The sequence below is a fragment of the Carya illinoinensis genome, chromosome 12 (genome assembly GCF_018687715.1).
Source record: "Carya illinoinensis cultivar Pawnee chromosome 12, C.illinoinensisPawnee_v1, whole genome shotgun sequence".
In the NCBI taxonomy this organism is placed as follows: domain Eukaryota; kingdom Viridiplantae; phylum Streptophyta; class Magnoliopsida; order Fagales; family Juglandaceae; genus Carya; species Carya illinoinensis.
The window spans coordinates 3,753,253-3,825,341 of record NC_056763.1 but is presented as its reverse complement, the minus strand read 5'-3'; the positions used below and the strand labels follow the sequence as shown (position 1 = coordinate 3,825,341).

General features: G+C 37.7%; 1 protein-coding gene and 1 pseudogene across 7 annotated transcripts; one reads left to right on the top strand and one right to left on the bottom strand.

Annotated features, from left to right (window-relative positions):
• Positions 1-18,407: 18,407 nt before the first annotated feature.
• LOC122290529 lies at positions 18,408-20,962 on the bottom strand (annotated as a pseudogene).
• A 26,965-nt stretch (positions 20,963-47,927) lies between these two features.
• On the top strand, positions 47,928-68,976 carry LOC122289199 (pentatricopeptide repeat-containing protein At1g76280). 7 transcript variants are annotated; one of them, XM_043096172.1, is made up of 14 exons: positions 47,929-48,201; positions 48,289-48,340; positions 48,715-48,772; positions 49,519-49,712; positions 50,141-50,248; positions 51,982-52,164; positions 54,413-54,931; positions 55,264-55,359; positions 55,509-55,682; positions 56,179-56,406; positions 56,871-57,014; positions 57,127-57,315; positions 67,312-67,431; positions 68,132-68,976. In XM_043096172.1, exons 1-14 carry the CDS (start codon positions 48,188-48,190, stop codon positions 68,531-68,533), a joined length of 2,481 nt encoding a protein of 826 aa, XP_042952106.1. In that variant the 5' UTR covers positions 47,929-48,187; the 3' UTR covers positions 68,534-68,976. The 7 variants fall into 7 exon arrangements, with proteins under 7 accessions (XP_042952108.1, XP_042952106.1, XP_042952105.1 ...); XM_043096171.1 differs by having other exon boundaries at positions 48,700-48,772; XM_043096174.1 differs by lacking the exon at positions 51,982-52,164 and having other exon boundaries at positions 47,928-48,201; positions 48,700-48,772.
• Positions 68,977-72,089: the final 3,113 nt, after the last annotated feature.

Here is a 72,089-nt window from a genome sequence, read left to right as displayed (position 1 = left end):
CTAGGTGCCACTTCCCCATGTACTCATCATTCCCTTTTTCTAGAAGCCTTCTTTAACTAATGACATGTGTCAAAAAGCACTTTCCTATAAACAATGCTCTCTTCAAGCGTGACAAGTGGTAAAAGTAGGTGAAAAGCTCTTGGGTAGGCTTGTGGGGTTTCTTAGGTCACCAAACCCTAAATTCTCTCACCTTCCTTTCCTCACATCGTGTCCAGGTTCATTGCTCCTAGTATAGATCTTAAGTGAATGAAAAATGGCACTAAGGGATAGGTTAGGCGTTTGCCCTAAGTCTTCTAGGGTTTCTAAACCCTAAATCCCTATTGAGGCCAAATTTTCATGGGCCTTATGGACCTCCCTTGTGGGCTTAAAGGCGTAGTGCATCAAATCAAAAATTAGAGTTGAGCTTGATAGCATCACAAACTCTCTTTAAACCCTAAATTGAAGCCCACTCAGTTAAAGCCCATGAATTTTTGCTACATTGGCAAAGCTTCTTGAGTAAGTCTTTTGCCCCTCATGGCAGACCAGCCTTTGCCTAAAGCAACCCTATGTTTTACTTAATGTGAAGTCTAAAGCCATCTCACTCACCACCTCTCACACAGCAACTCTAGACAACAATACCATGGGTTGGTTTTGCCCATTGTTTTGGGCTAACAGAACCATTCCTCAAGGTCATTCAAGTCGATACCTCACCATCCACAAGTCTATTAGACATGCAAGGCGCTCTTTCATTCACCTCAACACTTTCCATCCTCGTTCTTAGAGAGAAACACTTAGGAGCTCTCTCAGGCAGTTTTATGAGATGTTTTGTGTGACATTTTTTGACCCCTTATAAATATTTTCTTACAATAATTCCTTAATAAAAATTTTTTCGTTTGTGAGTCTAGTTTCCATGGGTATCGTGTTTGTTTTCATGGTCATTTGATCTATAAAAGTGGTTTTAACCATGGAAATGTCAATTTGGGCATTAATCTAGAGAGTGTTATATTTTTGAGTTTTTAACCATGCTAATGGATAGATCTTGGTCATTTTATTGGTTGAGGATTTGTTGCATGATTAAAACTTTTGATAAAAGATTTTCTTAGATCTAGAAACTTAGAAACTGAAGAGGAAAAACAGTTTCTATTTTAAGAAAATTTAGATCTTTTATGGTTTAATCTTATTTCAATGGCTTTTGATATATTTATTTGATGATCCTAAACCTCTTATTTACATGTTAGGATATTATTTTGAAAATTTGTGATGTTAGTTTTAAAGATATGATTTTAATGCGAGAGAATAGTCGGTTAGGCCAAAGGTTTGATGGTTCGGCTAGATCCATATTTTGGTTTATTTTTAATCATGTGATTTTAAGTTTAATGCTTGGATCTGCCTTAGGACACATTTTTAAATCATGTGATGTTTTTTTTTTTTTTTTGAAAATATCATCATTTTATGCCATGAATCAAGAGTTTGTTCAAAGCTAGTTAAAAGAAAATTTCTGTTTTTGGACTAAGGAGCCAAGTACTTCAAGTCATATTTTGTGATTTTTGGTAACTTATGTGTGATGATTCAAAGCATGTTAGATCTTAAGAATGTGCTATGAATATGTTGGGAGAAAGATTTGGATTTTTTGAAGCTCTTGGAGACGTTTTGAAATAGGTCAAATGTAATGCTCCACTCCATGAGGGTCGGAGAGTTAAGTAACTGTAACTTAAACTCACCTTTCAACAATATACTTACATACTTCAAATACAAAATCAGCATAATGCTCCAACATTTCTTACTAAAATACGTCAAATCCTCATAGAAGCCTTCTAAGCTTAATCCACTATGCTTAAAAATCATCTCACCCTTGCTCCGAAATTCTGATCCTTAGATGAAATATTCATAATCATTTGAAAATTGTTACGAAGATAATAGGTGAGTTATTAATAACTCAGTAAGCAAAGAACATATACTAGTATGCAAATATAAGCTTTTTCAAAAAGTTCAGTATGTAGAAACAAAACATTTCTTCTTCAATATGCAAATCTAAGAACGCATTATTAGAAAATTAGAACGACATTTTATACAATTTGCAACACCCCAATGAAAGGCACAATCCACATGGCCTATACTCCAAAAGGACTAGTTAATTATACAATTGGAGTCTCATTGGAACCTTATAAAGAGCAAGAACTTCTCCTTCTCAAGTAATGTGAGATCTCATATACCACCTACCATCAATCTTATCATATGAGGGTATCAAAATCTACTCCCCTTAAATTTTCGACGTCCTCGTCAAGCTTGTTTGTTGTAAGTGGCAAGGCTCAAGTCCCACATTTCTGATTGGGATAGGCTCCAATACCATTTGTAACGCCCCAATGGAAGGCCCAATCCACATGCCTATACTCCAAAAGGACTAGTGTGATGACCCGCTTTTACGTGTATTTTCACTGAAGGAGTTGTTTTTAATTTAATTAATATATTGGTTTATTTATTTTAAATTAATGTATTTTAAATGGTTTTTAATTTATTTGATGTTGTGTTTAATTTATTTAGTCGTTTTACGGTTTTTAAAATCGTTTTCGGCGGATCTGTTTTTGGTTTCCGGAGTGAGGACCGGACCTCATTTCTTTTCCCTCATCTTTTCTTTTTCTTTTTTCTTTTTTATTTTCCTTCTTTTTCTTTCTTTTCTTTCTTTTTCTTCTTCTTTTCTTCCCGTTTTCTCTCTCCCCGCGAGCTGCCTCTTCTCTTTCTGCTTACCGTCACTGCCCCTTTGACCACCCGGTTCTCCACCGTCTTGCCGCCGTGTAGTGCATCACCCCCACCATTCTCTTTCCCTCCCACCAGAGATCATCCCCATCAATTTTCAAAGCCATCAAACCAGCCGTTAGTCTCCACGCACGGCTGGAAGTCACGGCACCAGCCCTGTTTTTCTCCCCTGTCGCCGGTTGCTTTCTCAGCCCAGAACCTCCGCTCGCCAGTGGAATGGCCTACACCACCCACCCAATTTTCTTCCTCTCTCACCGGTGAACATCCCCACCAAGTTTCACCTCCATCCGAGCCACCGTTAGCCACCATGAGCTCCTCCAAGCCACACAGGTTTTAACCGATTTCCGTGTCGTCGCACCACCTCCAGCCACCATCTCTTTACAACTTCTTCCCCTACCTCTTGCCAACCTAACCCACCCATTTTCGGCCTCAATCCGTTACCGGAGCAGCTCTCACGAGCTCAACTCCGTTCAGCCACTTTAAGCTCCTCCACCGCCATTTCCACCACCACCCACGGCCAAAACGCGTTTCCCTTAGCTTCATAAACATTTCAAGACCATTCTCTATCAATTTCGTGCCTTGTTTTGTCCTCGTTCGAAAGTGGGTAATTTATTACCCACGGCTATAGTGTAAATTACACTATTACGTTATTTTTCCTCCGCCATTTGCAACGCCGCAAGCTTTCAAAAAATACCATATAGCGCTGTAAGTATTTTCCAAACTCTACTTTTAGATTTAAATATATTTTGCTCTTACAATAAATATTATCTGGTTGGTTGGCTGATTCTGGACTGAGTCCGAAGAGTTCGGGAGTCGGATGGATTGAGGACGGAGTGCTTGGTTTTGGTTGTTTGTGATTGGTTGGTTATTTGTGCCATGAGGCGTGCGTTACATATTGCATACTTGTGCATTTTGTTTTAATTCAGAAAATCGTGTTTTGTTAGCGTAAATGGATTTCAGGTGTATGTGTCTCACGAGCCCAAGCCGGGATGGGTTATTATCTCGATGGAGCATCTCTGGTCACTCGGGAGTGGATAATACTGAGTGACATCCCCTGAGTTGTCGTAGGGCGATGATCGAATCGCACGATACGGTAACGTTGTCGTGTCGACTCTATGGTCCCTAGAGTGGCCGGGGCTAGAGGATGGCCTGGCCAGGGATGCGCTGGGCACGAGTCTGGACATCGCTCATTTAGGTGTCACACACGTAGTCGTTACTTGCGGTGTGGCACAGAGCCAGAGTGTGCAGATGATCCCTAGGGGAGATCATGGTGCATGCATAATTGGATCGTTTTTATGGTTTTCGGATGCGGGCAATTTTCTGAGAAAATGGCGAGATTTGGTTTTGAGGCTTTTGATCCATTTTCTGGGAAAATGGTGGTTTGGGCCATTATCTGGGATAATGGCGAAGCTTGGTTTTAAACGATATGTTTTTAGGCCAAATGGGTTTTTGGTGTGCGTGGAAAAATATGATTTTACGGGACATGTGCATTGGCTTTTCTTTCATGCATATTGTTTGAGTTTTATATGTTTTTATCTAGTGGCGTTTGGATTTTACTTACCTGCGGCACCATTTTTTGTTCCGTAGATTTTGATGCACAGTTCGAGGAGGAGGAGGAGGCTGAGCCCGAGGATGCGGCTCCGCCAGAGTTTTGAGTTGGGTTATGCTTTGTATTCGGCTTTGAAACTATATTTGTATTTTGTAATATTTTATTATGTATGTTTTGAACAACTTTGTATTAAACTAAGAAAATTCTGGTACTTAGTTATATGACTTTGATATCCGCTGCGTGTTTCTCGTGTACATTTGTTGCTTATACACACACTTGACACTCATCGATAGGGTGGTGACCCATGATGTCATCATCTGGACGTCTCGATTTCCCTGTGTCCGTGCGTAGGGATTTGGGGGCGTCACAGGTGGTATCAGAGCGGTTTGTCTCTGGGTAAAACCACATGTCCCGTAGGTAGTACCAGAATGTTTTTAAAGTTGTGTTTTAAAATTTATTTTAAGTAAAGTTGCTATTTGATTTGTTTTATTTATTTGAGCGTGTTTGCTTATTTTTATTTATTTAGTTATGTTATTGCATGCTGGTTTCTTTTGTTTCTTGCTATGTGGTGTTGGTTTTGGTTTTTGATTTTTGGGCTTTATGTTGTTGGTTTTATTTGTTTTTCTTAAAGGGGGTCAAAGGTTGTGTTGTGGCAGGAAAAATGGTGAGACCAAGGAAATCTACTCAGGAACCACGGGACGATACATCGAGAGATGATACCATAGCCCAAGCAATACGGCAGATGACAGAGTTCATGCAACAGAATTTTATGCCCCAACAAGGAGGGCGTTGGCCACAACAAGGGGGTCCTTAGCCACAACAAGAAGGTTCTTGGCCGCAACAAGGAGGGTTTGGCCACAACAAGGAGGTCCTTGGTCACATCAGGGAGGGCCTTGGCTATACCCAGGAGGGCCTAGTGGCATGGTGCAAGCTAGATGCACTTATGAGCGCTTTCTGGCGCATAGAACTCCACACTTCACTGAAGAAGAGGATCCACTTCAAGCTGGAAAGTGGGTCAGAGACTTGGAAAGAACTTTTGAGGTGTGTGGTTGCACTGAGGCGCAACAAGTGCTCTACGCCAGCTATCTGTTGTAAGGCACCGCTTCTAATTGGTGGGATACCAAGAGAGTAATGCTGGAATCAGAATTGGGATCTTTCGTCGCTGTAACCTAACATCGCTTCAAGAAAGAGTGTAATGATCGCTTCTTTCCCACATCCGTGTGGCGGCAAAAGGCAAGAGAATTCTCAAGCTTGGTCTAAGAGAGCATGACCATGGAACAGTACGCCCGAAAATTTATAGAACTTGGGCGATTTGCTCCTCAGCTCATCGCCAAAGAGGAAATGCGAGCTAAGCATTTCCAGGAGGGTCTACGTCCGAATATACGCCATATGGTGGTCAGCCACCAGATATCCACTTTTTAGGATTTAGTGGATGTGGCCACTCTTTTGGAGCGAGAGAATAACTTGAGTATGGGCTCCCCTCCAGGACATAAGAGGCGGAGTTTTTCTGGTGAAGGAAGTAGTTCGGGTTCACCTCAGAAATTTGTTCAGCGGACCGGAACTCGACCACAAGCATCCTCAGGTGTTCGTATGGGAGGACGAGTGCCAGTTTGTGGAGTTTGTAATAGAGCCCATGTGGGTGAGTGCCCTTCTAGTGGGGCTCGATGCTATAATTGTGGCCAGCAGGGTCACTTTGCTCTTGAGTGTCCTAAACCAGTTCAACGAAGCCGTGGAGGTAGGCGCGGTGGAAGAACAAATCCAAGGCAAACAGTGCAAGCCCGGGTTTATGCTGTCACACCTGGAGATGTTGATGATGAGACACCAGCGACCCATGATGCTGGAGTAATTACAGGGAGAGTCCGTTTATATGAGTTTTATGCTTGCACTTTGTTCGATTCGAGTGCATCACAGTCATTTGTATCTTCCACTTTTGCTCGGATGTGTAATTTGGTTACGGAACCCTTACCGAAGTCATTGGTAGTGGCTCTACCCAATGATGAAATGGTGTGGTGTTCCAAGGTTGCTTTGGGTTGCCCATTAAATTTCGATGGAAGGTTCTTGAATGCTGATTTGGTGGTGTTTAAGCTGTTGGGTTTTGATATCATCCTCGGGATGGATTGGCTATACCGATATTCTACGAGTATTAATTGCAAAAGTCGGGTAATTAGCTTTCAGCTTCCAGATGGTGATTGTCTGGAATTTGCGAGGAGTAAGCTAAAGGAGAAGCCGGTAATTATATTGGCAATTCAAGCAAGAAGAGAGATTGCATGGGGAGCGGATGCCTTCTTAGTTCAGATGGTGTCTACACCGTCTGAGAAGAAGTCTTTGGTAGACATTCCCGTTGTGGAGGAATTTTCGGACGTGTTTGTGGATGACTTGCCTATACTACCCCTTGTTCATGAAATGGAGTTTGTTATAGACTTGGAACCTGGAGCGGCTCTTGTACATAAAGCTCCTTACCGCATGGCACCGGCTGAATTAAAAGAGTTAAAGACTCAGTTGCAAGAGCTGGTCGATAAGGGGTTCATTCAGCCTAGTACTTCGCCGTAGGGTGCGCCAGTGCTATTCGTTAAAAAGAAAGATGGAACCCTCCGTATGTGTATCGATTATCGGGAATTAAATAAGGTGACCATCAAAAATAAATATCCTCTCCCGCGGATAGATGATTTATTTGATCAACTTCAAGGAGCAGCCATGTTCTAGAAGATTGATCTGAGGTCAGGATACTACCAGTTGAGGATAAGAGACAAGGATGTGCCCAAAACTACTTTCAGGTCGAGATATGGGCATTATGAATTTACGGTGATGCCGTTTGGGTTAGCCAATGCCCCTGCTGCTTTCATGGATTTAATGAATCGGGTATTTCGACCTTATCTGGATTCCTTTGTGGTAGTATTCATTGATGATTCTGATTTATTCCCGAGATGTTGAAGAGCATGTGTATCATCTTCATCTAGTTCTTGGGAAATTGAGAGAACACCAGTTGTATGCCAAGCTCAGCAAGTGTGAATTCTGGTTGGAGGAAGTCAGATTTCTTGGGTATGTGATTTCCCGAGACGGAGTGGCTGTTGATCCTAGTAAGGTGGAAGCCATTTCGTCATGGCAGCATCCGACTACAGTGCGCGAGATCCAGAGTCTCTTGGGACTTGCCGGGTATTACCGAAGGTTTGTGGAGGGATTTGCTCGCCTATCCGGACGTCTCACAGCATTGACTAGAAAGAATGCAGAATTTGTTTGGTCAGATAAGTGTGAGAGAAGCTTCCAAGAATTAAAGAACAGGTTGACGACGGCACCAGTGTTAGCGCTTCCAGAACCGTATAAGTCATTCATAGTCTTCAACGATGCGTCTAAATTCGGATTGGGTTGTGTCCTTATGCAGGAAGGACGGGTTGTTGCTTATGCATCTCGTCAGCTAAAGGACCATGAGAAGAATTATCCGACACACGATTTGGAATTGGCTGCGATTGTTTTTGCTCTTAAGATCTTGCGGCACTTTTTATATGGAGAAGCTTGCGAAGTATACACTGATCACAAGAGCTTAAAGCACTTGTTTTCCCAGAAGAATCTGAACATGAGACAGAGGCGATGGCTGGAGTTAATTAGTGACTACCAGTGCGAGATCAAGTATCATCCGGGGAAGGCAAATATAGCTGTTGATGCGTTGAGCTGAAAATCACACTTGGAAGATGAAGCCGAGCCATCAGAATTGGATTCTTTGTTTTGTGGGATGAGAAGGCTCCTTATTGAGAGTTCACAGCAAGTGAAGGTATTAACTTCAGTTCTTTATATTCGGGTAACTGATTTTGAGGAATTGAAGACTCTTCAAAGGAAGGATCCAAAGCTGTTGGATATCAGAAAAAGAGTCAGAAAATCTCGAGGGCCGTTGCATTACAGTATGGATAAAGATGGAATTCTTCGGTTCTGAGATCGTAGGGTGGTCCCCCAAAGATTCAGAATTCAATGAGCGGATTATGACAGAAGCTCATGCGGCCCCTTATTCAGTTCATCCTGGCAGTACGAAGATGTACTGGGACTTGAAGAAAAATTATTGGTGGGATGGAATGAAGAGGGATATTGCCTTGTATGTTGAGAAATGCCACACATGCCATCAAGTCAAGGCCGAGCATCAAAGACCTACTAGTATGCTCCAACCCCTCCCTATTCCTGAGTGGAAGTGGGATGACAGCACGATGGATTTTGTAGTGGGCTTGCCGAGAACTCCTAGTGGAAAAAATTCTGTTTGGGTGATTGTTGACCGGTTAATAAAGAGTGCTCATTTCTTGCCTGTCAATAACACGGATTCCTTGGGTAAGTTGACACGCTTGTAAGTGAAAGAGATAGTGCGGTTGCACGGTATACCGAAGAGTATTGTGTCGGATCGGGACCCAAGGTTCATGTCTCAGTTTTGGAAAAGTTTGTAGGCAGCATTGGGTACTAAGTTGAAGTTCAGTACTGCATATCACCCACAGACAGACGGCCAATCGAAGCGCACCATTCAGACCCTTGAAGATATGTTGCGAGCATGTGTCATGGAATTTCAAGGGAATTGGGAAAACCACTTGCCGCTCACAGAGTTTGCATATAATAATAGCTTTCATGCAACCATTCAGATAGCTCCTTATGAAGCTCTTTATGGGAGGAAGTGCAGATCGCCTTTGTGTTGGGATGAAGTCAGGGAGAGTAAGATAATTGGGCCCGAAATAATTCAAAAGATGCAAAGTCAAGTTCAGATCATCAGGGATAAAATGGCGGCAGCTCAGAGTTATCAAAAAAGCTACGCTGATACCAGGAGGAGAGAGTTATCTTTTGAAGAAGGTGACTGGGTTTATCTCAAAATCTCTCTCATGAAAGGAGTTAAGCGTTTTGGTAAGAAGTGGAAGCTGGATCCGAGGTATGTCGGTCATTTTCAGATTCTGGAGAAGGTAGGGTCCGTCACCTATAGAGTTGTTTTGCTAGAATATTTTGGGGATAATCATGATATCTTCCACGTATCATCCTTGAAGAAGAGTTTTGGACAACAAGAGCAGTGCTTTGTTGACCCAGAGAGTATTCAGTTGCAACCGGACCTTACTTATGAGGTTGTTCCGTCATAGATCATGGATTGGAAAGAGCAACAGTTGAGGTCCAAGACGATACCTCTGGTAAAGGTGGCATGGGGTGAATCGTTAGCTCACGATTTCTCTTGGGAGAGAGTAGCTAACATGAGGGAGTAGTACCCCTACTTGTTTAAGTAATGATAGTACGTTTATTAATCTTGGTCACAGGTGGTTTTATGTGGAATTATGTGGCTTGTTTCAAGTTGGTGTTTGATCTTGTAAATTTCGAGGACGAAATTTGTTTTTAAAAAGGAGAGGATGTGATGACCCGCTTTTACGTGTATTTTCACTGAAGGAATTTTTTTTAATTTAATTAATATATTGGTTTATTTATTTTAAATAAATGTATTTTAATTGGTTTTTAATTTATTTGATATTGTGTTTAATTTATTTAGTCGTTTTACGGTTTTTAAAATCGTTTTCGGCGAATCTGTTTTTGGTTTCCAGAGTGAGGACTGGACCTCATTTCTTTTCCCTCATCTTTTCTTTTTCCTTTTCCTTCTTTTTCTTTCTTTTCTTCTTTTTCTTTTTCTTTTTCTTTTCTTCCCGTTTTCTCTCTCCCCGCGAGCTACCTCTTCTCTTTCTCCTTACCGTCGCCGCCCCTTTGACCGCCCGGTTCTCCACCGTTCGGCCGCCATGTAGTGCACCACCCCCACCATTCTCTTCCCCTCCAACCAGAGATCATCCCCACCAATTTTCAAAGCCATCGGACCAACCGTTAGCCGCCACGCATGGCTGGAAGTCACGGCACCAGCCCTGTTTTTCTCCCCTGTCGCCGGTTGCTTTCTCAACCCAGAACCTCGGCTCGCCGATGGCGTGGCCTATACCACCCACCCAGTTTTCTTCCCCTCTCACCAGTAAACATCCCCACCAAGTTTTACCTCCATCCGAGCCACCGTTAGCCACCACGAGCTCCTCCAAGCCACACGGATTTTCACCGATTATGGCGCCGTCGCATCACCTCCGGCCACTATCTCTTCACAGCTTCTTCCCCCACCTCTTGCTGACCTAACCCACCAATTTTCAGTCTCGATCCGTTGCCGGAGCAGCTCCCACGAGCTCAACTTCATTTAGCCCCTTTAAGCTCCTCCACCGCCATTTCCACCACTACCCACGGCCAAAACTTGTTTCCCTTAGCTTCATAAACATCTCAAGACCATTTTCTATCAATTTCCTGCCTTGGTTTGTCCCCATGTGAAAGTGGGTAATTTATTACCCACGGCTACAGTGTAAATTACACTGTTACGTTGTTTTTCCTTCGCCGTTTGCAACGCTGCGAGCTTTCGAAAAATACCGTATAGCGCTGTAAGTATTTTCCAAACTCTACTTTTAGATTTAAATGTATTTTTCTCTTACAATAAATATATCTGGTTGGTTGGCTGATTCCGAACTGAGTCCGAGGAGTTTGGGGGTCGGATGGATTGAGGATGGAGTGCTTGGTTTTGGTTGTTTGTGATTGGTTGGTTATTTGTGCCATGAGGCGTGCGTTACATATTGCATACTTGTGCATTTTGTTATAATTCAGAAAATCGTGTTTTGTTGGCGTAAATGGATTTCGGGTGCGTGTGTCTCACGAGCCCAAGTCGGGATGGGTTATTATCTCGGTGGAGCTCCTCTGGTCACTCGGGAGTGGATAATACTGAATGACATTCCCTGGGTTGTCGCAGGGCTACGACCGGATCGCACGATACAGTAACGCTGTCGTGTCGACTCCGTGGTCCCTAGAGTGGCGGGGACTAGAGGATGACCTGGCCAGGGACGCGCTGGGCGCGAGTCTAGGCATCGCTCGTTTAGGTGTCACACGTGTAGTCGTTACCTGCAGAGAGTGTGCAGATGATCCCTAGGGGAGATCATGGTGCATGCATAATTGGATCGTTTTTATGGTTTTCGGATGCAGGCCATTTTCTAGAAAAATGGCAAGGTTTAGTTTTGAGGCTTTCGATCCATTTTCTGGGAAAATGGTGGTTCAAGCCATTATCTGGGATAATGGCAAAACTTGGTTTTAAACTATATATTTTTGGGACAAATGGATTTTTGACGTGCATGGAAAAATATAGTTTTACGGGATATGTGCATTGGCTTTTCTTTCGTGCATATTGTTTGAATTTTATATGTTTTTATCTATTGGTGTTTGGATTTTACTTACCTGCGGCACCATTTTTGGTTCCGTAGATTTTGGTGCAGAGTTCGAGGAGGAGGAGGAGGAGGCTCAGCTCGAGGATGCGGCTCCGCCGGAGTTTTGAGTTGGGTTATGCTTTGTATTCGGCTTTGAAACTATATTTGTGTTTTGTAATATTTTATTATGTATGTTTTGAACATCTTTGTATTAAACTAAGAAAAATTATGGTACTTCGTTATATGACTTTGCTATCCGCTGCGTATTTCTCGTGCACATTTGTTGCTTATACACACACTAGACACTCGTCGATAGGGTGGTGACCCATGATGTCATCATCCGGACGTCTCAATTTTTTCGTGTCCGTGCGTGGGGATTTGGGGGCGTCACAACTAGTTAATGATACAATTAGAGCCTCATTAGAATATTATAAAGAGCAAGAACTTCTCCTTCCCAAACAATGTGGGATCTCATATACCACCTACCCTCAATCTTATCATATTGGAATATCACACGATTCATATTCAAAGATCAACTATTCATATTCAAATACCCTTTGGCATTACATGACTGAACATCTTCATCTTATCATATCATTTCATATCATATCGTATCGTATCATATCATGTACCATGTTTAACCCCAGTGGTAGGGTTGTGCTATCCCCAATGACCAAACTAGGCAGTATCATATTATAAAATTTTTCCTTATTCATTCTTGAAACCCTAGGTGTGCACACAAGAAAGAACACACAGAAAACCACTTTGTTTCCAAAGTGAGTGCACTTATATAATATAAAAGATATTGGTACTAATCATATAACATATAGGAGTCATCATATCAGAACCAGAATCACAATCAGAATAGAATCAAAATAAAAAAAAATAAAAAAAAGTCAAACCAAAGGTTTTTCATACACATATCATATCAATAGAGTGCTGAACATATTCATATCATTTTCACATATTCAAAGTGGATTTATAACATTTTCATATAACATGTTCAAAGTTTTCCAGATTTCATGTTCACTCTTTTTCACATTTCAGAAACATGTCAAAATGTTGCTCATGTTTACACCAGTTATGTTAAAAAACATTTTCCTCTTTCACATAGATTTCATGAGTAATGCAAAAATACATAACTAAGGTTGTTTTTTGTTATAAAACTATCGAAAGGAGAGAGAGAGAGAGATAGAACTCAGAGAAGTTATGAAACTTATGAATTTCTTAAAGAATTCAACGATATATATAGGCGTACAAAGGGAACTATGCAAGTTACTATGCAGTACTATGCTGGTACTGTGCATATTTACTATGCAGTACTATGCCGGTACTATGCACTGTGCGATGTCGGCCATTTACTATGCCAGTTACTATGCAGTACTATGCTGGCACTATGCGCACTGTGCGATGTCGGCCATTTACTATGCCAGTTACTATGCAGTACTATGCTGGCACTATGCACACTGTGCAATGTCGGCCATTTACTATGCCAGTTACTATGCAGTACTATGCTGGCACTATGCACTGTGCATTTGACGGCTAGCTCAAGGTGGTCATACAATTTTACAATGTTATTTTACAACACTCCCCCTTTGGATGACCACTTATAATGAATATGCCTCGTTAAAACCTTGCCAAGGAAAAACCCTGTGGGAAAAAACCAATGGCGAAGGAAAAAGAGTACAATATTCATGTGTACTGTAAAATGCTTTAAGATTGCCTCATTAAAACCTTGCGAAGGAAAACCCAGTGGGATAAAACCTTAGCGAAGGAAAAAGAGTACAATCAGCATAAGTCTTCAAGACGTTACTCCCCCTGAAAAGTGCATGATAAAAGGTCTTCAAGTCTCCGCATTCCAATGTTCTGCACAATCTTCTTAAATGTTGCAGTTGGTAATGCTTTTGTGAATAAATCTGCCAGATTATCACTTGATCGTATCTGCTTGACTTTAATTTCACCTTTTTCTTGAAGTTCATGAGTATAAAAGAATTTAGGTGAAATATGTTTGGTTCTATCACCTTTGATATATCCTCCTCTAATTTGAGCAATACAAGCAGCATTATCTTCGTATAAAGTTGTTGGACTATCATTAATCACTGGAAGACCACACTTTTCTTGAATATGTTGGATCATTGATCTTAGCCAAATGCATTCTCAACTTGTTTCATGAATTGCAATGATCTCTGAGTGATTTGAAGATGTAGCAGATAGTGTTTGTTTGACAGATCTCCATGATATAGCAGAATTTCCATAAGTAAATACATATCCAGTCTGAGATCTACCTCTGTGTGGATCTGAAAGATAACCTGCATCTGCATATCCAACTAATTGTGGACTTGAACCATATTGATAAAATAATCCCATATCAACCGTACCTCGAAGGTATCGAAGGATATGTTTAATGCCATTCCAATGTCTTCGAGTTGGTGCGGAACTATATCTTGCAAGTAAATTAACTGAAAATGCAATATCAGGCCGAGTGCAATTTGCAAGATACATCAGGGCTCCAATTGCACTGAGATAAGGTATTTCAGAACCAAGAATTTCTTCATTGTCTTCACAAGGACGAAATGGATCCTTCTGCACATCAAGTGATCGAACAACCATTGGAGTACTCAGGGGATGAGCTTTGTCCATGTAAAAGTGTTTCAAGACTTTCTCTGTATAATTTGATTGATGAATGAGAATTCCATTTGGCAAATGCTCGAGCTGCAGGCCGAGACAAAATTTCGTTTTGCCAAGATCTTTCATTTCAAATTCATTCTTTAAATATGTAGCAGTTCTTCTGATCTCTTCAGGAGTTCCAACAAGATTTAGATCATCAACATAAACCGCAATAATAACAAATCCGGAGTCTGATTTCTTAATAAAAACACATGGGCATATTGGATTATTCTCAAATCCTTCTTTCAATAGATATTCGCTAAGGCGTTTATACCACATGCGTCCGGATTGTTTTAACCCATATAAAGATCTTTGAAGCTTAATAGAATACATACTTCTGGATGTACTCAGATTAGAAGCTTCAGGCATTTTATATCCTTCAGGGATTTTCATATATATGTCATGATCTAATGATCCATATAAATATGCGGTGACCACATCCATCAACTGCATATCCAATCTTTTTATAACTGCCAAACTAATCAAATATCTGAATGTGATTGCATCCATAACAGGAGAGTATGTTTCCTCATAATCAATCCCCGGTTTCTGCAGGAAACCTTGTGCAACAAGTCGTGCTTTATATCGCACAATTTCATTACTTTCATTACGTTTACGTATAAATACCCATTTATATCCAACGGGTATTACACCCTTTGGTGTTTGTATAATTGGTCCAAAGACCTCTCGCTTTGCTAGCGAGTTTAATTCAGCTTCAATAGCTGATTTCCATTTTGGCCAGTCATCTCTACGTCGACATTCTTCGACAGTTCTTGGCTCAATTTCTTCATTACTTCTGGTAATTTCAAGAGCCATTTTATATGAGAATATGTTGTCGACAACAGTTTTATTTCTATTCAAAATTTCTCCTGTATTCATGAAATGTATCGAGATCTCGTTATTTTCAGGTACCTGTCCCTCTTCAAGGGAAGACATTTCATGAAATACCTCTTCAGGAGGTTCTTTCTCAGGAGATTTACTCTCTTCATGAGCATCAATTACTCTTATGGCCTGTGTTGGTATGGACTCTTCAGGAGTACCAAATTCATTTTGTATTTTCCTCTTCCGAGGAATTTTATCCTTAGCACCAATAGGCCGTCCACGCTTCAGGCGTATCTTAGACTCGCCTATTGCGATTTTGGCAACTTGTCCTTCAGGGACTGCAATCCTTGCTGGAACATTAACAGCAGGAATATATGATTTTACCACACCTTTAGTGTCAGTAAATGCATCCGGTAATTGGTTTGCAACACTTTGCAAATGAATAATCTTTTGAACCTTTAGATTACATTCTTTTGTACGAGGATCAAATTGGGAAAGAGCTTTATTTTCCCAAGTAATTTCTTGTCGTGCTTCAGGCACCGACTTCTCATTACACAATGTTTGTCGTGCTTCAGGCACCGACTTCTCATTACGCATTGTTGGAAAAATGGATTCGTCAAAATGACAATCCTCAAAACGTGCCTTAAACATATCCCCTGTAAGAGGCTCAAGGTATCTGATAATAGATGGAGAATCAAACCCAACATATATCCCAAGTCTACGTTGAGGGCCCATCTTTGTACGTTGTGGAGGTGCAATTGGAACATATACAGTACATCCAAAAGTACGAAGATGAGAAATATTTGGTTGCTGACCAAATGCAAGCTGTAATGGTGAATATTTGTGATATGCTGATGGTCTAACTCGAATTAATGATGCTGCATGAATTATAGCATGTCCCCAAGCAGAAATAGGAAGATTTGATTTCATGAGTAAAGGTCTAGCGATTAGCTGAAGCCTTTTAATCAATGATTCAGCTAAACCATTTTGAGTATGTGTGTGGGCAACTGGATGTTCAACATCTATTCCTATTGACATGCAATAATTATCAAAAGCTTGAGATGTAAATTCTCCTGCATTATCCAATCGAATAGTTTTAATTGGATAGTCAGGGAATTGTGCTCGTAGCTTAATTATTTGTGCAAGAAGTTTAGCAAATGCAGCATTTCTAGTGGAAAGTAAACAAACATGTGACCATCGACTTGATGCATCAATTAAAACCATAAAATATCTGAACGGTCCACTTGATGGTTGAATAGGCCCACATATATCTCCATGAATCCTTTGTAAAAACGATGGAGATTCAAAACCAACCTTTGAGATAGATGGTTTGATAATCAATTTACCTTGAGAACATGCAGAGCATGGATATTCATTGGGTAGGATAATCTTCTGATTCTTTAGGGGATGCCCATACGAATTATCAATTATTCGTCTCATCATTATTGATCCCGGATGTCCAAGGCGATCATGCCAAGTCATAAATATTTTGGGATCAATGCACTTCTGGTGCATTACAACATGTGATTCAATTGTTCTCATTTTTGTATAATACAATCCAGATGAGAGGGCAGGCAGTTTTTCTAATACGAGCTTCTGGCTCGAAATTATTTTAGTAATGAGAAGATGCTCTTTATCGTCTTCGTTAATGGTTTCAATATGACAACCATTACGACGTATATCTTTAAAACTTAATAAATTTCTTCTGGATTGTGAAGAAAATAGAGCATCATCAATGCAAAATTTGGTGCCATTAGGCAACACAATATAAGCTCTTCCGGAGCCTTCAATTAGATTCGATGAACCGGAGATGGTATGAACATAGGCTTTACTCAATGTTAGATTTTGAAAATATTTTTTATCCTTAAGAATTGTGTGAGTTGTAGCACTGTCAGCCAGACATACATCTTTATTATTCATCTCGGAGATAGAAAGTTCATCAATAAGACTCATGATTTTGAAGTAGAGGACTATTAGCTTCAAGATCGTCAGAACTCTCGTGCTGATAACGTGTTATAAAACTATCGAAAGGAGAGAGAGAGAGAGAGATAGAACTCAGAGAAGTTATGAAACTTATGAATTTCTTAAAGAATTCAACGATATATATAGGCGTACAAAGGGAACTATGCAAGTTACTATGCAGTACTATGCTGGTACTGTGCATATTTACTATGCAGTACTATGCCGGTACTATGCACTGTGCGATGTCGGCCATTTACTATGCCAGTTACTATGCAGTACTATGCTGGCACTATGCGCACTGTGCGATGTCGGCCATTTACTATGCCAGTTACTATGCAGTACTATGCTGGCACTATGCACACTGTGCGATGTCGGCCATTTACTATGCCAGTTACTATGCAGTACTATGCTGGCACTATGCACTGTGCATTTGACGGCTAGCTCAAGGTGGTCATACAATTTTACAATGTTATTTTACAACATTTTTCACATTTTCTTTTCAAAACATATCATATACATTTTCGAAACAACCTCAGTTCACTTTTCTTTTTATGCAAAGTCTAGCATTAGAATCTCGCTTACCTGAACTTCTTAAATTCTCTGAAATTCCTTATAACAGTGTCAAACGAATATTAATCATCACCTATAGAAAATTCATATAATTTGAATAAATCTCTAATTGAACAGATTTCTCATATTTACACTTGAAATGCCTATTTTAATTCCTCAAAAACTTGAAATCCTCTTAACCCCAAAAATACCATCACTTTCTAAATTCCTCGATATTTTCTTAATCGAAAACCTACTGAAGAACATAATTGAATACATATTCTATTCTACATGAAAATCAATACATACAGATATTTTAAAATATTTACAATACCAATAATATATTATAAATTAATAGAACACTATGGATATTTTAAAATCCCATAAAATAATTTAATAGGAAATCGTATAAAAACAATGGAAATCAGTTTCATTATGATGGTCAGAGTATTACTAGGTACTTTTGACGTAATCATTTTAATTATTAAGGTGTCTCATTTAAAATACTCATGATGTAATCATTTTGATTATCAAAATATTTTTAATGGAATATGTTAGACAGAATCATTCTGATAGTTCAATATTCTTGATGAAACCAATGGCGAAATCGTTTTGATTGTTAGAATTCAAGTTCACATTCATACTATGTTTCAAGTTCACATTCAGTTCATATTTCAAGTTCACATTAGAACATGAATGTACCTGTAATCTCCCACCTGATATAATCGAACTATTGTACCTGTAATTATTCCAAGCGCATTGCAATAATTGATTTGGAAGAACATGAGTTATCAAGGGTATATATAAAAATATACTATCTATAACAATTAAAAAAAAATAGCAGTTATTGAATAAATGAACAGTTTCAATTTGAAATTTTCTTATTTTTGGATTCCGGTGGTCTAGTCCGTGAATTTCGTAAGAGCAAATACTTTAGAATGTCAAGCTTGATTGACTTTTTTAAAACACTTTCTTCTCCTTTCCCCCAAAAGTAAAAATAGAGCCTGAATACATTTTCCACATAAGACTGAGCTTCAATGCACTTATTTTAATACATATCTTGGTCTATTTTACAGAATACAGAATGATATGAGCGCCATATTGTGGTTGAAGAGTAATAAGAGTGAAAGGAGCATGAGTATAGGAGGGGGAAAGCTCGAAATAGAAGAGTTGTAGAATGATTGAGAGAGCCATTTTAGCTTCAATCATAGCAAAGTTTTGTCCAATGCATATCCGAGGTCCCCATCCGAATGGAAAAAAGGAAACTTGGCCCCTTGTTGCCTTCAAGACTCCTTCAGAGAACCTCTCTGGTTTGAACTCATCTGGCATCATCTCCCCAGAGTTCACGATCATGATGGATGAGGATTATCGGTAAGGAGACTTGAACTCCGGCTGGTAAAGACAAACTTCCTAGTTTTGTATCCTCATGAACAACTCGACTCAAAGCAACTGCAGGTGGGTATAGTCTTAGAACCTCATACAATATCATGGTCACCTGTGACATTGAAAACAACCAATTAAGGCCCAATCCGATAGATCAATAAACTTCTATTCATGAGTATGAATTCATTGCCTTAACCCCAAAAAAAAAACAAAAAAAAAAAAACTCACAACTTTTAGATGATTTAATCCATCAAAGTCTGGTTTCTCTTTGCCAAAAACTTGTAAAACTTCTTCTCTTGCACGTGCTTGCCAATTTGGATACCTACTCAGCAGAACCATTGTCCAAACGAGCAAAGCCGAGGTGGTCTCTTGCCCGGCAAGGTAAAATAGCTTGCATTCCTCTATTACGTCCTTAAGACTCATTCCGATGTTCTTAATATTGTTGTCTTTTTCTTGAATTTCTTTCGAGTTTGACTCCATAAGTATACCTAGTAAGTCATCATTTATAGCTCCCCCTACTTTTGTTGCATTCTCTCTTTTGTTGATAATGCCTTTGAGTGATGCTTGTATTTGTCTATCAATTTCCTTCATCCTCTTGTTCATCTTAGTTGGCAGAAACCTCCCTCCTGGAATGTAAATAGACCGAACTGATTTGATTGCTAGCTCTGCTAGCTCTCTTTGGAGTTCGAAAATCATTCTCCCTTCTTCATAGCTACTCCCGAATGCTGCGCGTGAAATCACGTCACTGGACAATTTTTGTAGATAAGGCCATACGTCCAACTCCACCAATCCAGGCTCTTTACTGACCAAACTTTCCCATTTGCTAATCATGTCGTTGCAACTCTGATGAAATCCTGGTAACACATTCTATAACAAACAACATGATAATTGAAAACAATTACCAAAATACAGGGGTGATCAGTATCAAACTGAGCATATCAAAAAAGATCATTTACAAACATTTCAAATATATATATGCTTGGTGCTACAATTAAGTCACAAACAAGAACTTTGAAAGTGCTGATCTCGAATTACCATAACCCATTAGGATTAGATTTGAGAAGCTTTTGATCATGTTAACTTTTGAAGAAAAAAATTCATGGCTCATCATTGAATCATTTTCAGAAACCAAAATATTAATTTCACCTGATGATCTCCATTGCTGAATTTAAATGCATGCCTTAAAACAAATGGAAATATTAAACTAACCTTCAACTTCTCTAGATGGAATGCTGGATTGATAATCCTCCTATGTTTAGCCCATTTCTCAGCATCATAACTTGCAAGTCCTGTTGCCAGCAATTTTGCAAGGGGATTTGCATCTGGTTTTCGAAAGCTGTAGTTCTTGGAGAGTATATCTTTTAATTGTTCTGGGTTCATAATGCTCACCACTGGTGTCGTGCCTACCCATATAAAGAAGTTCTTACCTGCATTTTTATTATATTTAACCTTTATTCAATTGCACCCCATAATATATAATTATTACAAGGATACCCCGAAAAGTCATCACTTAAAGCAGAAAGAGAGCAAATATCGCATTTCAGTTGCAATTGATGATGTAATCTGTTTCTTCACATACAACAGGTACTAAAGTAGTGTTGCGCAGAAATTAATTACTGTTGAGAGAGAAAAACATCATCATTACAAGGCAAAATGGGTGAGAGTAGTATAGAGAGATACCTACCATAACTCTTCAAACTTTGATGGAAGAAGGGAAAGGCGCGTGGTGCTATGTCATGGGTGAAGTTCATTGGCATAGATGTGGCTTCATTTATCAGCCGAGAGCTCTCCTTCAAGTCTCCAAACAATATCCGGTAAGAGTTGCCACCAAAACCTTGCTCTCTCAGATGCCTCTCCAGCTTCTTTGGCTTCAGCCACACCCATCTCAGCGCTCTCCATGCTGATCTGAGTACCATAATGGTTATAACGGACAGCACAATCATGGAAAATGTGATTTCCATCATGTTGAACATAAACATGAGAGAAAGAAAGTGAATATATATATATATATATATATATTTATATATTTATGTATGTATGTATTCTTGTGGGTGAGAGAGTAAAAGAGGATGGGATTGAAGAAGAAAGTATAAGTGTAAGCGGGGTTTTTAAACTTGAAAGGAAAGAAATACGTGATTGCCAAGTTTGTGGTGATAAGACATGGAAGTGAAACGTGAGACACAAGTTTGACTAGAGGAGCAAACTGCCGAGTGTTTTTCATCCACTTAAAAGGAGATCGTGACCCATGTACCGACAAAGGTACAGGGCAATTCTACTTCCATCATTTTATCTCCACAAAATTATAATCAAATGCAGTGTAATTATCCTTTTTTTTCTTTTAAATATTTTTTTAAATATTTAAAAATAATAATAATTTATTAATAGTCACTTTTTTAATTATTAAAATAACATTAAAAATAAAATAAAATAAAAGAGTAGTGATCAAAATAAAGGACAAAATGATGAAACATCTAGCATTAAAAAGAGGGGAACCAGAAAAGACAACCATGTGAAACTTCGTAGAAATTTTGCGTTTTCATTAATTCAATATACCTCAATCAAAATTGCCAAGGAAACCGAACTAATGAAAGAAATTAAATATATATATATATATATACACACACGTGCTCAAATGGAGAGGAGGCTCAGAAAGAATGAGAAACATGGCTGCATCTTTATTTTTTTTAATTATGATTGAAAGCAAAGTGTTAAATGCAATTTTCAGCGGTGCTAATTTCAGCCAACCTGTAATTAGAGAAACAATCTCTGGTGAGCTTAATAGGAGTCAACTTCAATGTTTAAGTCAGACAGAATATATGTTACTCTAATATTCAAGTCAAATCGTGTTTGAGAGTACGATTATGTAGTTAGTAGTGTCATTTTGTCGAGGGTATCCCACCAGCACTTACCTTATCAGTATGAATCTCGGTTCAAGGTAGATTTCGCCGGTTGAATTTCAGCGATGACCTCCTAAGAGCCTTATCCCATGGTCCTAAACCACGCATTTTATTTAACTTTAACCATCACTTTATATCACGTGGACCTCTTGTGACCATGTCATTGGCCGTCTGTTATCCTTTTGATGCTTATAGCGTGTATTTAGTACCATAATTGGTCGCCCATCATTATTTTCTTGCTTGCAGCGGATATTTATAACAAACACAAAGTATAGCCCCTATTTATAGAAAAATTACATGAATATGAGATATAGTAGATACCTTGATCATTATGAAAATGAAGTCGAATGCTTGACTTGATATTACCCCTAACATATCATTTCCTAGACCCCAGGTCCATTTAGCACGTGAAAATGGTTTTACCAATCATGTCCATTTATTCATATTGTTGCCTCTAGCATCTGTTATCTAAGAGGCAACAATATCGATCTGAGAGCATTACCAACTTACCCAAACCCCTTTTTACATACCCAGCAACAACTTAAGAGATGCAACTCAATTCTTAGATACTCTCGAGTAACCAGAGAAGCTGTACCAAGATAATGCCCTTTCTCGGCTTGGAGTCATGCATATATAGTCCACTCACACACTTATAACTCCTCTTAAAATTGAAAAATAAGTACTTTTAAAGAATAACATCAATCCTTTAGCAAAACAACCAATAAATCGTAATTGGAAAATATGCACGTGGGAAAAGTATAAGAGAAAGGGACAAAGATGTAGACGATACACCCCATGAACATACTTATAAACACCCAGCATTACTAGCGTCGCCGTAGGAAAGAACCTACCTTAGAAGTGAGTTTTCATTAAGTGTCACACTGAAGGTGATAGCCTACTTCTTCAATGAAGACTCTAGAATCTGATGTCGTGAGAATACGAGCCTAGCCTACGGAGTTGGAGCTTTTGCCTCTTCTTGAAGTTTAGAATAGACAAGAGGGTGGGGGGGTGGGCGGGAGAATATGAATTCTTAAAGATCTCAAACTTAAGATGAAGATTAACAACAAAATATCTCCTAAAACCCCCTGGGGGTTGGCTCACAAGAAAAAAGCATTAGTCTTGGTGATATGCTCCCTCCAAGATCTAAGGTTCGAATCTCACTAGGTGCAAACAATCTCTAGAGGCCATAGACTGGGAATTTTCTTCTTGAATTACCCAATGTATACTTGCAAGAAAATCCTTGCCGAGAGAGCCTGTGCAACCTCAAGATTAATCGGGACACTGTACCTATACACCCGATGCCAAAAAAAATCTCTTACAGGAATGATTGTGACGCTCCCAACCTCTTCTTGGGATGGAATGGAGACTTAGAGCGTCAAGACATATAACATAAAGTTACATACCACCATACATGACCATTAACATGCAATGCATCCTAAACGTGTGTGTTTAGCAAATTTCGTGTGAAAAATGATATTTATATGCAATATGCTAAAAATGGTGAAAATATCACATGTAGGTATGTATTCAGTGTATCATATAACATAATATTTTATGCTCAAAATGATAATTGTAACATGAATGTGGTATTTATCAATAAATCATAAATAACTTATCAAGATATAAGTTAGAAGCCAACTTACAAACTTCCTAAGTTTGGAAATATCGTAGTAGCTGAAATTAAATTCATATTAAATTAGGATTTATACCACTAAATAAGATGTTTATATCAAAATATTTAAAAATATGGATATTTACAAAATATCCCTAAACTCTTAAAAGTTGCCATTAAGGCTTTAATTTTTTACTATTTGCAAACAAATCTCAAATTTAACTAAATTTTATGGATCTCATATTTTTTATATTCTAAAACCATCTATAACTTAAAATTGTAAAATTTAAAGTGGAATTAGCTCAAACATACCCAACCCGTGGCACGCACTCTAGTTGATGCCTAAGAGTGATTTCAACTATTAATCCCTATGAATACAATTTTCTTTAATCACAAATAATCACTATCGTCCTTAATGATATGATAAAGGCCAATTCTTGGGTAAGCAACACAAAGTAGAATTAAAATCTATCATGGCATGCTTCTAATATCAAAATCAAATCTTCAATGATCATTCTAAGATATTAAAAAATTATATCAAAATATGCTAAGACATTCCATAGCTAAAATTTCCACTTAAAACAATTTGAACACTTAATCCATCCTTAATGAACATGGTTTTGAATTAACCATGGTAATGTTTTCTGTGATAACCCGCTTTTACGTGTATTTTCATTGAAGTGTTGTTTTTAATTTAATTAATATGTTGGTATATTTATTTTAAATTAATGTATTTTAATTGGTTTTTATTTATTTGATGCGGTGTTTATTTTATTTAGTCGTTTTACGGTTTTTAATATCGTTTTCGGCGGATCTGTTTTGGTTTCTGGAGTGAGGATTGGACCTCATTTCTTCCCTCCATCTTTTCTTTTCCCTTTTTCCTTTTTCTCTTTTTCTCTTTTCTTTCTTTTTTCTTTTTTTCTTTTTCTCTTCCTTTTTCCCCTCCCCTCCAGCGTGATACCCTTCCCCGTCCGTCTCTCTCTCTCTCCTCTCCCTCACGTCGTTCAGCCAACCTCCCAGAACCACCGCCGCTGGCCACCATGCGGCACACCACCCCCACCAAAATCTTCCCCTCCCTCCGGTGAACCACCCCACAAAATTTCACCACCAACGAAGCCGCCGTTTAGCCTGAAATCCACCTTCAAGCCGAGAGGTTTTTGCTCCGATCTGCCGCCGTCGCTCCACCTCCGGCCACCACATCTTCACCATTTCATCACCGACTCCTTGCCTTTCTAACCCATCCATTTCCGGCCTCTAGCAGTCACCGGAACAGCTCCCACGAGCTAGTTTCCGTTTTGGGCATTTCGGCCCTTCCTCCGCCGTTTCCGCCGCCACCCACGGCCAAACTCCACTTCCACTAGCTTCATAAACATCCTTAGACCATTCTCTATCAATCATGAGCCTTGGTTTGTCTCCGTTCAAAAGTGGGTATTTTACAACCCATGGCCACAGTGAAATTTCACTGTTACGTTGCTTTCCTTCCACCGTTTGCAACGCCGCGTGTTTTCTAAAAATACCATATAGCACTGTAAGTATTTTCTAAACCCTACTTTTAGATTTAAATATATTTTGCTCATTCAATAAATATTTGTTGTTGGTTGGCTGATTCCAGACTGAGTCCGAGGAGTTCGGGGGTCGGATGGATGGAGGACGGAGTTGCTTGTTTTATTGATTTATGGTTGGTTGATCGTTGTGTGCATTGAAATCGCATTTACATGGTGCATGTGCATGCGTTTTATTTAATTGGAGAAAATCCTGTTTTATTGGCGTAAGTGGATTTTTGGGTGCGTGTGTATCACGACCCCAAGCCGGGATGGGGTATTATCCCGGTGGAGCTCTTCTGGTCACTCGAGAGCCTAATAAACTGAGTGACGTCCCCTGAGTTGTCGCTGGACGACGACGGGAGCGGGGGCTAGAGGATGCTTGGCTACAAATGCGCCGGGCGCAGAACCGGGCATCGCTCTACGCACCAACTCCGTGACCCTTCGCTGGCAAGGGCTAGAGGATGCTTGGCTACGAACGCGCGGGGCGCGGAACTGGGCATCGCTCGTGTAGGTGTCACATGCGTGGTCGTTACCTGCGGTGTGGCACTGGAGCCAGGGTGTGCGGATGGCCCCTAGGGGAGGTCATGGTGTATACGGTTTAATTGGTAAATGGTTTGAGTTTGATATGGGCCAAATGTGACTTTTGGAGTGATATTTGGAAAGGATATGTTCTTGGGCCAAATGGGATTTTTGGCGTGCATGGAAAAATATGATTTTATGGGTTTTGTGCATTAGCATCACTTCATGCATATTGTTTGAGTTCTATATGTTTTTATCTGGTGGTGTTTGGATTTTACTTACCTGCGGCACCATTTTTGGTACTGTAGATTTTGGTGCATAGATCGAGGATGAGGAGGAGGAGGCTGAGCCCGAGGATGCGGCTCTACCGGGGTGCTGAAGTTTATGTTTTGTATTTGGTTTAAAACTATATTTGTAATTTGTAATGTTTATTTATGTATGTTTTAAGCAGCTTTGTTTTAAACAAGAAAAATTCTGGTACTTAGTCACGACTTTCGTTATCCGCTGCGTATTTCTTTTTGCACATTTGTTGCTTTTACACACACTTGACACTCGTCGATAGGGTGGTGACCCGTGTTGTCATCATCCGGACGTCTTGATTTCCCCGTGTCCGTGCGTGGGGATTTGGGGGCATCACATTTTCTAAACTCAACCAAAATTCACTTTAACACTTAAAAACAAGACTTGAAATGCAAACTAAGATATAGGGCAAGAAAACTTACACTTTTTGTGGCCCACTAAAGCTTCCAATACAAGAACACTCAAACACTCATACCTTTTGGCTTCTCTCTAAACTCTTAGAAGGAAGAAGGATCTCAATAATCAAGAGGAGCTTAGAGATGAGGTGTGGAGGAAATGAGGGAGTGGAGGGGCCTTTTATAGGAAGAAATGGGGGAGGAGATGTTGGCCTTAGCCCATGGTGATTGGGTGAAGTAGGTGGTGGTGTAAGGAGGTAAAGTTTTCATCTTGGTCTAGGACTGTTCATCCGGGTTTCGGACCGGATATCCGGGTGTACCCGGCCTAGAACCCGGATTTCAAATCCGGGCCGAAATCCAGCCCATGTACACTCGGTTATGACCCGATCCGAAATCCGGATGGATCCGGATTTGTTGAAACCCGGAAATCCAGATTCCGGGTATACCTGGTTTTTTTTTTTTTTTTTTTTTTTTAACTACAAAAATCTATATTGTTAAATTTCTTTTAAGAAGGATTTTGTTTTCATTCTATTACAAATTTTTCAAAAAAAAAATGTTAAAAAGAATATTCTTTCATATACAAAAATAATTATTTTTTTTAACTAAATGCATCTTAAAATAAAATAAAATAAAAAAACTGCAATCACTACATATTATATTATTTGGTGCATATTCTTTTATATACAAAACTAATTATTATTTTTAACTAAATGCATCTAAAAAAAAATGCAATCACTACATATTATATTATTTGGTATTTATACATTACATTACAAAACATAATTATAAAATATGAAATTACATATAAAAAATAGATTACATAGAGCCACCAATACATATTACATAATATGTCTGTTTTATGCAATTAATGCATTTCTCAACAGCCATTGTTGGTCCAAGCTTATCTACGACTCCTCATATACGGTTTGAGTTGAGTATTTCTCACCAATAGTCTCCTAGCACCCCTGTAATTAATAAGTAGCATAAATTTTTAGTCAAGTTGAAGAACAATCAACATTCCTACATAATCGCTACAGAATCTGTTTTCACTTCTCAATTCTGAAATTCCAAGTTCTAGACAATAAGGTAGAGACAAAAGAGGAAAGAAAACATACATCAGAATATCCTTCTATATGGGAGATACCTCAATAATGAAGTTCCTAACTTTCAAACTAAAAAAAGGCTTTGAAATTTCATTGTACTTTGGAAGTCTAAGAAAAAGAAATGGGGACTATCTACATTGAAGCAGGATGCAGTTTACTACATATAGGTGCGAGTTAACCTATACTCCAGATCAAAGGCCCCAACCATCATCAATTTTCTCAAACTAGTAGCTAAATTCAATCGAGGACCTTACAGAGCAGTTATTTGTATGAATTCAGTGCATGCAGAAACGAGAACATCATCACAAATAAATGGGAGAAACAGTTCAAGGTTCTACTGTAAATTTTTTTTTTTTTAAATATTACAGTGGAAGAGACGATTCTAAAAGGAAAAGTGAAAACTAGTATAAAAGGCCTAAAGGCGCAAGAAAGAAGACACCAAAATCCTTGAACATAGGGCAAGCAACCAAAAACACACCTAATCTATTATAAAGTTTGCTACCAACGTCAATCATAGAGATACCATCAAACAAAGCAAAATGGAGACGTATCAGTCATAGGGATAACAAACATATGCCCCCAAAACACACCTAATCTATTATAAAGCTCAAATATAAAAATGGAATGTAGCCTTCAAACACAAATTATTATTTATGATAGCCGGTTTCATAACAGAGGCAGATATATCACTCTGCGTGGTTTTTGCACTACGCCTAAGAGCAACCTTTGTTATGCTATGTTGGCCACAATCAAAGCTTACCGGCTAGTTACCAACACTAAACCGACAACCCAAGGTTCCACCTTTTTTAAACCAATGAAATGATTGCTTCCAAGAAGGGTGCAAGGAAATTCAAATGCATCATTACTGGAACCAGAGGCCACCTAATTTCTTAGTCTTCTCTGCTTTACCATTTCTCTTTTCCCAAATGTAACGAGATTTTTAGGATCAAAATAAAAAATGTAGGAACCCTAGATCTGGGCATAAAACACAAAAAAATGAACACAAAACAGACCCAAATCAACAAATTAATAACAGAAAAAAAAAAATCCTAAAAAATTGCTGCAGATATGAACTTGAATAGATTCTAGCATAGATCTGTCCGTAAAAAACCCATTAAAAAAAACAAATACATGTAGATCTGAACTACCTTTCACGAAATGAACATCTCGAGTAAGAGAAACGGCGAGACCAGAGTATACGTGCAGCCAAGGCTAAAACCCACAAAAAAAAATTATACATTAAGATCTGAACTGCCTTTCACGAAATGGCGATCTCGAGCGTGTCATGTGGGTTGTTTCCAAACTCATTTTGTGTGTGAGAGAGAGATCTGAGCAGAGAGAGGTCCGAGAAGAGAGAGGCCTGCGGTCTGGGCTTGGGGAGAGAGAGAGAGGGTTTGAGATTCGGGCGAGAGAGGGATCGAGAGCTCGACGATTGAAAAGGGAAACAAAGGTTTTCATATATATAGTCTGGGTACCGGGTTTTAAACCTGAAACCCGGATTGTATAACCGGATCCGAACCGGAATGATCTGGATTTTATAATGTGGGTTTCGGCCCGGATTTAATCCGGGCCGAAATCCAGAATCACAATCCGGTTATCCGGGTTCCGGACCAGGCCGGAAAAAAATCTGGTCCGGATGAACAGCCCTAGCTTGGTCGCATCATCTTGTGCAGGTGAATAATGACCCAAGTCAAATGATGTTCTTCATTTTCAGGTGCTTTCATGCAAGGAGAGGGTACAGGTGTTGCCATGGTGCATCATTTGAAGAAAAATAAAAGAAAAGGTTTTATAAAAACAAGCATGGTAGGCAACGGGGTTCAAGGATGAAATCCTTGTGGGAAAATCTAGTCAATTGCTCATTATGAATTTGATAGTCTCTTGGAGATTGGATGGTGATGGAGGTGGCATGTGGTGGTGGCTTAGCCATGGGTAGAAGTGAGGTTAAAATGCAATCAACCCAGTTTCCATCCAACTAGTGTTTTGGTGAAATCTGTTTGGGATTTTGATTTGGTTCTTGAAACCAATTTCGCCCAAGTCATGTTCTGGTTCTAAAGGGATGATATGAGGTGCTTAGAGACCATATTTCCCTTGAGAAAAAGGCACAAAAAGTTTGGGCTAGGGGCTATTTAGTCCATTGCACACAGGGGCACACATGTGTGCCAATTTGTGTGGTTTTGGGGTTTTGATGTGTCATTACTCATAATGACATGTATGGAGATTTGTCTAAGGTTCTAATATGATCTAAAAATGATGTAATTGAATAATAAAATAAGAAAATTTCATATCGAAAAGGCTAGAAAGTTAAGAAAGGAAATTAAGTTCAAAATATGGTTTAAAGATCATTAATTATAGATAAGTTGATTAATGCTCTTAAGCCAAATTCAAGACTTAATTTGAGTCCAAAGAATCACTTAGGGTATAATATGGCATTTAGGAAACCAATGGTATGGTGTATTGGGCTTCAAATAGAAGAGTGAAAAAAGGCAAGACAAGGCTTTGGGCCTTGTTGGGCTTAAAAGGCCTCAAGTGTAAGTTGCATGGCTCACGGGCTTTGGGTGTAAGTTGATGGAAGGCCTTGATTCCAAATTTTGAGGGATTATGAGAGTCCTCAAGATCCACAAAGATAGGACTTGAAAGGCTTACCTTGTCATAAATGAGTCATGGGTCAAACCTAACCAATAGTTAGGCCCAAATAAGCCTCATGCCTTCCTCATACTTGGGTCAATCCTTTCAAAAGCTAACCCACCAAGACTTAAACCCGTACAAGGCTTCTAAGTCTTGGCCCATAACTTTCTAAAGGTCCTAAGAGCCTTAAGAGAATCACTAAAAGGCTTGCTTGTTAAACCACTTAGTCTTAACCCTCAAGCTTAATCATTAATGACACTAAGTGTCATAGTATAAATAAGTCTAACTATCTCCAACAAAATAAATAATATAATAATAATAATAATTTTTACAAATATATATTTATATATAAAGCCCAAAATTATAAGCTTTAAATTAAGGGTATTTAAAGGTTAATCCTAATGGGTAATTAGGTGGGGTGTTACAATAATCCTATCTCTAACAGATCTAAAAGCTATCATCTATGATTGACTGGTGGAATCCACAAAATCAACTGTTCAAGTGTATGCTAGAGGGTTACAACTTGCCAGAAATTCAATTGATGAATTTTTTTAGACCTTAAGAACATCGCAAAATCTAAGAAAGATTTCACAAATCAATTTATTGCTTATGTCTTATTCTGTCAGTATAGTCGGTTTCCTACCCACTATGGTGATAGATGTGTCATTTTAATTGTTTAAAGTACCTAGGAGTATGAGTTTGAGAAATTGATTGCACCATTAGTCTCAAATGATTATTTATGAATTTACGGTACAATAATATGTAAAATTTTTCATAAAATAAAATGATTCGATGACTTAGTAAGATATAAATCATAATATAAACATACTTAATATTAGGTTTTTCATAAAATATTTCATACTGAGAATTTAAAATCATGATTATTCGTACGCATACTATAACATGCATGACTTATCTTACTTATTATACTGGCCCACACACTTAACCCTGTGTGTAAATTTGTCCCATATCCTCAGCCGCAATGAGAGCTGCTAATTGTAGTGGACCATGCTGAGCTCCGTGGCTTGCACATCTACCCATATATCACATTCATACCATACATCTAAATGACCATATGATCGGTAGAACTGTAAAATATGACAAAAATAAATTAGATAAAAAACAATAATAAACTAATAAATTAATAATATTTTATTATTATATAAAAATAAATGAATAATTTAATGTGGAAATATATTTGAATGGAATATATAAAAGTCAAAATACTTAGGCCATGTTTGGATGTCGAGCTTAGTTGAAATGAATTAAGTTCTTTATAAATAATAATAAGTTGAGATAATAGAATGAGTTTTGTGGGATCTATCTAAGAGGAGTTTAAATATATTTGGATGTTTATTTTTTAAAGAAGAGTCAGTGTCACATGTCCAAGAGTGACCACTCTCCAAATTTTATTAATAATCCCTCACTTATGACAGGGGGAAACCATGGTTACAAGTCAACCATGGAAATTATTAGCAAAAACATCAACCCACCAACAATAACCAAAAAACAATCAACTTATGTAAAAAACACAAAGAAAATTACAATTTACTAAACCCATAAATAAGGCAAGGACCATTTATCGATACGCAGCAAGCCCTGAAGTCTTGGAGGGAGAAGACTGTCAGTGCCAAGATTAATGCAAGAATTATGAGCCCCTTCTTTTGCAAAGAAATCAGCAACCATATTCCGTTCTCTATAAATATAACAAATATGACCATCAACATCTTTAAAAAGATCAACCACCTCCTCCTAAAAATTCCAAAGATACCAATGAGAACACTTCCCACGTTGAAACCAAGAAACCATTATTAAAGAATTAATGTATTTGGATGTTAAGATGAATTTAGATGTATTTATGGAAAGTTGAAAAGGGTGGTAAGTCCTACGTGTAAAGAAGTTTTGAGTTGAGTGACGTTGAATGATTTGAGAGTTGTGTATTTGGATGTTAAGATAGGTCTAAAATAGATCCTAACTTAGATGAACTAAGCTCATTTAAGGATCCAAACAAAGCCTTAATATTAGCTAAAATTTCACTTTGAGATCGCTAATCATGAGATGCTTTAAGTGCTTATTTGGATTCAGAGAGTTTCATCTCATCTCATCTCATTATTACAACTTTCCCAAATTCTCACACAAAATATAATAAACAATTTAATTTTTTTCAAATTTCAAATAATAATAATATTAAATATAATATTTTAATAATATTTTATTCACCTTTTATTTAAAACCATATTATCTCATCGTACTATCCAAAAGAACCCTCAGAAGGTCGATAAATTCAAGTCGTGGTTCATGAGTTGTACCATATACGTGTCATGGACCCCACATCACTATCATGATTATTTCTAAATAAGATTTCATGATTTTTTGTTGGGGACCCAGCCCGCATAATTAAAATTCAAATAGTTCTATAGCTACCGAGCCCAAGTGCTAGTTTAGGTACTAGAGTATTATCAGAATACTTAATTACTATTCATTATTTTATCATTACTTTTCACATACTTTTTATTAATTTTTAATACTATTCAATACTATTTAATATTTTATGACTACTTTTTCACTACTATTTACAGAATATATAAGATTACTTCACTATCTGAACGCAACCTAAGGGCATGTTTGAGGCATGAAATGAGACACAAAATTTTCATATAATTTTATTTTATCTCATCTCATCTTATTCCTAAACATAATTCAAATACAAAATTTACAAACTATTCATTACAACTTTTTTCAAAGTAATCATTACAATTTTTTCAAACTTTCAAATAAAAAATAAAAAACAATTCAACTTTTTCAAAACTCTAAATAAAAATAATATTACAAAACTATATTTTTATAATATTTTAACTTTATAATATTTTTTATTCAAATTTTTCAAAATTCAAAAAATATTTAACTCAAACTATTTCACTATTATTCGCAAACGATCTTACTACTATTTATAAAAATTTTATCTCATCTCACTCTCTAAATTTATCCTAAGTCTCAATATCTGATTCCAATTGACAAGGCTTTATCCTAAGTCTCAATATTTGATTCCAACTGACAAGGCATGCTACATGGCACTATTTAAATTAAAAAAATGAAAAAAAAAACAAAATGAGGTCTGAAGAATCCACCCCTACCGATGCCAAACACCCAAACTCTATACCGACGCCCACCTATTCGAGCTCCTCCATCAAACCACCATCAAGCACCATCATCCTATCCGCAAGGCAAAAGAGATTCATTTCCAACGTCGTTTTCATGCTCCCCTCCATCCGGCCTCTAATCTCAGCGGATATTTCTTTTAGGGTTTTGATCTACAAACTTTGGGGTTTTTTCATTTAGATATACAAATATTAGGGTTATTTAGGTTTAGTTAATTATTCCTTGCTAGATCTACAAGTTTTAGGTGAAAATCTATTTTATGGTGTTTTTAGTAGAAGAATGATGGAAGTGGTAGATGATGGAAGGCTATCGAGAAGGGGAATGGGAAGTTATTTATTGTTAGTTAGAGCCATGTGCAGTCATGTATTCATTTTAAGGGTGAATGTCTATTATGTCCTCACTTACTCTTCTAGGATTACTATAATAGCCCTTAAATGTAACTACCATTTTCTAGTTGTTTTCTATAATACTATAAGTCTCCAGTTGTAAAATTCATTAAAGATTGGTAATGAGAAAGTTCTTTGGAGGTTCTGAATCCCTCGAAGATCAGAGGTTCTTTACTCATTTTTGTGTCATATACTCTAGTATTTTGTTACAATTAGCATCAGAGTAATTTCGTAATTCTGGGAGATTGGATTCAAAGATGGTAGAAGGGACACGATTTAAGGATTTGGAGAAGGTAGTTCTTGGATTGAAGCAGCATCAAGAGTTGCAAGAAAAGTGGATGGAAGATCATCAGAGTCATTGGAGGTTCTAAATTCCAAGATGGATCTTTTACTGGAAGCTGTGAATGGGGGAAGAAATGCTCGGAGTGGAAATGGATAGAATGGTGATGGGGTTCAGTCTAAGAACTTGAATGTGGTTATAGGGATGCAAGTTCAGGGTATCAAGCTGGATTTTTCAAGATTCGATGATGGAAACCCAACTGGGTGGCTTTATAAAGCATAATACTATTTTGCTTTACATCCTATGCCAACTGAACAAAAGATTAATGGCCTCATTTTATATGGATGGGAGTGCATTAGTATGGTTTCAACATTCTGAATAGAGACTTCTTCTTTCAATACCTGGGAGTCTTTTGTTGAAGCTGTGCAATTGAGATTTGGGAGTTCTTGTTACAATGATCCTATGTAGTTACTCACAAGGTTGAGGCAGAGTTCAACAGTTGGAGCATACAAGACTCACTTTGAAGAGATTTCCATTAGATGTTTGTCTAAAACCTATTAGCTTTCTTATTTCTTGAGTGGTCTTTGTGATGAGATACGATTGCCTATGAGAATGTTACACCCTATGTCTCTAGATGTTGCCTTTGGATTAGCAAAGGTCCAAGAGGAGTATGTTACGAGTAATCGAAGAAATAGAAGATTGCCTGGACCAATTGGAGGCAACAATACATCTCTTGAATATGGAAATCTTAGCTTCAAACCCTCAATTCCAGTTCAAAAAGTGTCACTTGCTGAGATGAAAGAAAGAAGATATAAGGGGTTGTGTTACTTATGTGAGGAGAAGTGGAATCCTAGTCATAAGTGCAAGAAGGCTAAGATGTTTGTCTTGGAAGGTACAAAATTGTTTCAAGAAGAAAAGCTAGAGGTTGAACAGCAAGAAGTGCATCAAGCAGATGGAAATATGCTAGTTGAATGTGAGGTGCTTGAGATCTCATTGCATGCAATTGCAAGATATTTGAGCCTGAGAACTACGAGGGTTAGTGGCAAAATTAAGGACTATCTAGTGGTGCTTCTGATCGACACTGGTAGTATACAAACTTTCTTGATCCAATGATAGCAAGAAAGGTGGGGTTGGTTGTTAAGAAAACTGAACAAATTGAAGTTAGAGTCGCTACTGGTAAAAGGATTGCTGGTGAAGGCTTAGTCCAAAATGTACATCTTCATATGCAAGGGCATTATTTCAACACTGATTTTTTCTTGCTTCCTTTAGGAGGCTGTGATGTTGTGGTTGGTATGCAATGGCTTAGGACTTTAGGTCTTGTTATATGGGATTTTAATAGTCTCACAATGACCTTTGAGCATGCAAAAAATTCTGTCACTCTACAAGGCTTGGGTTCCAGCATGTTTGAAATTGTAAAGGGTGTACAAATTTGTCAATTAAACATTGTTGAGAGGAAAGGAATGTTGTTGTTGATTGCTTAAGAGCAGACAAATCAGATGCCTGGGAAACATGATTCTAATGTTGAGGCAGTTTTAATCAGATTTGGAAGTGTATTTGATGAGTCAAACTCAAATCAATGGATGGAGAATTTAGACTCATTGAAGAACCCGTCTCAAGAACCCAGATTACAAAGGAGGAACGCCACAAAGGTTGAGATTTACCTTTGATAAGTTCAAAAATTCAATCAAGAACAAGAGGAGTAAACTCAACTCACAATGAAAATTCAATATTGTCTAACCTTCTCAAATGAGGTTACAAGTGGTTTAAATAAACAATCCCTAAAAATTCTAATGAATACTGACGCAGGTATTGTATCATAAACAGTGCCACGCTACAGTAACTTCTAAAACCCTAGTTCAAATAAAATAATAACTTTCCAAATAAGCCATTAGCAAAATACAAGATCTTCCCAAAAATCCTAATTCATTAGAAATAAGATGTGTGGGCTGGATATCCTCAATCCCAATTATTCTAGATTAATTCATATGACTAATAAAATAAGTCATTTTTAATGAAATAAATAAGTCCAAGGCCTTCAATAACAATAGGTCCAAGTCATGTCTTCCATAGCGTATCACATAGATGAAAACTGGATCTTCTTCTCTCAAGCTCATCTTAAATATTGGCTAGACTCAACCCAAGTGGATTGCATCAATCCTTGCATTGCTTCCTTACTCTTATTAACTTCTAATTTTGTAATTGATCCTTAAGACTTGGTCCACTTTGGGGCCCATCAGTTGCCCCTAAGGAGAGTCAAGGATTACTATATCAATCTTAAAGACTGGACTATGCTCCATATCCTTGAGACCATACAGGTATCCCTTCATTCAAAAATCTAAAATGGAAAAGATAGACAAAGAACTATTGAATGTTGGTGTTATAAGAAGTAGTCAATCCCCATTTTCTTCACCTATTCTTTTGGTGAGAAAAGCTAATGGTTCATGACAAATGTGTATAGATTATAGGGATTTGAATAGGGAAATTGTTAAAGATAAGTTTCCTATCCCTATAATTGATAAATTTTTGGATGAATTGCATGGAGGCTTAATTTTTTTTGAAGTTAGATCTTAGGTCTGGGTACCACCAGATTCATGTGAGGGAGGGGAATATAGAGAAAATTGCATTCAGAACACACCAAGGGCATTATGAATTCTTGGTTATGCCTTTTGGCTTAACCAATGCCCTAGCCACTTTTCAAGCCTTGATGAATGAGGTATTTCAGCCTTTATTGAGAAAGTTTGTAATTGTTTTTTTTTTTTTTTATGACATATTAATATATAGTCAGTTTAAGGAAGAACACTAAAAACATCTTGTTGTGGTGTTAGAAACTTTAGCAAAGCATACCCTTTTTGCAAAAAGGAGTATGTGCAGATTTGCTTGTGAAGAGATTGACTATTTAGGACATTTGGTCTCTAAAAATGGTGTAAGAGCAAATCCCTCAAAACTTAAAGCAACAACAGATTGGCCTTACCAAAATCTCTTAAGTCATTAAAGGGATTTCTTGGTTTAACGGGGTATTATAGAAATTTTGTTAAAGGATATGGTTTAATTGTTGCACCATTGACTAACTTGTTGAAGCAGGATGCATTTCTATGGAGAGATGAAGCTAAGGCCCTTGAGGAATTGAAGAAGGCAGTGACAAACCCACCTATTTTGGCTTTGCTAGATTTTTCAAAACCATTTTTGCTGGAATGTGATGCTTCTAGTCATGGTATTGGTGTTGTCTTGATGTAAAAGTGGAGGCCATTGGCATTTTTTAGCCAAGCTTTGAAGGGTAAAGCAATGGACCTCTCTACATATGAAAAAGAGTTGCTTGCAATTGTATTGGTTGTGAAGAAGTGGAGGCCTTATCTGTTGGGAGCTATGTTTGTGATTAAAACTTATCAACAAAGCTTGAAGTTTTTATTGGAGCAGAAGATTGGAACTCCATCTCAACAGAAGTAGATTACCAAGTTGCTTGGATATGATTTTACAATCTAATACAAAAAATGGAAAGATAATGTGGCTGCTGATAGTCTTTCTAGAAGAGAAAAAGTTGAGCTATTTGCTATCACAATGCTTGATCCTTTGTGGTTAGAGTAGTTGAGACATTCTTATTTGCTTGATGAAGAAATTTCAGCCATTTGTAAGAAGCTGCAGGAGGGCAAGCTTCTTGATAAGAAAATTGAGGTGAAGAATGGTTTGTTATTCAAGAAGGGGAGGTTGTTTTTATCTTCTTTATCACCTATGAAGGGGCAGATTTTGCAATTTATACACAACAGTGCTTTTAGGGCATTCTGGTTACTAGAAATCTCTGCACTGAGCAAGGGTTGATTTTGTATGGAATGGTATGAGGAGGGATATAAAGCATTTTATCAAGGAATGTCAAGTCTGTCAGAAATGTAAGTAAAAAAGTATACAACCTGCTCGGTTATTACAACCCCTTCTAGTTCCTAGCAGATCATGGAGTGATATCTCCATGGATTTTGTTGATTCCTTACCATGTTTAAAAGTCTTTTCTGTGATTATGGTTGCAGAAGATAGACTCACAAAATATGCTCATTTCTAGCCATTATCTCACCCTTACACTGATGTATCTGTGGCTGCTTTGTTCATTTCTCAAGTATTCAAGTTACATGTTATGGCAGCTACCATAGTGATTAATAGGGATGTGACTTTTACAAGTAATTTTTGGAAGGAGATGTTTAGATTACATGGAACTAAACGACACTTTACATTTGCCTATCATCCACAATCTAATGGGTAGATTGAAGTGGTTAATAAGTGTGTGCAACAATATTTAAGGTGTTTTGTGAGTGAAAGGCCAAAATAGTGGGTGCATTGGCTTTATTGAGTTGAATGGTGGTACAATACATCAGTCCACTCCTCTACTAAGATGACTCCATTCGAGGCCTTGTATGGTGTTTCCCCTCCAAGTTTGATACAGGATGTTCATGGCACTACTCAGAATGAAGGTGTAGAAAAAGAATTAAAGTCAGGGATGAGATATTGGTTTTGTTGAAGAAGAATTTGCTTGCTGCCCAAGTAGCTATGAAACAGCAATATGATAAACATTATGCTCAGAGGAAGTTTCAGGTGGGCAATTTCATTTATTTAAAGATGCATAAGTATAAATAGCAACTATTAACCAAGCCAGTAGATCCAAGTTAGCAACCAAGTATTGTGGGCCATTTAGGGTGTTGGAGTGTATTGGGGAAGTCACTTACAGATTGGAATTGCCATCAAATTCATCTGTTCACCCAGTTTTTCATGTTTCAAGGCCGAAGAAGTATGTTGGTTTTGATTCTCAAGTATCTCCTGTGTTACCATTGATTGATTCACATGGTTGTTTTAGAGAGGAACCAAAGGCTATAATTGAAAGAAGAATGACTACTATGGATAATAAGCCTTTTATCGAGTTGTTGGTCAAGTGGTGTGGTTTAGATGAGGAGAACTCTACTTGGGAGCTTGTGGAACAGTTGAGAGCTCATTATCCTAACCTTGTCGGCAAGGTCTTTTAATGGGAGGGGCAATTGTTATGGTGTTTTTAGTAGAAGAATGATGGAAGTAGTAGATGAGGGAAGGCTATTATGCAGGGGAAGGAGAAGTTAGTTACTGTTACTTAGAGCTATGTGCAGTCACGTGTTCATTTTTAGGGTGAATGTCTGTTATGTCCTCACTTACTCTTCTAGGATTACTGTAATACCCCTGAAGTGTAACTGCCATTTTTCGATTTTTTTTTATAAATACTGCAAGTCTCATTGAAGATTGTTAATGAGAAAGTTCTTTGGAGATTCCTGATCCCTCTAAGCTTAGAGGTTCTTTACTCATTTTTGTGTTATATACTCTTGTAGTCTGTTACAATCTGCACCACGGTAACAAACATCGGCTACAATAGGCTCAGCAGTGAGGAGAGGGTTTCCTTAGGGAGTCCAACAAAGGGGAGGCGATAATACCTTAATGGTGAGGGGCTTCAGTTTCAAGACTTGGGATGGAGGCAACGGTGAGAACTTGTGAGGGGCTTGGGATGGACTCTACAATGGTCTTAGGGGTGAGCGACCAATGGTGATGGTGACAGTCTCGATTTTAGGCCTTGGGGAGTCGACAGTCTTAGGGGTTTTTAGAAATGGCTCAGTGGTGAAGCTTCAGACTTTGGGAGAGGGTGGAAGGGAGGGACGTAGGAGATTTAGGTTTCTCAGTTTTCTACTCCTTTAGTTTCGACGTCAGTTTCCTCTCCTAGAGGTCCTTCTTCTTCTTCTTCTTCTTCTTCTTCTTCTTTTCCTTTTTTGTTTTTCAGCTGATCTTGATATATATATATATATATATTTTTAAAAAAAATTTCAATAGGCCAGGTGGTCGTATCCATGTTAGTCAAGACTGAGGCTTGAGACATTTGCTCGGTGGGTGTAGCATTTTCCTTAAAGAGTGGTGCTACTCTACCGCTTGAGTAGTTCTGCTCCATTTGATTGCTAGCAAACTTTAGGGTTTTTATTTTTTAATTCTTTTTATTTTCTATTTTTTAATATATTTAAATATATATATTTTTTAAAAATATACCAATACATTAAAAATCATTTTCCTTAATCATTAAGTAAAATAAATTAATGAATGGTCAAAAGTAGTATTTTCTTTTCAGTTTTTCTTTGGAACCCCAGATCCTATAACTTGAGTTTAATGGATCCAATAGAAAGATTACATATCAACTAAGAGCATCCCATCCGGTTCTGCATCCCTCTTCTATCTCCATTATTTAGGGAAAATAATAGAGTTTTTTCACTAAACTAACTCCCCATCCCAATCCCCATTTTGCGGTTAGGGTTTAGGATATGTTCTGTGATTCTCCATTTTTGTAGATTCACTGTATGTCCCCATCTCCTCCAAACCGCATTCGGTTTCCCCTTCCCTCCCGCTTCTTCTTCTCTCTTGCTAGGAACGGTTGGCCACTCCCTCCCTCCCATCTCCTCTCTCTGGCGCTCCCTCTCGCACTGCGGCCATTTCCCTGCAGGTACTTTTCTCTTTGTCTCTCTCTCTACCCTCTGACTTCAAACCCCACAGCTTTCATAGTAGACCCTCTCTCTCTCTCCACTTCAGATTTCTTGTGGGTTTGGTGTTGCACGCGTATGTGTTCATCCCTGGAGTTCTAAAGTTGCTGAACGGTGGTAAGACCTTCCTTATTCTCTGCTTCTCATGATCACACACACATTCCTTTTGGTTATTTTCCATGAAGTTTATGTGAAGTGAGTGTCAAATGTACAGTCCAGAAAATGTAAGAATTTCTCCTACATTTTGTGTGATTTTGGGTCTATGCCGATATTGGGATTTGGGGATTTCTCCTACGTTTTGTGTGATTTTGGGTCACTGCCGATTTTGGGATTTGGGGATTTCTCCTACGTTTTGTGTTATTTTTGGTCACTGCTGATTTTGGTCATTGCTGGGTTTTCTCATACATTTTGTGCCATTTTGTAATAGCTCGGGGTTAGTTTAAGCTTGTGGTGCTCCCCTTGAAACTTTGCATCAAACATGTGCTGAGGTTAATTCATACCTTTTGAAGGTTGGCTGACATTGAAATACTTAAGTTTCTACCTATTTGATGAAATCCTAGTGCTCGTATATAGTGTTTTGCTTTTCTAGTTTAGTTGTTATTTGGAGAGATAGAAATGTTCTGAGTTTTTAGGCCATGAGACATCTGTTGTGAATCTCAAATTGAATTTTTATTTTTATTTTTTGAGTATCTGTGCTTTGGCGTGTGCTATAGATACTCTTTTTTTTTTTTTTTTCAAACTTGATGGAGTTCACTGAACTTCATAATCTTAGCAAGTAATCTGGTATTTTCTCTATAAGTATCCTGTATTAACTCTAGTATCCTATTTTATGTCAACTCTAGTCCATGGTATTTTAGAATCCGGATGGGAATTTTCAATGTTTATATTATTGTAATTTGTATTAATAAACCGAAAGGCCTTGGGTTATATATATATACACATATTTTCATTAGACCACTAATTTGGGAACCCCTTTAACAATCAAGGGATTTGGCGAAAATAGCCAATCCATAAATTAACTAGAGAATGTTTGGAAAAGTTGTTGTCTAAATTTACAGCCCCTGCTTTGAGTTCCTTGCTCTATTTCAATGTATAAATTGCAGTTGTAGCATATTATAACTCATTAGTCATATGATGTATTTTTTATGGAATCTATTTTGTGGAATAACTGAAATCATATTGTCGAAAATCCTAGTGTTTATATTAAGGATAACCAAGCTAATGAACTTGATTATTAAAAAGGATATATCTCATGTCTTTTCTCCATTAAAAAGGAAAAATGAATTGAGTGAAATTATTGAATTGACATGATTATGTGTTACCTGCGGCTGCCACTTGCCATTTGGCATTGTTGTGTACAAATTTGATAGCTTTTTCTAACTATCTATAGATGCATGAGGTCCATTGTAGTCAGCTGAGGATTGGCCAAATACGTGTGGATCCCAAAAATATGCCTCGATGACTGTCTATCAGCCTTGTCATTAAGAACAATATCGCTATCATCTTTAAAAGATACGTATGTCAGCAATTTGCGAAAGAAATTATGAGCCATTTGATCAAAGGAGTGGGAGATCAGGGGAGACTATTGAATTTCGATTCTATAGATCAAATGAGACTTGAGTTTGTAAGAATATGAATGCTAGCAATATGCGTATTTATTGAAGAAAAAATTACCGTTACATATATGACAAAAAATGTTACCGTTTGAGAAAAGATAAAAAAAGTTACTATTGAAGAAAAGACAAAAAATGTTACTGCTGGAGAAATGACAAAAAATATTACCATTACATAAATGACAAAAAATTTTATTATCAATATGTGACTAGGTATTACGATTAGAGAAACTAATAAAGAGTACTAAATAAAAAAAATTGGCCATCACGTTTGAAAATATACATATTAAAAAAATTATTATTTTTTATAATATGAATTTTAGTTATAAAAATTAGGGGTGGGCAGCGGGGCCCAACCCCGTCCGCCCCGCCTCCGCATGGGCGGACGAGGTACCTCGCACCGCACATGTCGGGGCGGGGTCCCCTACCCCGCATGAAACACACTAAGCAAGGGCGGGGGGCGGGCAAGGCTCAACCCCACCCCACTTTTCCCTCGCCCCGTCCCGCACTTTATTTTATATTTATAAATCTATATTTATAAATATAAATATTTTATAAATATAAATATATATTTTACAAATTGTATATATATAAATATATATTACAATTTGTTAGACTTGTTCACAAGAATTACAAGAGAGTGAGACTTGTTCACAAGATTGCAAATGGCATGGGCACCCTAGGCCACCTTATATAGAACTCCAAGAGTCTATATAGAACATACAAGAGTCTTACTTGAGCAATGTGAGACTTAACTGTGATTCTTGTGAACAAGTTTAGCAAATTTAAAAATTAATAACATAATTTTTATGTTATTAGTTTTTAAATTATTATTATATATATAAATTTTAATTTACGATTTAATTATATAATAGTTTTTTTTAAGTGAAGTGGGCGGGGGGCGGGACAGATGGGGTGTTCGCCCCGCCCCCCGCACCAGGGCGGAGGGCCCCGCCTCCGCCTCCCGGGGGCTGGGTGGGGGATGGAATTTCCATCTCCCGCATATGCAAGGGAGGGGTGTGCGGAAGGGGTGCCCCCATCCCCACATATACAGGTAGCACCCCTAATAAAAATAATATAGTTAAAATTGTATAAATATTTAGTAAAAAGTGAAATATGATTTTAAGTTAAATTATAAGAAATTTTACAGGAATGCAAATGGAATGCTCTAAGAGCATCCCATCCCGTTCTGCATCTCACCCCCATCCTTATAATTTAGGGAAAAATTATAGGGTTTGGCTCAAAAACCCTCTCCATCCCGTTCCCCAAAATGGGGATGAAAATTAGGGGTGCTACAGGAGGTCCCCATATTTGAGGACCCACTGTACATCCGCATCGCTCTCTCGCCCCAACGATTGCCCTTTCTAGCCCGCGTCTTCTTCTCTCCCCCCACCCCGCTTCCCTCGCAACGCAGCACAGCCGGATTCTGCCCTCCTCGACTGTAAGTGCTATTTTATTATCTGATTTTATTTGTTTTTCTAGGCAAAGGTCTCTCATTCTCTATTTCTCCATGAAACCATTTTCTTCCTCCCAATTTGGATTGAGATTGGACTGAAGGTTGATGGATTTTTCTTGTGGGTTCGACCGATTATTATTTGGTACTCTCTTCAGTTTCTTCCTCCCGATTTGGATTGAGATTGGACTGAAGGTAGATGCATTTTTCTTGTGGGTTCGACCGATTATTATTTGGTACTTTTTTTCGATTGATCCATGCGTTTCTATATTTCTTTGTATATATATAACATATTTTATTTGTTTTTCTGGGATTGGAACTGGTGGGGTTTGCTTATTTTGTTGGATTTCTTTGTTTCTCTTCTGGGTTTCCCTGTTTTGTCCGAATCGCTTTTGAGGAAGAAGCAAGGAGTATTGTTGCGGGTGACCTTGTTCGTTCAGATGCGAGTTGTTTTCTCTGGGGAAAAGGGAAACTTCTCCGTTCTCGTTCTTCTCCTTCTTTTCATTCTCATTCTCATCCTCCCCAGTATTTGATTCTTCTTTTCTTCTTTATTTCTTTCTTGTTTCTTGTTTTGATCTATGACTTGTGCGAGTCTATGTCTTTTCTTGATGGTGGAGGGATATACTTGGGGTGTGTCACTGTTGTGATGCTCGAATCGGTCGCCGAATGCATTCTTGACAACTCTGGAATTGGCTAGGTGTTGAGGGGTATTCTTTTTAGGGTTTTGCGGTCTTCTGCTTCGGCTTCTGGTTGCTGTTTGTTCTGTGTTACTAATTTAATCAAAAGGATTTCTTGTTTCTTTGATGTTGTTGTTGTACAAAATATTATTAGATTTGTGCGATCTTTGGGGATTTTTGGTGTTAGGTTGTTGTGGATTTCTTCCTCCAATGTATTTTGTGATTCTTGGAGGATTTAAGCTCTGTTTCTAGTTTTAAGCCCATTTCGGAAGATTGAAAAAGGGAGGAAAAAGAAAAGAAATATCAGAGTTAGTTGTAAGGGTTTTTGCTAAAAAAAAATTTCTAAAAAACACATCCGAATCACCCACCATTTTTATTGTGGGGGGTTTATCAAATTTTCACTTTTGTTAATTTTCTTTTCAAAATATTTCTATAAAGAAGTGTTGGGGTAATTGGGTCTGAGGTTAGCGATATTATGTTATGTTCAATGTTGTGAAGTATAGTTTCTAAATTTAGATCAAGAAGAAGGAAGAGGAGTTATACGATTTTCTAAATGTATAATAGTGACAGCTTATGGAAGTTGGTTCATGCTATTGTACACCCATGTGAAGTAGAGATTGAATACTTTCAATTTTAGATTCTGTTCTTTGTAGGGGGGAAGGATGTTGTCAGTTTCCTGTTTCTATGGACATGCGAGAGCACCATTCTACGATATTTCCATGGAAACTTAAGGAGTAATTATTTGTTCTTGCTACCATATTATCAATCTCCTTGCTAGGCTGTTGGTTGTTGCGGCTTTAATTGTTCTGATACATACCTGGCTGACAATTACTGCCTTGCTTCTTTAGCATGAAGTCAGTTATTTTAAATCCTCTTCTATTATAGTTGATGTCATTGATGACCATATAATTGTTGAATATCATGGTGATGTTTGAAGTTTTTCTCTACAGTTACCTTGTTTGAATATCAATCTATATATAATATCTATCTATATATAATATCTTTTTCTTTATGGTATTTTCTGACCTATTTCTTAATATACAATTCATTGCGTATGATAGGCAAGCTTTTAATAACTAGATTGATTTGAACCTATTACATAATTCTTTTCCAAATTTGTTTTGGTTCTTCATTTTTCTTTTTTTTCCTCAAATATTAACAAATAGTTCTATCTAAAATTTTTTACATTCGTTTATTAGTGGTTGTTATTTAATTTTTTATTTTATTTTTATATGTATATTTTATTTTTTTGTTTTTATCTCTTTCATGTGGAACACAGACTATGAATATATTTTTTTGTTGGTCATTGAGTAATTTCTTCGTTGTTATTTGGTCATTTGTAGTGTTTCGTGTCATTCGAGGGAGGGGAGAATATAATTAGGCTATGATGATGGGGTTAATTCATAATTGGGGCCCCATCGATATGGCGGGATAATCGTTACTCGAATAGGCCAAGTTACAGTTTGTGGTACTCTCCATAAACTGCAATCGGGGTTCGGGTGAGGTTTTGCAACTATTCGATGTTGAATTCTTTGATTACGCATGTTGTCAATATTTACACCATTCTGAGCCACATTTATTGTCTTATTCAATATGGGGAACCAGATGGGAATGCGCTTAGTTTGGGTTTTGTGATTTGTATGCTGTTTATTGTTGTTTGTATTCTGTTGCGATAGATGTGTTATGTCAATATTTATACCCCCTCAGCAGTGATGATGACAACCGCATGTGAGGATTAGGAAGATTTATGGCCATCTCCTCAATGGTTAGGTAATCCGGACGGCCAACAAGTCCTGGCAACCTGTCGTTGCAGCCATGAGTGGATGGCCAAATTTCCATAATGTCACCATTCGGTTCTTGAGCCCCGACTGAAACCCAAACTTCAGTGATGGGAATTTGATTCACCTTTTCATTATTTTTTTAGAGATAAATTCTCAAGACTCTGGACATATGTACTTCACCAACCTTTTTAGCCAAGATCCTCAACTCAATCCCACTTATGGTGGGCAAAGTGGGAACTCTCATATGACCATCGATGCCTCTCCACCCTTACCCCCTAACGAGCCTAACGGCGTTAGAAAATCAGTGAGGGGTGCAAACTTCACTCCTGAAGAAGACAAGTTACTTGTCTCCGCATGGCTAAATTGTAACCTTGATGCCGTTCAAGGAATAGATCAAAAGCACTCCCAACTTTGGGAAAAAAATTTTGAATACTTTCAGCAATATAAAGAAATCACAAATGAGCGGACAATAAAGTCTTTAATACATCGGTGACCGATTATTCAAAAGGTCACAAATAAATTTTGTGCAAAACTAGCTCAAGTTGAAGGGTTAAATCAAAGTGGCATGACCGAGCAAGATAACGTAAAAATACCATACGCTTACTTATTTTAGAAGTAAAATATTTTTTCATTTTCAGTGGTTTAACATGGATTTTATTTGTTTAAATACAAGTTTGAGAAGGCGAAGATTATGTACCAATCGCTAGAAAAATACAGTTTCCAGTTTGAGCATTATTGGCACCTATTGAAGGACCAACCTTAGTGGATTTGGCGCGCCACAAAGGATGTTCCGCCGCGAAGGAAGACGATGTCCCCGTCCCTGACCCCAACCTCAACTCGATGTTCCGCCGCTACGGAGGATTTGGTTTTTGATCTCGAGACGGAGAATGTGATAGAAAATGAAGTTATCGAATTGGACCAACCAATGGACAGGAAATCTGAAAAAGGGAAACGAAAGGTCCAAGGCAAGCAAGCAGAGGAAAATTTCTAACTTAGAAAGATGAAGTATACTCTTTTAGAGGAGTCACGTGCTTAGGAGAAAGTTTTATCGCCTTAAGACCGAAAAGATGGAATATGACAAGGAGAAAGAGGAAAAAAAATTACGTCTTAAAGATGAAAGACTGAGGTTGGAGGCAAAGAAGATGAGGATTGAAGCTGAAAAAGAGCAAAATAAAATCCGTCAAGAGGACGAAAGACTGAGGTTGGAGGCTGAAAAAGTGGAGCTTGCAAAGAAGGAATCAGATCAGCGCATTATGATGATGGATGTGAGTGTCATGCCAGAAATGCAGCGGCTATATTTCCAGCAACTCCATAGGGAAATAATGATGAGACGTAGTAATGCCCGAGATTTGGATTGATTGTAATGTAATTTTTTTATTGTACTTTTGATGATAGTTTCCTGTTATATTTTTGTGCAAATAAATTGGATGCCACAATTTCAGAAAAAATTATAAATTATGCCAAATTTAATCCACTATTACATGAAAGAAATACGAGACTACTGTTACCGTTAAAAAAATAAGTGAAAATTTTATATTCAATACGTGACTAGATTCAAGACCATTAAAAAAACGGATAAAGAATACTAAATAATAAGATATGGCCATCACGTTAGAAAATGCACTATTTAAATAAAAAAATTAATATTTTTATAATACGAATTTCGGTTAAAAAAATATTGTATTTGATAGTCAAAACCGTAAAAGAATTTAATAGAAATTGATATTTGAAAAAAAAGATAATAAGACAAAAGAGTTAGTAGTTAAGATTGTAAATGGAAGAGAGAGAAAAAAGTAATAAAAAAATAGAGAAATATTATTTAATAGAATAGAGATAGAGATAAGGAATGTGATGTGTGAGGTTTTTAGAAGATGAATAAAATTTAAGAAAAAATTTAAAGAAATGTAATTTTAAGTTAAATTATAGGAATGAAGATAGAGTTAAATTTGATATTTGAAAAAAAAAAGATAATAAGACAAAAGAGTTAGTAGTTAAGATTGTGAATAGAAGAGAGAGAAAAAAGTAATTAAAAAAGAATAGAGAAATATTATTTAATAGAATAGAGATAGGGATAAGGAATGTGATGTGGGAGGTTTTTAGAAGATGAATAAAATTTAAGAAAAAATTTAAAAAAATATAATTTTAAGTTAAATTATAGGAATGGAGATAGAGAAGGGGTGAGAATGCTCTAATCACACAACTCATTTCTGGACCGCATCTCACCATAGCAAAATTCAAAAACCAAGACCCTTGACAATCCGTGTATTCTTTCCTCTTAGAACCTGCATCAACCCACTTCGTCATGACAGACCGATTACTGGATTTCTAGGTTTTCCCAAGAAAATCCATTTTCTGTGAAAATGCTTGCTCTTGGTAAACCCTAGACGGAACCACTAGGGGTTTTGCATCAACAAGCTCAAGCTCTACTGGGGAAGCCGGAAGAAACATGCATAGACCACTGTGAGTGTAATTTCTTTACAACGAGTTCGGCATATGATTTGTACATACTCCACAATCACCTTCTTCATGTCCTGTTTTCTTTCACAGGGCGAGGGCTCCTCTGCGGTCAGTTGCGGACTACTTGTGCAAATCGAAACATGTATGCCTCTATACTATGAATTTAAGAGATTCAGTCCAATGTGAATGGCATTTATTTATTTTTTCATTGGCAATGCTCCGTGTCTGGTTGGTGAGAAAACCTCCGAAAGTAAAGAAACTACATTTTCAATTTAGTTATGATGAAATTATTGCCGCTCCTCGAACAAACTTGGTGCCGTTACCTTTGTCTAGGCAACACTTCAATTGTCCTCGGTTTCTCTGAGAAACCAAATAAAAGATTATAAATATAATTTATTTCATATAAATTATGTTTTAGTCCTCACAATTTGATCGCAAGAAAATGATTTACTTACAACTTTTGGCATTTATGATATTTATCGTTCTTTTTTCTGCTTGAAGTCACTATTGTTACAGGAACGAAGGAATGTTGCTGAGAATCTGGGATTTTACCGAGCCCTTATGACAACAAAGGGTAACAATTATCTATGGAATTATCTTTGGAGTACTTTTATATTGGGTTGTGCCAAATATCAATTACATGGATATTTCATTGGCTTCACTCTTTTTAAAGATTTTGTTTCCAAGCATAGACTTTGCATCTGTATCAACTTTGGAGCTAGGGTAATCATTGTTCACTTTGCGGTTAGCATACCTAAATATATGTTTTTGCATGAGACAAGATTGAAATTTATGTATATACAGGGTAAGGGTGACGCTCAGCTAATTATCATTGTTTTGGTCAGGCTTTACCTGACCAACTGCCTGATACTGCTCAGGCCTATCAAACAGCTTTTTTAGCTTTTCTTCAGGATTTGGCCCAAACTGTTAGGCAGATTCCCTTGTGTCATGCATCTGTTCGTTGTTTTCAACTGTTGGACGAGACAAGCTACCTTTAGCTAGGAGCTTCGTTTCTTTCCGCCAAGCTCCCTGAAAACAATGTTCGAGTTGCATGCGTGTCCAAACTTATTGAGTCCTCTAGTTTTGCAATTTACCAGGTCTTGTAATATGTTGTTCTAATATCTGTATCCAACTCAAATCCTCATCTTCCTATCTGTGGGGTTGGCTAATGAATGACTGTTTGATTGCTCATAACCATGTACATTCATGCTACTTATATATAAAAAAAAAAAAAAGTTTTACAGAGCCTTTATGGTATATATGAATCAAACTTTTGTTATAGTTTTCTATAAAATCTTGAATGCAGAATTCCAAATGCAGGTGTAGAATTTTTGGCACATGGAACAGAATCAACTACAAGATCCTTACAGATGAAAATTGTGGATTCACTTCGCTTGGGTGAGAGGAGCAAGGCTTCTAATCTGCTTTTAGATCTTGGCCATGCAAACCACTCATTGAGACCTGATGATTTTGTTCATATTCTTAACTACTGTTCTAGATCACCTGATCCATTGGTAAGCTGAATGACGGAGAATTTGAGTACTGTTCCATGTTTGTGTGTGGAGCTAGGGCATCTGGCATCTGCACTAGATCCTGTATCAGTGTGAATGAATTGACTAGTTGATAAAAATAAAATAAAGTGTAATACCGCCCACCACGGGTTTAAGTCTAAAGGGGAAGAACAAAGAAAAATCCTGCCTATAAAATTTAATGGATTTAATTATATGCTTAACTTGATTTGGTGGAGAACCCCACCAGAGAACTTATCTAATGGTTTTTGATAACTGTACCATTCTGTCATATCATTTGCTTCATTCTTGGGAGGTGAGGTTGGTATACTTCTACCTTTTCAGCCGGAGAATGCTTGGTATTGTTGAAACTCGAGTCTCAGACTTATCAGTTAATACTTTTTCCATGTAGCATTAATGGCGTATTCATGCAGTTTGTCATGGAAACTTGGAGGTTAATGGAGGAAAGGGAGATTGGCATAGACAAACTGTGTTATTTGCTTATCATACAAGCTCTTTGTAAAGGAGGTTACTTGGAGGAGGTATAGTGGCCTATTATACAAACTTAACATGTTATCTGCATTATGTATTTTTCTACTCTATTGGGGATATATACTGGTTTTTGTGTTAATTGATTAGTTTTGTGGCATGAACATAAGAATATTAATTTTAACTTTGTAACTTGGAACTATACGGGTAAAAATGGGTTATCTGGATGTATTCTTGGAAGTTGATTGATGAACTTTCCTGCCAAGATTTTATGTACATATGGTGAATAGAAAACATAGAGGGGAAAAGGGGAGAGGATACCAGGAGACATGTCTGGCTATGAATACATTAGAGATGGGTACTGTCTGTGATTACTGACCGGTGCAAAACTGCAAGTGCACAGTATCGTAATTTAAAGTAATAAGAAGAGTATCGTCCTCAGGGATTGGTACCTTACGTTTGCCAAATACCAAAATCATACTAAACTTGATTTTATCTAGAGGAATCACTAAGATTTTTGTAGTTGCAATTTAAACTAAAATCGACTCAAAGAGAAATATGCAAAGGAAATAAAGCTGATGTTCGAATATCAACTTAATGGGGATGAAAACTTCTAAGAAATCGATTTCACCTAATTCTTCACTATGCTTTTCTCATCCAGCTAACTTAATTTAAATTTCTTTTGTCTATTAGCAAATCTCTAAATCATCCAAAAGCCTCTTTCGATAGTCAATTGGAATTGACTCTTGGTTATCAATTCACACAAAAATATGCAAATTCAATAATCAAGAATGCAATAAGACCAAAGATTTAATTACTACATAGGCTCATACAAGTCTTTCGATCGCTATACTTACCTATGCTGAAATATCCAAGATCTACCCTATGATTCCCTCTTTCGATAGCAAATCACAAGATTAATTATCATCTAATCAATGGCCAGTTAATTAGAAGCAATAAACTCAGAATAAATCAGATAAACAAAGAGATAATTGCATTAAATTAGCATAGACAAACAAGCATAGTTCGGAAATAGGTTACATCGTTTTTCTAGAATAAAGTAAATTTAGCTCATGCTAGAAATGGAATTCAACATAAACGAATTCACCATAATTGTTATGAGAAGATTGGAAGAAAATAAACACTGAAAAATCCTCCTTGCAGCCGCAAATCGTCTTCAAAAGCTCAAGGGAACGATTCAACGCTTTTCTCCCGTCCGTGCTCATGTATGATTCCAATGTACGTGCAATAATTGGAATTCCCTCTCCAAAACAGATGATTTGAATCCCTCTAGCTATGTTTTTCTGTCCCAAGAAGTGTTCTCCAGTCAAAAGTCGCGGCCCTAGAGTGAAAAATTACTTTTATATGGTGCGACGGCGGAAAACCTTAAATCTGTGAAAATACGATGTTCGCTCGAGCGGGGTGTCGAGCGCACATCGAGCGTTCGACTCTGTCTGATTTCGCTCGAGCATCCTATCGAGCGCACGTCGAGCGTTCGACTCTGCCTGATTTCGCTCGAGCAGCCAATGTCTCCGCTCGAGCGATCTTTGTTTTTCAGCAACCCACTCGAGCTCCCTGTCGAGCGGCAGTCGAGCGTTTGAATCTGCCTGAATTCGCTCGAGCGGCCAAAAGCCTCCGCTCGAGCGAACTTGTAAAATCTGCAATATGAAATTTTTGCAAGTCATCAATTACAACGGTAGTTACTGGTAGAATATATGTATCATACAAGGGTCTGTAAATTGAAGTTATAATGAACTAAGCATTCGTTTTTCTTGTACTTTGTCAGGCACTGAATTTGATAAATTTTTTTGGAGAAAAGCATGGCGTCTATCCAATTCTATCTGTGTGCAATACTTTCCTCAGAGCCTGTGCCAAGATGCGAAGTATGATCCATGCCAATCAATGTTTGGATCTAATGGAGCACCGAATGGTGGGGAAGAATGAAGTAACATATTCAGAGCTTCTTAAGGTGAACTTACAAAGAGTTTTGGTTTCAGTATGATTCTTGTGATTGGGTTTTCTTTTCTTCTCTCAACAGAAAAACCTGCATCTTTAATACATTCCTAAGGCAGTAGATGATTTTTATTTCTTCCCTTTTCAATATTTCTACAATTGGTTTTGTGACATCTTAAACAGTTTAGACATAGGTAGTAGTTTTACTGATGTTTTAAAAGGGTGCATATGTGTGGTTTGTCACAATTGACTTAAATGTTTGGAGTTATGAAAAAAGATCCCCGCCGAGTCACATGCTAGTTAGCGAACAATTTTTTTATAGAAAAAGTTTCAGTGCTTTACCAACCGCATTCGGGAGGTATTTTATCTGTTTTCTTTGCGATCGAAAACTGAAGCATCATCTGAATTTTATTCCACTTCTTGTTATAGTTACATATTTAAGGAGAAATGAGGGGAACATGTTGGAACCGCAAAGAGATGCAGAAGCAAAGATAAAAGCTGATATATGGTGATTGTGATTTACTTCATTGGGGCTTGTACTTATGAAGTAGAAGTTTAGTTTCATGAATATTTATTGAGTAAAATATACCTTTTTTTTATAAGTAATAAGAAATTTTATTGATAAAAAGATATGCGTAGGCCAGGTACACCAGAAGTATACATGAGCACACCCCTTTAAGAACTAGAAACTGTTACAAGGAAATCATGGAGACTGAGACCATTAAAATCTAAAGCAATGGCCCACATAAATAAAGTCTTCCATAAAAACTTCTAAACTCTTCCACGGAGCATTCCTGATCCTCAAAATATCTATAATTTCTCTCGCTCCAAATACACCAAAGAATGCAAATGGGAGCCATCTTCCACATAGCTGCAATCTGTGGAGTCCCTGAGATCCCTCTCCAGCTTGCTAGTAGTTCTACAAACCTTCCCGGCATTACCCATGTACCCCATCCTGCTAAAGAAATAATTCCATGTATTCCGAGCAAAATCACAATGTAAGAGTAAGCGATCCACTGTTTCCCCACTGTTTTTGCACATGCAGCACCAGTCCATAATTATTAGACCACGCCTTCTTAGATTATCAATGGTTAGGATCTTTCCAAGAGCTGATGTCCAAACAAAAAACGCAGCCTTAGGAGGTGCTTTACTCCATATACTCTTCCACGAAAAATTAGCAGGATCCTTAGCTGTAAGTGTATCATAAAAAGAGCCTACCGAGAATTTCCCTTTCTTAGAAGGTCCCCATTCCATCTTGTCTTCAGCTGTAACAGCAGTAGTAGAATTATAAAGCAAGTTAAAAAATTCCACCAGCACACTCACTTCCCAATGATGTGCCTCCCTAGTGAAATTGATGTTCCACTCTTGAGAATCATTTGTAAAAGCCCACAAGTCAACCACCATCGCTTCTTTCTCCCGTGCAATTCTGAAAATAGTGGGGAACATAACGTTAAGAGTTGTATCCCCCCACTCACACACCATGCCAAAAACTGATTCACTGGCCATTCCCCATACACAACCCGATATTGCTAGAGAAAACCCCCCATCCTCTCCTCCATAGTGCCACACCATAAGCCCCCCCTCCCCTCATTAGAGCACCATCCCTCCCTTGCACTCCCGTAGTTCGCATCAATCACCCATTTCCATAAAGCTTCACTCTCATAATTATATCGCCACAACCATTTCCCTAGTAAGGCCTTATTAAAGGCCCTCACATTGCAAACCCTCAAACCACCCTCTCTCAATGAGGTACACACCTTATCCCACTCTACTAGGTGAAATTTAAACTCATTGCCCAGACCACTCCACAAAAAGTCATGTTGAGTTTCTCAATCTTAGAAGCAAGGCTAGCTGGAAGGGGAATATGAGTAAAAAAAAAAAAAAAAAACGGCTTTCACAGAAGCAAGACCGAGAAGTGAGTAAAATATACTTATCAAAAAAAATATTTATCGAGTAAAATAGTATCTAGTAATATAGTTGGTGGTTGGTCGGAAAATGAGTCAGTACCTCGTATTTATCTTGTTACGGTAACTGCATAATGGACACTCACCCAATAAATTTTAACTTATCCAAAAAATATGTATAATATACTTATATGTAATAGGGTACCAACCTGAGGCAGGTTGCAATTTAGTAAGTGCAATATGGCTTATATTTTTGTTTCATCATCTATGCTGTGAAATATTTAAGGCAGATAAAAGCTCCTTTTTTTTTAGAAGTCCAAGTGAAGATTATACTTTTCGTTGTGTTTGTGTTTTGTTCAGCTTGCAGTTTGGCAGCAAAACCTGTCTGCTGTTCATGAAATCTGGGAGGACTATATCAAACACTACAGTTTCAGCATCATTCCTTTGCGGAAGTTCATTTGGTCTTTTACAAGGTTGGGAGACTTAAAATCTGCATATGAGACTTTGCAAAATATGGTGGCTTTAGCCCTCAGGGGTAGCATTTTTATTAATAGAACTGCTGAAGGAAAGCTGTATTCTTCAAGATTAGACATTCCTATACCTTCAAATGAGGCTCTAGGCTCAATGAAGTTTCACTTGGAAGGGAATGAACAGTCTATTCCTTCCGTTGACTCTAAGAAATTCAATTGTTTTCCTAGTAACATAGAGCAATGCAATCTGAGCATGGAGAATAGTGAAGCTGAAAGTAGTGGAATAAGTTGGGTTAGTAAATCTGAAACCATGCCTGTTACGAAGATTTTGAGATGGTCTTTCAATGATGTGATACATGCATGTGCACATGCTCGCAATTGTGGGTTGGCAGAGCAGTTGATTTTACAGGTACGATAACCATTTATTTAAGTTTGTCATTCCTTAATTCTGTTTGAAACCTTTTCTTGTTATGAAAAAGAATATATATATATATATATATTTGTTTCTACAACTTTGATGCCCCATTATGTCTCTGCATAGCTTCAACAAAAACTGTATTCTCGTACTTATAAAAAAAAAACAAAAACTGTATTCTCTCTCACAACAATAACTTTGTTTTCTGTTTTTACTCTGCGTTATTGTTTACTTATTATTTTTTCCTTTTTAGTTTCATTTGCATTTGATTCATCATCAGATCAGCATTTAAGTGTGTAATTAAGTAATGGACCATTTCTGTCTAGATGAAAAATCTCGGGTTGCAACCGTCGAGCCACACATATGATGGTTTTGTTAGAGCAGTTGTTTCTGAGAAAGGTTACAACTATGGCATGGAAGTGGTAAGTTATATTGATTTACTGCATGCATAAGTTGTCTTCAGAAATCACTTTCTGCCAACTTGCTGGATATCCATTGCACCCTGTTTTGCCTTCTCTTTAATAGATATTTTCTATGTAAGACGTATTTTCTTCTTTTCATACTTTTGCAGTTAAAAGTAATGCAACAGAGGAATTTGAAGCCATATGTGTCTACTCTTGCTACCCTTTCAATGGGTTGCAGCAAAGCGCTAGAACTGAATTTAGCTGAGTCCCTGCTGGATCAAATTACCGAATCACCATATCCTCATTCATATAATGCTTGTCTTGCAGCATGTGACAGATTAGTGAGTTGAAATAATTCTTGGAGTCTATACTCAACTATGTACCTTATACTGTTTTGTTGTCTCCTTTTTTATTACTTTTCAAGGCTATGAGATGGAATATTCCTCCAGTGTATGTTCACCTTGGGTCACCGTGTAAAGACAAGTTAAATGTTGAAAGGCCAATTTTCTTTAACTGTTTCTCGTTAGAAAATGTTGTAGCAACCTTTTATGCAAATCATGTGTCTTCTAATTCTTGTTTTTGGAGAAGTTATTGCTTAATTGGCTCTGATATTAGGATCTACATTTAATAGGCATGTCAAATAAGTTGCTTATGTTAGATGGGGCTAGAATATAGAAGCATCAAGTAGGATTTTGCTAGCGATTCTCCCCAAATTTATCTCCATCAAAGGTTTTTGTGTTAATATTAAGCTGAAGTTCACCAGCACTAGATTGCTAATTCTGTTAGGGTTTATTGGTCTCTCCATCTAACCAAAATTATGTTGCATTGATTCCACAGGACCAACCTGAACGTGCAGTGCAGATATTGGCTAAAATGAAACATTTGAAGATTCTGCCAGATATCAGGACATATGAACTGTTGTTTTCATTATTTGGGAACGTGAATGCCCCGTATGAAGAGGGAAATATGCTGTCACAGGTAGATGCTGGTAAAAGAATAACTGCTATTGAAATGGATATGGCGAGAAATGGTTTTCAGCACAGTCATTTGTCAATGAAGAACCTGGTAACTCCTAGTCTCATTATTTTGATCCTTTTAATTGAAACTGACCTAAATGGAGTTGACTGCTTAAGGTAAAGATTGGATTATTGCGTCAGGGTCTAATTCAATTGTTATATTGTCATACATTTTTACCATCTGTTTATGAGATAACCAAGTGTACTTTTGCGCACTGATGTTCATAGGGACGTGGTATGTTTCTTCCTTGTTATACCATGGAGCTAGGTATGTAAATGGTGTATAGGATGTACTCTTTGATTTGTATATCTACCATCCTTGCACTGGTAGATAGTGTTTCATTCGGCTTGAACAGGAATGATACACCCCTTGCATCTTGCTTGCATTGGCCTCTGTTTTAATGACAGAGTGCCATGACCATCATCTGGCCTGAAGCTAATGTGGTAGACTTTATTTTTGTTGTTGTTCAGAACCTCATTTATGGTACTCAATTCATTTTTTCTTCTCTCCAGTTGATAGCTCTTGGAGCAGAGGGAATGATACGAGAGCTGATCCAATATTTACGAGTGGCAGAGAACCTTTTCTGCTGTAATAACACTTTTCTCGGAACAGTTATGTATAATACAGTGTTGCATTCACTTGTTGAGGCCAAGGAAGTAAGTGGTACCTGCACTATGTGATTGTTCTAGTTGCTAGTTGCTACTTCTCTGAGGCATGGGGGTTATTTATAACGTCTTTGCCCATTCCATATTTCTGGTTGGCATGCAGAGTGACATGGCAGTAGAAATATTCAAAAATATGAAGTCATGTGGCTTCGCCCCAGATGCTGCGACTTATAATATATTGATCGATTGTTGTAGCATTTTAAGATGTTTCAAATCTGCTTGTTCACTGGTTTCCATGATGGTGCGTGATGGGTTTTATCCTCAGACATTGACTTACACTGTTCTCATAAAGGTATTTCAATGTAATCCCTGATCCTGCTGTTTGTTGTTAGAAGTATGCAACTAAAAAGGTGCTGTCTTCATATACAGAGACGGAACCTAGGGGACCCATAAAGGTCATGCCTGAATAAATTTATCTTTAAATATAGTTTCATGCATATATAATTTAAAATTAGTCTTGAGTGGTTCAATGTGAGAACGTTGGACCACTCAATACCTGTCCAACTGTCTTCTTATCGCCCTTGTTGATCAACAATTCTGATCTCGTATGCTACCACATTTATGCTTATGGTTTCAACCCACGTTCTCTTTTCAATTTCCCTCGACCCTTGTAACACCATTAGTTCAGTTAGTTTTTATGTTGGTCACCTCCGAATTGTTCCTCATCTCTTCAGCAGGTGCTACCCTATAGTCCTGTAATTTAGGTTATACTCTCTTGTCTCATAATTTTTTATATGGGTACCGGTCAAAAAAAAAAAATCAGTAAATAACAATTTTATTGCTGTGTCATTTCTTAGCAGTTAACATCCTCATATTAGATCTCCATCTTATGAGAGATGTTTCTTGATGTCCCAATCCCAAGTTATAGATCAAGCATAGCTCTTCTAGTTATATATTGGAAGCTTTACATTAGTTATCTATCATGCCTCAAAATTACAAGAAACTACACCATTAACAGAGTGATATATCACTAGAGAGGATGTTACGTCCACTAGTGAGGATGTTATGAATTTTTCTCTCCGTACAACCGTGATAGCTGATAATCTTTTTCCGATGAAGGGCAAGAGGTTTTGTGACGGTACAATTACGAGTGAACATTGAGTGGTTTGGTGTGAGTGGGATGGGGTTTTTAAAACATCTAGTAATATAATCAAAAGTTTTTTCACTAGTGAAGGTGGGGAGTTCATTGCATATTACAAAGAGAAGATGGAAGGTGATGAATGAGATATCATTGGGGCTCTCCACGGTGCAATAGTTTGGTAGAGCACTGGAGGAGTGTGTAAAGGGAGACAAGAAGGATTTTTAAACAACGGTGAGGGAAGGCCATCGTAGCTTCATAGCACATCGGTGCTCGAATGCGCACAGTAGATACATGGCATTAGTGGAATACAATGATGGTGGCAAGCCCAACTTCATTTTTATGCCTGAAGAGATGGAGGAAAGGGGATGGAGGAGGATGGGGGAGTCTGTGACGCCCCCAAATTCCGTTTGGGATCGGACGGACATTTGAAGCGTCGAAACATGCAATACAAGGTTACCTGCCCCCATTCATGACATATAAGATGCAATGTTCCTAACATGCATCTAACATTATGTAATATTCGCAGTGGATAATTTTTTTCTTTAGAAATACTATGCACCAAATAGAAAATATCCCAAATGCTTAAAACACACTTCATACATAAAGACTCATTGAACAACTAAGATCACCACATTAGTCCAAAATGGTTATGATTCAAAAAGTACTGGAGATGCAACTCCATTGTACAAGTAGTAATTTACGTTAACTACTATACTAACATTGACTCGCACTGTTGCTCAGTCAACTGTGTCTAGTTGGTCAGCTCCTAATTCTCCTTCAAGTTCTGTAACAAGATCTACCATTCGGGGGAATAGTAGTTGGGACTACCACAATGAGATTTGATTACAAATCTCAGTAAGTTAACAAAAAACCTCAACACAGGCTAACGATGCATGGATGACAGTAAAAACATGAATGCATAATCAAATTCATAAGTAATTAAAGCATAACTTGACGTACAACATAGCATAACTTAAATTAAAATGTGAACTGAACTTGACTTGACATGAATTTGTTTTGAAACTTGACTTGACATGAATTTGTTTTGAAACTTGAATACATACTCTGAAACATGAACTTGCTCTGAAATTTGACTTAACATGAACGTGATCTGAAACTTGACTTGACATGAAGTTGCTATGAAACTTGACTTAACCTAAACGTGATCTAAAACTTATTTTTTAACTGCTTAAATACATACTCTACAGTTGTTGTGGCCCCATGTATTCTACGTGTCACAATTACTGTATCTCAGGTAGTGTATGCTTCACAATTACTGTGACCCCATACTTTGTGTGCCACAGTTGATGTGGACCTCACAAAATTGAATGTAACTCAACTTCTTGGGTGTTACATGGGTCTCCTAGAGCCATGTGTTCCTACCAATTACCGCATCACAATACAGGTATCTGAACCAGCTGTGAGTGCGTTAATACATACTCCACAGTTGTTGTGGCCCCATGTATTCTACGTATCACAATTGCTGTGTCTCACATAGTGTATGCGTCACAATTGCTGTGACCCCATACTTCGTGTGCCACAGTTGTTGTGGACCCCACGAAACTGAATGTGGCTCCATCGGCGTTAGTGCCTGGTGCGCTTCGGTGACTAGCTAGTTAGGTCCCCCCGCCCTCTACCCGTTAACAGTATTTCGTTAACTCGGGAGATTTCACACCTATTTAAACACTCCAGCGTGAACAAATGAGTTTCACTAGGATATTATTCCATCCTAGCACTTAGGTTCATGATTGACATAAATAACTTGACTTAACTGATCTAGAAATACAAACACTGTACTCAAGACAAGACGTGACTAGAATACGAAAGGACATAAGCCCTGATACAACATAAAGTGACTTGAACATAACTTGAAAGACATGACTAACTTGATATAGAACATTTCGTAACATGACATAAAAATGTTACACACAATATTTCATAACATGGTATCACATGTAATGGAAAACACACTTAACATGACATATTTGTAATAGTGAACATGACATGACATACATGTAATAGATGTCATATTTAACATAATGTACTTGCATGTATAGTAATAAGTGACAGAATCTCGTGTAACAGATGAAAACTTATGACAAAATAAATTCTGTGTAACAGACATATGTGATAATTTGGCATGGCATGGCATATATGATAACACACATACATACACTGTAGTTCCTTTACTTAGCACACATACACAGTAAACTGCTAGTAATCTCTGCGTTTCTTATAAAAGCTCAAGCGCAATCACGAGGAACTGTAATTAGTGATTCTAAAAGTTAGAACTAAATCACTAGTAATTTCAAATATGTAAAAATACTAACTTAAGAGTAAAATTTTCATTTTACCCTCTACATGTGAGAAAATGACCATTTTATTTCTAACTTAAGGGTTTTGCATACTAACTCCAAAAGTCACCAAAATGTAAAAATTTACATGCCTCATGTAAATTTCATCCTAAACTCAAATATCAATTTAGAAAAATTTAAAACTAATCACAACTATTAAAATTCCATATGGCCGAAATTCCCATATGCTATTTTCATTGATTTTTGTTTCTAACTTGTTTTGATTAACCTTTTGATCTATGACTTGTGATTTTCAAACCAAACCATCACATGATTTAAAAAAATGTCCTAAAACATATATAAGTTTCTAATTCAAGATCACATGGTTAAACATTAACCATAACATAAATTGAGTCAAGAACATCCACACTTTGGCCTATCCAAACATCTCTTTGCATAATATTTCATATTTTTGAAACTAACATCAAATATTTTCAAAATAATATTCTAAAATGTATATAAGAGGCTTAGGATCCTCAAATAAAATTATCAAAGCCATTGGAATAGGTTTAAACCACCAAAGATTTAAACTTTCTCAAAACATAAATTGTTTTTTCTCTTCCAGTTTCTAAGTTTCTAGATCTAAAAAAATCTTTCATCAAAACCTTTAATCATGCAACAAATCCTCAACAAATAATCATATACATAGGTTAACAATACGTCATAAAAATTTCGGACCATGATCTATCCATTAGCTTGGTCAAAAATTCTAAAATACAACATATTCTCCAGTTTATCTCCCAAAATGACCTTTTTAGAGTTTAAACAATATTTGACTGACCAAATGATTTTCAAATGGAACAAATAAGCTATCCACTTAAATTATATTAAAAAAGGAACAACTTGTATGAAGGAGACTTTATGATAAAACACTTACAAAAACTTTGAAATGGGCATGCAAAAGAACACCTAAAAGCTGTCCGAGAGAGTATGTGGTGTTCTTTTAATGAAAAGTGTAAAGGAAGATGATTTTGTGGGAAGTGAACTGGACATATTTATGCGCAAGATATGGAAGAGGATGAGGCTGAAGTGAGGTTGAGTGTTGGCCTTTCTTACCCAATAATATCCACAAAAAGCAGTTCAAGATATTTTCTAAAAGTGGAGTGTAGACTTGGAAGAGTGAGGTGGCTAAGATCTTTCCATGTGTCCAATTAAAACTTTTTTAACTATCTCCAATAATCAAAAACACACTTCTGATACCATAGTGAGTAATAACACTAACTATGTGTTTAGACTAAAACCTATACAATTAATAGATTCGTGAAAACTTATGGGGTCTACACGAGATTCTTAAAGCTAATAGAAATTTCACCATTGAATTTCTATATGGTTGTTACAGAGGCACTGTGGGGAGTATACACAAGAAGGGAGAAAACTGAGTTCTTATTGAGGTCGAGCACAGATGAGGCAAGTAGTGAAAGAATTGCAGACGAGGAATCGCTACTACAAGGAGGTTCTGTTGCTAATGAATGACCATGAATTTCAAAGTGGGGACGGTAGAGGACCTTTTGACAGGAAAGGAGACTTGGCTCAACAGGAGCATGGGTATGGCTTTGGAGACATACACAGAGCTTCTCGGATGGCTCTAAGGACAGGGGGCGTTGGCAAGATTGTTGTCGGCCAGGAAGAAGATTTCGTGCTCTGTACGTTGCTGGATATGCAGGCACAATTAAGGAAATTTCAAGAGCATGTGGAAAAGTTGATACATGCGTTGAGGGCCAAGAGGGATTGAGTATGGGCCTAGAAAGAAGGGAGTTGGTGGCGGTCTTGGGAGTGGAGGAAAGAAGAACACTAGAAAGGTATCTATTTTGGCTACAAATGGGCAGAACAAAATGGAGGTGGCCTTGAATGTAGCTGGGCCCAGCAAGAAAGAAGAAGCTCAAAATAATGGAAGCCACGTAAATTGGGCCACTCTTTTGGGCCTTAGTTCATGGGGTAGAAAGGAACAAAGAAGTCGGTGACCCAGTCCGTCTGGAGAATGTGCAAGGGGAGAGACTCGTGGCCCCCTCTAATGGCGGGAGCACCGTACCTCTGTCGGCAAACAATGCACGACCCTCACGAACAGCGGAGGAACCATCGACGGTGGCACAAAAGTCAACAGTGATGGTGGATGAGCAGATTGTAGGGGCTCCCGTAAGGGATCTAGGTGTTTCTTGAACACCATGCGTCAAATCTTCGGCGCATGATGGTCAGACACAGCCGACGAGTCAAGGGGAAGGTGGGCCTCCTTCTACGGTGGCACGAAAGTTGACGGCAATCGTGGATGTGCATATAGAAAGGGCTTTTGTAACGGATGTGGATGTTTCTCGACCACTGTGTGATGGATCCCTAGTGTATGGTAGCCGGATGCTGCCGATGAGCCACAGGGAAGGTGTTGCTCCTACGGTGAAGGTGCAAAAACAACCAGATGAGGATCTCGAGAAGGATGAACACTCGGATACCCACTCTGAAGATTCCCTCCTATCTGCAATTGACAATCTTTTGCTCTTTGTTGAAGGGCCATCATAGAGGCTCGTTCCGATGCACAATGAGTCTGTTTGGGAGGGTAGAAATCTTTTTGAGGAGGTGAGGGAGCCTATATGTCTGAATTACATGTTACTAGTTCAATCTAGCATTTCAAATTGGGTTTTCCACATGGTGAAGGATATACAAAAATGTGTGGGGATGGAGTGTGAAGGTTTTGAGGAACAGTTTATGGCTCTTCTTACAACCATTGAAGCAGGGCATCACCAATACAGGAAAGGTGGCTAAAAACAAACAGTGAGAGCTTAAGTGGTTAATATGGTCGATGAATTATGAGGGGAGTTCTAGTAGGGACAAGTCAAAAGGGAAGGGGCAATGAAACCCAAAATTGTCTCATGGGATGTCCGCAAGCTCAACGAGACCAATAAGCGTCTCTAAATATGAAACGTGCTTCGTGAGTGGAAGGCGGATATTGTAAGTTTGCAGGAGACAAAGTTGAAATGAATTACTTTAAGAATTGTGCGAAGTTTGTGGAGTTGTGTACATGTGGATTGGGTGTATTTGGCTTCTAATGGGGGTGTCATGAAGTGTTTTGGTGATTTGAGATAGGTGGTGGAGAAAATGGAAGAATTCATAGGGGTATTCACGGTAGCATGCTCCTTTAAGAGTGCGATAGATAACTTTATGTGGGCTTTTGTTGGTGTTTATGGACCAAACTTAGACAACACTAGAAGATTATTGTGGGAAGAAATACCTGGAGTACATAGCTAGTGGGACCTTCCATGGTGCATTGGTGGGGACTTTAATGTAATAAGATTTCAAAGTGAATGTTCTGGAAACAGAAGAGTGCGGCCAACAATGACAGAATTCTCGGAGTGTATCTTTGATTTGAACGTAGTGGATTTGCCACTAGCTGCCGAGGGGGGGGCGGGGTGCTTTCACTTGGTCTAATAATCAGACTTGATCGAGACTGGATAGATTCTTAATATCAACAGAATGGGAAAGTCATTTTTCGGATGTATGGCAAAAGAGAATGCCTCGTCTTTGTTCGGATCATTGGCCTATCATGCTAGACTGTGGTGGTCTCCAAAGAAGGCATCACTACTTTAAATTTGAAAATGTGTGGTTGAAATTTGAAGGCTTTGTGGATAGGGTCAGACAATGGCGGTCCTCATACCAGTTACAGGGTACCCCTAGCTTCATCTTTGTGGTAACTTGAAAGATCTGAAAAAGGATTTAAAGCTTCGGAACATGTAGTCGTTTGGTGATATAAGGGAACGCACGAAAAGTATGGCGATGGAGATCCAAGAGCTAGAGAGGATCAGACTTTCACACAAGAAGAATTAGCTCAGAAGATGGTGTTTGTCGCAGATCTTGAGAGGATTATTTTATTAGAAGAGACTTCTTGGCGTAAAAAATCTAGAGCATTGTGGTTAAAGGAAAGAGATTGAAGCACGAAGTTCTTCCATAGAATAGCTAACTCTCTTAGGAGAACCAACAACATTGAGATGTTGAAAATTGATGGTGTTGAGTTCAAGGAAGATCAGGTGATTCATAATCATGTAGTTGATTTCTTTGAGTAGCTACTTACCAAGCAGGTGGGATGGTGGCCCACACTTGATGGGCTTGGTTTCGACTCCATTGGGCAGCATGATTCTTGTCGGTTGGAGAGGCCTTTTGAGAAGGTGGAGGTGTACGAAGTGGTGAGGAGAATGGTTAAAGACAAGGCACCTGGCCCTGACGGTTTTTCTATGGGCTTCTTTGAAACTTGCTGGGACATGTTAAAGGATAATCTTATGAGGGTGTTTCAGGAATTTTTCACAGCTGGAAAATTTGAAAAAAGTCTTAACGCTATTTTTCTTGCATTGATGCCGAAGAAGGTCAGGGCAAAGGAGATTAGGGAGTTTCGGCCCATTAGCTTAGTAAATGAGGTATACAAGATAATTTTCGAGGTGCTTGCGAACTGTCTAGGTGAGGTTTTGGGGAAGATAGTTACAAAACCCCAAAATGCATTTGAGATTTTAGACGTGGTTCTAATCACTAATGAATGCCTTGACAGTAGATTGAAAGCTAGCAATGCAGGGATCATTTGCAAGCTAGACATGGAGAATGCGTACGATAACGTTAATTAGGACTTTCTTCTTTACCTTCTTAGGAGGTGTGGTTTTGGGGAGAGGTGGCGGTCGTGGATCCGTTGGGGCATATCAATAGTGAAATTGTCAGTTTTGATAAATGGAAGCCCAACTAACTTTTTTAATAGCACTTGAGGTTGAAGACAGAGATTCGTTGTGTCCACTCCTTTTTGTTATAGTGATGGAGGTGCTAAGTAGAATGACCTCGGCACTAATTAATAATGGGTTCATGGCGGGCTTCTTGATTGGAACCCCGGATAGGGGAATTATTTGTATCTCTCATTTGTTATTTGCAGATGGCACACTTATCTTTTGTGAAGCAGATCATAACCAGGTTCGAGCATTGAAAGCCCTTCTCCTTTGTTTTGAAACAGCGTCTGGGCTGAAAGTGAACGTTGATAAATTAGAGACGATGCCAACTGGAGGTGTTCACCATATAAGAGAGTTGGCTAGCACTCCGGGGTGTAAGATTGCCTCTCTTCCTATGACTTACCTCGGACTACTGTTGGGGGTTGCCTTGAGAGCATCTTCATTATGGGACACAGTGATTGAGAAAGTAGAGATGAGATTAGTAGGATGGAAGAGAATGTATCTGTTGAAAGGTGGTAAGATTACCTTGATCAAGAGTACATTTTCTAAGTTACCAACTTGCTTTTTGTCTTTGTTCTCTATCCTAGCAAGTGTGGCATCCTGAATTAAGAAACTTCAACGTGATTTCCTATGTAGTGGAATGGGTGATGAATTCAAGTTCCACTCAGTGAATTGGGAGAAGGTATGTTGCCCTATCTCCAATGGTGGTTTGGGAATTATAAATATGAGAATTTTTAATCGGGCTTTACTTGATAAATGGTTGTGGAGATATAATAAGGAATCAGAAGCCCTATGAAAGTTGGTAATTGAGAGCAAATATGGAGGCTTATGGGGGGGATAGTGTACTAAAGAAGTGTGAGGGGCTTACGGAGTGGGGTGGTGGAAACACATTAGAAGAGGATATGGGGGTCTTTAGTTGTCACACAAGATTTCTTTTGGGTGAGGGTTCCAGGATTAAATTCTGGAGTAATATTTGGTGTGGTAACAGTGCTTTAAAGGACTCTTTCCCTCCCTTTTCCGGGTTGCAAGTGCCAAAGATGTTTCAATGGCTGAAGTCATGGTGATATCTGGGCAGCAAATCCAGTGGAATATCAATTTTAGGCGGTGGCACAAGATTGGGAAATGAGTAGTTTTGATGACTTCTTTAGCCTTTTGTACTCCATAAAACCGAGCAACCAGCAAGCAAATATGTTGTGGTGGATACCCGCAGGTAAAGGTTTATTCTCAGTTCACACTTTTTATAAGTCCCTCACATGAGCCAAATATTCTGCTTCCATGGAGAAGGTTGTGAAGAAATAAGGCGCCTCCCAAAGCAGCATTCTTCGCGTGGACAACTTCCTTGGATAAGATCCTCACAACTGACAATTTGAGGAAACGCAGGGTGATCATAGCAGATTGGTGTTGCATGTGTAGGAATGGTGGGGAGTCTGTGGACCATCTCCTACTACATTGTGAGATAGCTAGAGTGTTATGGAATGAGGTGTTCAGTAGATTAGATTGGCTTGGGTTATGCCTGAGATAGTGGTGGCAGCGCTGGCCAGTTGGACAAACCTTAGAGGCATTCAACAGATTAAAGTTGTCTGGAAGATGTTCCCTATATGCATCATGTGGTGTTTGTGGCAGGAACGCAATGATCAGACATTCGAAGACAAGGTGAGATCGTTGGAGGAACTTAAAGCTTTTTTAAGTAGAACTCTATGTACTTGGGCCATTGGTGACTGGTGTTGACTTTAATGGCATGGATCTACATGATTTTCTTGTCTCTATTGCACCTACATAGTGCATATCTTTGTAATGTACTTGGCTGTGCCTATCCATTGATCAATAAAATGTGTTTACTTATAAAAAAATATTTATATATATATATATATATCACTGGAGAGGATGATACACAGATGACTGACCCTGCAATACCTGTGATTCAAGGTAATTTTATTCGTACTGAATGGTAAGGCAAAACACGCAATAGTTATCAAGGAATGTGGGGAAACCAATAGTATGCTAATTAGCATATGACTCCAGTTTGCTACTCATTTTTTAATAGACGCATGGTGGTTTTTCACATTGGAATTCTATTTAATGATCATCAGATTTGGCATTGATGACAATAAATATATATTGGGTTTGGGATTTTCAATATACCTAATGCTGAGTTTAATTTGTGCCAGATTCTGTTGGAAGATGAGAATTTTGATGAAGCATTGAATCTTTTGGATCAAGCTTTCTCAGAAGGGCATGATCTTGATGTGCTGTTATTTAATACCATTCTTCAAAAAGCATGTCAAAGGGTACTGAATCTCATGTCCTGTTATTCCTTCCCATCTCTCTTCCTTTTGGGCGTTTAATTTGAAGTATGTCTTATGCAATTCTTCATTTGCAAAAATCTAAAATGCCCAAAGTAAAATTTGTCACATATTTTTCTACTTTCCATGCATTTGTACATTTATAAACATCTGTATAATTTCTTCCTATACCATCTTCTATCGTAGTTACTTCAAGTTTAATGCGTGATTGCAAGGATAGGAAGACCTCACTAACTTCCTGCCTTAATTTGCTTCTTATTTTTCCTCTGGATAAAATCTTATGTATCTTTATCAGGTATTCCAATTATGACGAGCATGGATGTATTGTTAGATTTTTGCATTCATATAACATGGAACATATTTGTGCCTTGTCATGCACACCTGAAGGATGTCAAAACATTTGTGCCTAGCGCTTCCAGAAGAGGTGTTTGCTTAAAATAGTGAACCGACATTTACTTCCTTTCACACATATTTTAATTGAAAAATCACCATTTTATTTCATCTGTGATAATTAAAGCCACAAGTCCTCAACTTGGCTGTTAAAAACACAAATTGCAACCTTCAGTTAGACCTATACAAGTAGTCATGAGAAATGTAGTTTAAATGTTTTTCTTGGGCATGTCAGGTATGTTCCATTTTCTACTTGTTGCTGAAACATTGTTATCATTTTTCTTCCATATGTCAGGGAAGGATTGATGTAATTGAGTTTATTGTTGAGAGGATGCACCAAGAGAAAATCCAGCCTGATCCATCTACCTGCCATTACGTGTTTTCTGCATATGTGGACCAGGGTTTTCACAGCACAGCTGTAGAAGCATTGCAGGTTTTGAGTATGCGAATGTTGAGTGAAGAAGTTGGCACTCACGATGAAAAGACACAGATTGAGGATGATTTTATCCTTGCTGAAGACTCAGAAGCAGAGTCGCGGATACTGCAATTATTCATGAACTCTGAGGAGAACGTTGCTGTCGCACTATTGAATTTAAGATGGTGTGCCATACTTGGGTTCTCAACTTGTCGGTCACCTGATCAAAGCCCATGGGCTGTAAGGCTCGCAAGAAATTATGATACGAGAAAAGGAAATTGATGTCAGGAACGGGATGTTTTTGGATCAATTCCACCTAGAGGCTTTCATAATTTAGTCATATGATTGAGAGCCTCGCAATTTTGTTTTGATAGTTGACACAGGATAGAGCTGCTTAGTTGATCATTGGCAAGCTCGGAAAGTATTATTTACAAATCCCCGAATTATGAAGCCATACTCTGGAATCGGTTGATACTCAGAGGCAGAGGACTGCAACTTCTCTGTGCTGGAAAACAATGGGGCCAACTTTCCTAGGACTATCGACTAAGATGTAAGTCCGTTTAAAATAAGATGAGCTAGCTGGCAACGTGTGATGAATTTATCATTGCCCATCGGCTGGGTTGTGCTGTAATATTTACAGTGAACGCCTCCTTTTTTGAGTGAGGTGGCAATTTGTTTTGACTTTGCAAGATGATCAATAATTATTGTAATGTTTATCTGTAGAATCTTTTTTGTTTTTCCCTTTTTATACCAACTCAAGCTCAATTGAATACAATGAGGAATATCTTCCAAATCAATAAGCATATTGTAATGCCCAAAGCATTTTTCCCTAGAATATTAGCAATCACATTCATATCCCTCCCTAGTATGCCTAATAGACCAATGATCAATTTTTTTTACCTTGTCTTATATCTGATAATAGAAGTCTGCTGTTCCAGTGGTCTTCCGATCCTTGTATGGCCTTCACAACTTTGAGAGCATCTCTCTCTAGGATAATACTTCTTACCCCCAAATCTGTGCCAAAGATACTGGCTTGTAGTGCATCATAAGATTCTGCTAAGAAAGAGTCTCGGAACAAATTTCTTTTCATCCTCATTGTGGCCAGAACTTTCCCTTCCCAATCATGACTATTACTCTAACTATGGGTGAGATTGGCCAGTCTAGACCAGAGAAACTGACTGGACGGACCGGTCCATCCAGTCCAATTTTTATAGAATCGAATTTATTCGATCCGGTCCAAACCGAATGAAAATAAAAAATATATATTATTATTTATATAAATAATTGTATATAATTAATTATTAATATATCACAATATTACATAAATATTTATTATTTAATATATAATTATAATACATAGTACTAGTAATATTATAAGAGTTATAGTATAAATTATAGTATATGTATAAATTTATAATAGTATTAGTATAGTTAACTTAATATGTTAGTATTACATCACTTTAACTACATAGAATATTATTTAATATAGTATTACCAATTTAACACTAACACATAATATATTAGTAATACTATTAGTATAGTTATTAGTTATAGTATTGGTACTAAGTTTATAACTATATATATTTATATCAATGTATTATTATATTATTTAATATATAACTATAATATATAGTACTAGTATATATTAATAATTGTACAATTTATTATGTAGTTTTCATTTAATAAGTCACTTAATTTTAATTTAGTATTTTAAATAAATTTTTTTATTAATCGATTTTAAAAAAATGGGTTGGACCAAATGTACAAGACCAGACCGATAACTACAAGTCCGGGAAAAATAATGGATCGAAAATTTCAATCCATCACTTCACTCCACCCCCCACCCCCCCAAGATGGCCTGGACCGGACTGGACCATGCTCACCCTTGATCTTGATCCCCAACATCTATCTTGTAGTGACTTTTATCCAAAGTTTTGAATTACATTCGGGTGATCGTTTTGGTTGAGACACTAAAACGGAATATTTCGGTATTGGTACGTTTTGGTGTATCATTTTGGGATACACGTTATATAAATAAATTATATATATAATAACTATATTCTAAATAAAACCAATACAAGTTTTAAAAATATACATACCTGATAAACTTAATAATAGTTATCAATAATCAATACAAGTCATAAACACATGTATTTATAAAATTCAATAAAATACTCAATAAACATGCGTACCCATTCCTCATTTTGCATTAATATCTCCAGTAATTTAAAATAATAACCACACGGATGTACGCCCTTCTTCTCAAATTTCCCAAGAGAAAATATTTTTAAAATATGTAAGCCACATTTATTTATTTTTTAATCTTTAGTCTTCAAATCCCATTTCTTTTATTTATTATAGGATGGATGTAGACGTGTTGATACTGACACATATTGATCAGAAAAGGAATTAGTGGAGATATAAGAAGATGAGGAATTACAAATATGCCATGGGAAGAAAACCATGTGCTAGATTTTCAGACTGAAATGGTGATTTCAGTCGAAATGTCAGAATTTGGCCAAAACGACCCGAAATGTCTAGAATTGAATCCAATATGAAATATTTAGGCACATCATTCCGGTAACTATTTTGGAACTGCAAATTCTGGATAGAATGAAACGATTTTCAAAACTTTGCTTTTATCAACATCAGCATACCAGTTGATTTTTAAACACACTTTGGAGGAGCCTCCCAATAGCCTTGTTGTTTTGTAGATTTTGCATCTTTGTTTGTAGTCTTGCGTTCCAAAGATTTGAGATCTTGCAAGAGTTGTCTTGATTGCTTTACTAGACTACTTGGATGTGTGAATTTTGCCTTGAAAAGAAAGGCATTTCTCCTTTTCTAGATCTTCCATAATACCACTGCCATCTCTTTCAGTTCCTCCTTGGCAAGCTTCTCAACCATGGATTCTAAGGTGTCCTTAAAAGACTAATTTATTATCATGCTCTTTTGAATCTTTTTTTAGCATTGTCCCTAAACATCTATAGCTAAAATACATTCCTATACAACATGCTCAACTGTTTCAGATTCATGTCAACAAAAAGGATAATTTGGATTGTCAACTACCTTCTTCTTGAACAGATTTAACTTAGTGGGAAGGGCATTAAGACAAACTCTCCATATAAAATGTCATTCTTGATTAGAACTGTCAGTTTCTATGTCTTAGTCTAGACTTCTTTTTTTGTAGTGTGTTTGAGGTTGTCCCCTTAATCGGTCTTGTAATTTCCCTTAGAGATGGTATGCACTTTTAACATAAAATAAACCATCAGCAGTGCAACTCCAAATACAAGTTATCTTGCCCTTTTCCATTTAGATCTGAGTATTATTTTATTCTGTTTTGAGCTCTTTGGATGTTGTGCTTCAAAATTTCTAGTATGTATTGTGACGCCCCCAAATTCCGTTTGGGATCGGACAGACATTTGAAGCGTCGAGACATGCAACACAAGGTTACCTGCCCCCGTTCATGATATATAAGATGCAATGTTCTTAACATGTATCTAACATTATACAATATTCGCAGCGGATAATTTTTTTCTTTAGTAATACTATGCACCAAATTGAAAATATCTCAAATGCTTAAAACATACTTCATACATAAAGACACATTGAATAGATCACAACACTAGTCCAAAATGGTTATGATCCAAAAAGTACTAGAGATGTAACTCCATTGTACAAGTAGTAATTTACGTTAACTACTATATTAACATTGACGTCGCACCGTCGCTTAGTCAACTGTGTCTAGTTGATCAGCTCCTGATTCTCCTTCAGGTCCTGTAACAAGATCTACCATTCAGGGGGAATGGTAGTTGGAACTACCAAAGTGAGATTTGATTAC

Excerpts from the sequence above, each read along its gene's own strand:
- LOC122289199 (XM_043096171.1), top strand. Across the intron at positions 48,341-48,699 it reads ACTTGTGCAAATCGAAACAT|TCACTATTGTTACAGGAACG; the intron begins GTATGCCTCTAT and ends TTCTGCTTGAAG. Across the intron at positions 50,249-51,981 it reads AAGGAGGTTACTTGGAGGAG|GCACTGAATTTGATAAATTT; the intron begins GTATAGTGGCCT and ends GTACTTTGTCAG.